This window comes from Rhinoderma darwinii, chromosome 3 (genome assembly GCF_050947455.1).
Source record: "Rhinoderma darwinii isolate aRhiDar2 chromosome 3, aRhiDar2.hap1, whole genome shotgun sequence".
Classification (NCBI taxonomy): Eukaryota; Metazoa; Chordata; class Amphibia; order Anura; family Rhinodermatidae; genus Rhinoderma; species Rhinoderma darwinii.
In genome coordinates this window covers 419,048,639-419,120,727 of record NC_134689.1, presented here as the reverse complement: position 1 = coordinate 419,120,727, position 72,089 = coordinate 419,048,639, and the positions used below count along the sequence as shown (strand labels likewise).

At 45.7% G+C, this 72,089-nt stretch overlaps 1 protein-coding gene across 2 annotated transcripts; it reads left to right on the top strand.

The window, feature by feature from the left end:
- The first annotated feature begins 20,367 nt into the window (after window positions 1-20,367).
- On the top strand, window positions 20,368-67,968 carry LOC142750287 (very-long-chain 3-oxoacyl-CoA reductase-like). 2 transcript variants are annotated; one of them, XM_075859267.1, is made up of 11 exons: window positions 20,368-20,582; window positions 33,614-33,660; window positions 33,736-33,811; window positions 33,925-34,035; window positions 36,534-36,601; window positions 37,615-37,659; window positions 59,915-59,949; window positions 63,925-64,006; window positions 66,307-66,372; window positions 67,520-67,669; window positions 67,757-67,968. In XM_075859267.1, exons 1-11 carry the CDS (start codon window positions 20,423-20,425, stop codon window positions 67,865-67,867), a joined length of 951 nt encoding a protein of 316 aa, XP_075715382.1. In that variant the 5' UTR covers window positions 20,368-20,422; the 3' UTR covers window positions 67,868-67,968. The 2 variants fall into 2 exon arrangements, with proteins under 2 accessions (XP_075715382.1, XP_075715383.1); XM_075859268.1 differs by lacking the exon at window positions 20,368-20,582 and adding an exon at window positions 29,568-29,719.
- Window positions 67,969-72,089: the final 4,121 nt, after the last annotated feature.

The window sequence follows — 72,089 nt, the reverse complement described above, 5'->3', positions numbered from 1 at the left end:
AGCTATAGCGCCTTAAATCAGCAGAAAATTACTCAGGAGAGAACCTCTATTTAAGGTTTCATTCACATCTGTTCATGGGTTCCGTCGGGGGAACCCATGAACGGAATCCAAACTGAAACCATAAGTTTCCTTTTGCATCACCATTCATTTCAATGGTGACTGATCCGGTGCAAATGGATTCCCTTTGTTCCCGTTATGTAAGCGGTCCGTCGTTTTGACAGGATGAATAGCGCAGTCGACTACGCTATTGATTCAGTCAAACACGACAAAACCCTTGCACAGCGGTGACCAACGGAAACAATTTGCACCGATGCAATCAATGGTGATGCAAAAGGAAACCTATGGATTCCGTTAATGGGTTCCCCTGACGGAAAGCTCAGCCGGAACCCATTAACGGAGTCTCAACGCAGATGCGAACGAAGCCTAAATGGAATAAGTCCTCAGAAACTGACCTATTATTTAAATCAGGATTTATGTCATAGAGGACCTGTCCCATCCTCTGACATCTAAAACCAGCTGGACAGCTTACCATCTAGTTTCCGAGTAGAGTGTTAGGCTGGGTTCACACGACCACATTAACGTCCGTATTGGACGGACGTATTTCGGCCGGAAGTCCCGGACCGAACTCAGTGCAGGGAGCCGGGCTCCTAGCATCATAGTTATGTACGACGCTAGGAGTCCCTGCCTCTCTGCAGGACAGCTGTCCCGTACTGTAATCATGTTTTCAGTACGGGACAGTAGTTCCACGGAGAGGCAGGGACTCCTAGCGTCGTACATAACTATGATGCTAGGAGCCCGGCTCCCTGCACTGAGTGACAGCCCTGAGTGACAGCCCGCGATTTGCAGTCGGCTCGCGGCTGTCACTCCGTGGCCGGCCTACCCGCAAATCACGGCCGTGCACATGGCTACGGTCGTGTGCATGAGGCCTAACACAGAATACCCCACAGATTCCCAACCCACCTCACCCACCCTCCAGTTCCAAAGAGAGAAAAATATCCACATCAATTCCAGGCGCCCCAAAGCTCCCCCAATATACATAGTTGGTTTTGCTTTTTAGCTCTTATCTTCTCATACGCTTTGATTTTAAGAACAATGTTTCTCCATTCCTGAAAAGAAGGGGGAGACTCTGCCATCCATTCATTGCAAGCCGTAAAACTCTCAAAATTAGACGTATTTGCAGTTGCGAAAACTTCGCCATTGCCAGATCTTCAGTTCAATTCAAAAGTGCCAGCTGGGCATATTTCGAGATCTTCTGATCTAGCTTGGGCGCCACTTCTTTAACCCCTTCCCCCTGCATGTATTCTGGGCCCTAATGACCAAGCAATTTTTTTTGTTTTTCCATCGTCACATTCAAAGGGCTATAACTTTTTTATTTTCACGTGGACATGGCTGTATGAGTACTTGTTTTTTGCGGGATGAGTTGTATTTTTCAATGGCACCGTTTTGGGGTATATAGAAATTTTTTTCTTAACTTATTTTTTTTGGGGGGTATAAAAAAAAAACAGCAATTTAGCCATTGTTCTATGCATTTTACATTAATGCCGTTTACCGTGCAGCATAAATAACATGCTACCTTTATTCTATGGGTCGGTACAATTACGGCGATACCACATATGTAGAGGTTTTTTATGTTTTCCTACTTTTGCAGAATAAAAACGTTTGAACTAAAATTATTTTACTTTGCATCACTGCTTTCCAAGAGCCATAACTTTTTTATTTTTCCGTCAATGTCGCCATATGAGAGCTCCCTCCCCCTGTAAACAACTCAAATGCAGCGGTTGCTAATGATCACGGCATTTGAGGGGTTAAATGGCCGTGATCTAAGTAAACTTCGATCGCTACCATTGGAGCAGAAGCCCGGCTGACATCAGACAGCCGAGCCTCGGCTCCAGCCTGCACAAGAGACCCATGCAGGACGTTGCTTAGGCCACCGCCAAAAAGCGGCGGCCTAGAATAAAGCTCATTAATGACCGCCGTGAAAAGGCGTATCGGCGGTCATTAAGGGGTTAAATATCAAAGACTATGAAATTACTTCCAATCCCAAATTTTGACGTAACTCTCCATAGAAAAGCCCACTCCACTCTGTCAAACGCTTTAGTAGCTTCTAAAGACCGGATTGAGTGGGTTCCACCCTGGCCCAACTGTATATTAGCAAACAATCTACGAATATTTTTACCCCCATTCCTACCAGGGATGAAGCCATTTTGGTCCTTATGGATTATAGAATTTATGACTTTGTTTTCCAGTATTTTCGCATATAGCTTGACATCTGTGTTGAGGAGAGATATAGGTCTATAAGCCTCCCTGTCGCTGGGGTCTTTCCCTTTTTTGGGGGGTAAGTGCTTTAATGGCTTCTGACATTGATTTTGAGAGGTTCCCTCATTTTTGGCACATTTTAATACTTCCCACAACAGAGCTAAAATGACATCCCCAAACTTTCTGTAGATTTCAGAAGGCAATTCATCCGCTCCAGGGAAGGAATTTCCCGAGAAGGAAAGCAATGCTTCTTTCAGTTCCTCAATAGATATAGGGGAATCAAACACCTCTCTTCCCTCCTTACAGAGGGCAGGGAATGGAATCTGGGCACGATACCTATCGAGAGCAGAGAGTATGGATCTGCCATACCAGTGGCAGATCCATACAGACTTGAGAAATATTCCTGAAACTACCCCTAAAAAGTTGAGATCATGTCTTAGCAGTCATTATCATCACAGGCAGGATTACACTGACCGGCAACACCTGAATATAGATAACACAGGATCCACCATTAATAATAGACTGACCCTTCCTGTTCTGTAGAGATCACTTCTCAGCAGTCATTGTCATCTCAGGCAGGTTTACACTGACAGGTAACACCTATATATAGATAACACAGGGTCCACCATTCATAATAGACAGACGATTTCTGTTCTGTAGAGATCACTTCTCAGCAGTCATCTCATTGTCATTGGAGGCAGGATTACACTGACAGGTAACATCTATAAATAGAGAGAACACAGGATCCACCATTCAGAATAGACTGACTATCACAATCCAGGGGTATGTGGACCCACTAGGCCGCTCTGCCGTTGCGGAGAGGCAGCTGGCCAACTCACAGTCTAAGGAAGAGGTTTGTAGAACCAGGGTACCTGAGATAGTACAGACTGCGGCAGAGGCTCTGGCACAGATGGGGCTAGATATGGCAGGTTGCGCCAGACGCTGTGGATGGCACCAGAGGTGGTGTATTCCAGCAGGCGTGGCAGGCTGCGCCAGGCGTGGTGGAAGGTACCAGGGATGGCAAATGACACCAGATGTGGTGTATACCCGCAGGCGGCACAACACGACTCCAACACTAAACAGGCTCAGTAACGAAACACAGCACGGGATACAGGAGACAGGTAGCAGGGCACTGGAACACTGGGAGCAGGAAAACACTAAGGGACCATTTGCAATACAAACATGGGAAAACTACAACAACACTCAGGCAAGGAGTGGAAGGGCGGAGCCCTTTTTATAGTCCAGGGTGCTCTGGGGGTAGGTTAGGGAACTTTTAGCGCACTCTCTAAAAGTTCCCTAACCTACCACCAGAGCAACCTATCGCACAGTCCAGGATGGGAAGGCCGCGCCACCTGGCGTCTCTGGGGAGGGAGATGCTGGCAGATGGCCAGGAAGTTGCGGCCGTTCGCTGAAGGACAACCGCAGTCATAACAGTACCCCAATGAGCCTGCAATTCAGTGCCTTGTAATGATGCAAGCGGGGGCAATGACATCATCGTGCCACTTGCGTCGTTCAGCCCCAGCAGACCTGCTCAGAAGAGAGGAGGGGCACTATCTACAGGGGGGGCTAAATGTGGGGCACTATCTACAGGGGGGCTATATGTCGGGCACTCTCCACAGGGGGCTATAAGTCGGGCTCTATATACAGAGGGATCTATGGGGCCACAAACTTCCAGGTGGTTTATGTATGGAACTTTCTATAGGGGGCACTATCTACAGGGGCTCTATGGGGAAGTATCTACAGGAGGCTCTATAGGGGGCTCTATGTATGTGGGGCACTGTCTACAGGGGGCTTTATGTGGGGCACTGTCTACAGGGTGCTCTATGGGAGCACTGTCTACAGTGGGCACTGTGTGTCTGTGGGGGCAAACACACACCAGGTACCCAGTATATGGTGCTATTCTAATCTGGGTCACAGTGTATGGTTCTATTAGAATTAGAGGTGCAGTGTATCATGCTATTATATTTAGAGGCGCAGTGTATGGCGCTATTATAATTAGGAGTAAAGTGTGTGGCACCATGAGAATTTTACCTTCATTTATAGGTGTGAAAATGCTTGAAAAGTGGGAAGCTGAAGACATCTCAGCGGCAAACTGCAGAAATAGGCTGTGGCCGGGAGAAGTCATCATAGAGGTCTGGACCGGATGGAGAAGAAAAGAGAAAAAGAACAACTAGAATCTGAGAAGACGTCCCATGTGAGTCACATAACACAAATGTTTATTCTGCCTCTAATCAGTACTGTAGTCACTGTATGATCTGCAGCAAGATTATGGGTGGTATGATTTTTTTTGTGAAATTTTCAACTCCCATCATATCCTTACCATTGTTCGGGCCATGCTGGGAGCTGTAGTTTTACACCATACAAACTTATACGGCATGGGTGGAACTAAATTGAGCTAGCTGTATTTGAGCTTCGTTCTGGTGTTGTATTTATGTACTGAGCTTTTTCTGGTGCTGTATATATGTACTGAGCTTTGTTCTGGTGTTGCATTTATGTACTGACCTTGGTTTTGGTGCTGTATTTATGTACTGAGCTTGGTTCTAGTACTGTATTTATATACTGAATTTGGTTCTGGTGCGAAGTGTATTTATGTACTGAGCTTGGTTCTACTACTGTATATATGTACTGAGCTTTGTTCTAGTGCTGTATATATGTACTGAGCTTGGTTCTGGTGCACAATATATGTACTGAGCTTTGTTCTGGTGCTGTATTTATGTACTGAGCTTGGTTCTACTACTGTATATATGTACTAAGCTTGGTTCTTGTGATGTATTTATGTACTGAGTTTGGTTCTGGTGCTGTGTATATGTATGAGCTTGGTTCTGTAACTATAATTATATAGGATATATTTATAATAACAGCAACTTCCAGCATAACTGTAAAGGATCTGCCAGGCACTGCGGGGTTAACTCCCAGAACTAATCAGTCAGCACCTGAGAATACATCCCTGAGACTGACTCCTGCTTCCACCATTCAGGCTGGCAGGCTTAGGAGTGGGAGAGCCTATCGTAACCTGGCCAGACTCAGCTAGCTCCCGCCCTCGGTCTATTTAAGCCTGCAAGTCCTGTCCCTCTGTGCTTGTTATTGCTTTTGTTTCCTTCCTTGTGGTTCCTGGCCCAGCTACAGCTCCTGCTATTTTTGATCCTGCTCCATACCGACCCTGGCTTACCGACTACTCTTCTGCTTTTCGTTTTGTACCTCGCACACTCCTGGCTTGACTCGGCTCGTTCACCACTCTGGTTGCTCACGGTGTTGCCGTGGGCAACGGCCCCTTTTCCTTGCTTGTGTTCCTTGTATGTTTGTCGTGCACTTACTGAGCGCAGGGACCGCCGCCCAGTTGTACCCCGTCGCCTAGGGCGGGTCGTTGCAAGTAGGCCGGGACAGAGTGGCGGGTAGATTAGGGCTCACTTGTCCGTCTCCCTACCCCCTGCCGTTACATAATAACAAGCCCATACCTAGTCTACCCCTGGTCCCTGACACCACTATGGATCCCCGTGAGACCCTGGCTCAGCAAATGCAGGGTCTCTCCCTACAGGTCCAGGCCCTGGCTCAGAGGGTCAACCAGCCTGATGCTACCCTGGTAGTTCCCCGCACCGCACCTCTTGAACCCCACCTCAAGTTGCCCGACCGGTTCTCAGGGGACCGGAGGACTTTTCTCTCCTTTCGGGAGAGTTGTAGGCTTTACTTTCGTTTAAAGCCTCATTCCTCAGGTTCTGAGAGCCAGCGGGTGGGTATAATTATGTCCCGGCTCCAGGAAGGGCCCCAAGAGTGGGCCTTCTCCTTGGCTCCTGACGCCCCTGAACTTTCCTCCGTTGATTGTTTCTTTTCTGCTCTCGGACTTATTTATGACGAGACTGACAGGACTGCCTTTGCCGAGAGTCAGCTGGTGACCTTAAGTCAGGGTAAGAGACCTGTTGAGGAGTATTGCTCTGACTTTCGGAAGTGGTGCGTAGCTTCTCGGTGGAATGACCCTGCCTTAAGGTGCCAGTTTAGGTTGGGTCTGTCGAATGCCCTGAAAGACCTGCTAGTTAGCTATCCCTCTTCTGACTCCCTAGACCAGGTTATGGCTTTAGCGATACGACTTGACCGACGTCTCAGGGAACGACAACGTGAACGTTTATGTGTTTTCTCCTCCGACTCCCCCATGATGCCTCCCGAAGCTCCGTTGCTTCGTTCCTCCCCGAAAGATTCAGAGATACCTATGCAACTCGGGGCCTCCGTGTCCCCCCAACAACGTAGAGAATTCCGCAGGAAGAATGGTCTCTGCTTCTACTGTGGGGACGACAAGCATCAAGTGAACAACTGTCCTAAGCGTAAGGTTGCAGCCAGAGAACTTCCGCGTCTAAGTGATCATCGGGGAGGTCCCTTGGGCGCACAGGTATTTCCCGTAAATATAAAACGTACTAAGATCTTGCTTCCCTTTCAGGTCTCTTTTGGTGGTAGGTCTGCTACCGGCAGTGCTTTCGTGGATTCAGGGTCCTCTACTAATATCATGTCTGTGGAATTTGCTATGTCCCTTGCTATGCCTCTTATTGATTTGCCTAAACCTGTCCCGGTAGTGGGTATCGACGCCACTCCTCTTGCTAATGGTTATTTTACACAGCATACCCCTGTTTTTGAACTCCTTGTTGGCTCCATGCATTTGGAGCAATGCTCTGTACTGTTGATGCAGGGATTATCGTACGATTTGGTGCTAGGTCTTCCCTGGTTGCAGTTGCATAATCCTACGTTTGACTGGAATACTGGGGAGCTAACCAAATGGGGTAATGAATGTTGTACGTCATGTTTTTCTGTTAATTCTATTTCTCCCCCTAAGGAGGCGAATACGCTACCCGAGTTTGTTCAGGACTTCGCTGATGTTTTCTCTAGGGAGGCCTCCGAAGTGTTACCTCCTCATAGAGAATACGATTGCGCTATCGAATTGGTACCAGGAGCTAAGCTTCCTAAGGGTAGGATATTTAATCTTTCTTGTCCCGAACGTGAAGCTATGAGAGTGTATATCCAGGAATCCCTGGCCAAGGGTTACATTCGTCCCTCTTCTTCTCCGGTAGGTGCTGGCTTCTTCTTCGTGGGGAAGAAGGATGGTGGTCTTAGGCCATGCATTGACTACCGTAGCCTGAATAAGGTCACGGTAAGGAACCAGTATCCCCTTCCTTTGATTCCTGATCTCTTTAATCAGGTTCTGGGGGCCCAATGGTTTTCTAAATTGGATCTACGGGGGGCGTATAACCTTATTCGCATCAAAGAGGGGGATGAGTGGAAGACTGCGTTTAACACGCCCGAAGGCCATTTCGAATACCTCGTCATGCCCTTTGGGTTGTGTAATGCCCCTGCGGTCTTCCAGAATTTCATAAATGAGATTTTGAGAAATTACCTGGGGATTTTTCTGGTAGTGTACCTTGATGACATACTGGTGTTTTCCAAGGACTGGTCCTCCCACGTGGAGCATGTCAGGAAGGTGCTCCAGGTCCTTCGGGAAAATAAACTGTTTGCCAAAACCGAAAAATGTGTGTTTGGGGTACAGGAGATTCCATTTTTGGGTCAAATCCTCACTCCTCATGAATTCCGCATGGACCCCGCCAAGGTTCAGGCTGTGGCGGAATGGGTCCAACCTGCCTCCCTGAAGGCGTTACAGTGTTTTTTGGGGTTTGCTAATTATTACAGGAGATTTATTGCTAACTTCTCGGTCATCGCTAAGCCCCTTACGGACCTCACTCGCAAAGGTGCTGATCTCCTCCACTGGCCTCCTGAGGCTGTCCAGGCTTTTGAGGTCCTTAAGAAGTGCTTTGTCTCGGCCCCGGTGCTGGTTCAGCCCAACCAAATGGAGCCATTTATCGTGGAAGTTGACGCATCTGAGGTGGGAGTGGGGGCTGTCTTGTCCCAGGGTACCAGGTCCCTCACCCATCTCCGCCCCTGTGCCTACTTCTCCAGGAAGTTTTCGCCAACTGAAAGTAACTATGATATTGGCAACCGCGAACTCTTAGCCATTAAATGGGCATTTGAAGAGTGGCGCCACTTCCTGGAGGGGGCTAGGCACCAGGTAACGGTCCTTACCGACCACAAGAATCTGGTGTTCCTAGAATCTGCCCGGAGGCTAAACCCGAGACAAGCTCGATGGGCGTTATTTTTTACCAGATTCAATTTTTTGGTTACCTATAGGGCTGGGTCTAAAAATATTAAGGCTGATGCACTGTCGCGTAGCTTCATGGCCAGCCCTCCTTCGGAGGAAGATCCTGCTTGTATTTTGCCTCCAGGTATAATCATTTCCTCGATCGATTCTGATTTAGTCTCTGAAATTGCTGCTGATCAAGGTGCAGCTCCCGGGAACCTTCCTGAGAACAAGCTGTTTGTTCCCCTGCAATTCCGGCTAAGGGTACTTAGGGAAAATCATGACTCCGCACTATCTGGCCATCCAGGCATCCTGGGTACCAAACACCTCATTACCAGAAATTATTGGTGGCCTGGGTTGCCTAAAGACGTTAAGGCCTACGTCGCCGCTTGTGAGGTTTGTGCTAGGTCCAAGACTCCCAGGTCCCGACCAGCGGGCTTACTGCGTTCGTTGCCCATTCCCCAGAGACCTTGGACACATATCTCCATGGATTTTATCACCGATTTGCCTCCATCCCAAGGCAAGTCGGTGGTGTGGGTGGTGGTGGACCGCTTCAGTAAGATGTGCCACTTTGTGCCCCTCAAGAAACTACCCAACGCCAAAACGTTGGCTACCTTGTTTGTCAAACACATCCTGCGTCTCCATGGGGTCCCTGTCAATATTGTTTCGGACAGAGGGGTACAATTTGTTTCATTGTTTTGGAGAGCCTTCTGTATGAAGTTGGGGATTGATCTGTCCTTCTCCTCTGCCTTCCATCCTGAAACCAATGGCCAAACGGAGAGGACTAATCAGTCTCTAGAACAATACTTAAGGTGTTTTGTCTCTGACTGTCAATTTGATTGGGTCTCTTTCATTCCCCTCGCCGAATTTTCCCTTAATAACCGGGTCAGTAACTCGTCTGGGGTCTCTCCTTTTTTTTGTAATTTTGGGTTTAATCCACGGTTCTCCTCCGTTTCACCTGGTAGTTCCAACAATCCTGAGGTAGAGGTCGTTCATCGGGAACTGTGCACAGTCTGGGCCCAGGTTCAGAAAAACCTAGAGGTGTCCCAGAGCGTACAAAAAACTCAGGCTGATAAAAAACGTTCTGCTAACCCCCTGTTTATGGTCGGGGATCTGGTGTGGTTGTCGTCTAGGAACTTGCGTCTCAAGGTTCCGTCCAAGAAGTTTGCTCCCCGGTTTATTGGGCCGTATAAGGTCATTGAGGTCCTCAATCCTGTCTCCTTCCGGCTGGAGTTACCCCCGTCTTTTCGGATACACGACGTGTTTCATGCCTCCCTCCTCAAACGCTGCTCCCCGTCCTTGGCTCCCTCGAGGAGACCTCCTGTTCCCATCCTCACCCCGGAGGGGGTGGAATTCGAGGTGGCCAGGATTGTGGACAGCAAGATGGTCCAAGGCTCCCTCCAGTACCTGGTCCATTGGAGAGGATACGGGCCCGAGGAGAGGACTTGGGTACCCGCCCGGGATGTTCACGCTGGGGTATTGGTCAGGAGGTTCCACCTGCGTTTCCCCAGTAAGCCAGGTCCACTTAGAAAGGGTCCGGTGGCCCCTCATAAAAGGGGGGGTACTGTAAAGGATCTGCCAGGCACTGCGGGGTTAACTCCCAGAACTAATCAGTCAGCACCTGAGAATACATCCCTGAGACTGACTCCTGCTTCCACCATTCAGGCTGGCAGGCTTAGGAGTGGGAGAGCCTATCGTAACCTGGCCAGACTCAGCTAGCTCCCGCCCTCGGTCTATTTAAGCCTGCACTTCCTGTCCCTCGGTGCTTGTTATTGCTTTTGTTTCCTTCCTTGTGGTTCCTGGCCCAGCTACAGCTCCTGCTATTTTTGATCCTGCTCCATACCGACCCTGGCTTACCGACTACTCTTCTGCTTTTCGTTTTGTACCTCGCACACTCCTGGCTTGACTCGGCTCGTTCACCACTCTGGTTGCTCACGGTGTTGCCGTGTGCAACGGCCCCTTTTCCTTGCTTGTGTTCCTTGTATGTTTGTCGTGTTTGTCGTGCACTTACTGAGCGCAGGGACCGCCGCCCAGTTGTGCCCCGTCGCCTAGGGCGGGTCGTTGCAAGTAGGCAGGGACAGAGTGGCGGGTAGATTAGGGCTCACTTGTCCGTCTCCCTACCCCCTGCCGTTACAATATCCTTACCATTGTTCAGGCCATGCTGGGAGCTGTAGTTTTACATCGTACAAACCTATACAGCAGGGGTAGAGCTAAATTGAGCTGTATTTGAACTTGGTTCTGGTGTTGTATATATGTACTAAGCTTTGTTCTGGTGCTGTATATTTGTGCTGAGCTTTGTTCTGGTGGTGTATTTATGGACTGAGCTTGGTTCTGGTGCTGTATTTATGTACTGAACTTTGTTCTGCTGGTGTATATATGCACTGAGCTTGGTTCTTGTGCTGTATATATGTATTTAGCTTGGTTCTGGTGTTGTATACAGTATATGTTCTGAGCTTGGTTCTGGAGCTCTCTATATGTACTGAGCTTTGTTTTGGTGCAGTACATATGTACTGAGCTTGGTTCTGGTGCTGTATTTATGTACTGAGCTTAGTTCTGGCGCAGTACATATGTACTGAGCTTGGTTCTGGTGCAGTACATATGTACTGAGCTTGGTTCCGGTGCTGTATTTATGTACTGAGCTTGGTTCTGGATCTGTAATTATATAGGTTATATTTATAATAACAAAATTGAAGGGCAGATGGAATTGTTTTCAATTCATTGTATATTTAATGGGAACCGGTCAGGTAGTTTTAACCCCTTGAACCACCACCATGCAGTAATATATGACCTAACCATATTTCCAAACATTCCCTTGTATGTTTTTTTTTCAGATGAAGCAAAATCTATAAAATCAGCTTTTAAAACGGTGCACACTATAGGCTAATTACTCATTAAAGGGTCATGGGGCGGTGCCGCTATCCTGAAGAGTGACATAGTCCTGCCTCCAAACCCACTTTTCCATGCTTGATTTAACATCCCCTGGCTGTTCTACAGCACTGCCAGTCTCCTCCAACTTTCTCGGATGTGCCATTGCCTTATAATACTTGGCCACACACCATGCAGCGAAGTATACTCTGCCCGGCTTCATCGCTGCACCGCGCATGCCATGGGAGTACAAGGCAATGGCCCATCTGCAAGAGTTGGAGGAGGCTGCAAGTGATGTAGAACAGCCTGGGGATGTCAATCAAGATCTGGTGGGCACTATTTAAGTTTTTGCCTCTGGCAGCAGAAAAGATAGAATCAGCCCCGGTCACAGGCAGGATGAGGGTATGTGCACACGATGAGAGGCTTTTACGGCTGAAATGACAGACTGTTTTCAGGAGAAAACAGCTGCCTCGTTTCAGCCGTAATTCCTCCTGCTCGCATTTTGCGAGGCTTCTCTGACAGCCGTAAATTTTGAGCTGTGCTTCATTGAGTTCAATGAAGTACGGCTCAAATTACGTCTGAAAGAAGTGTCCTGCATATAATGTATATAAGTGTCCTGCATATAGTGTCCTGCACTTCTTTTGACGAGGCTGTATTTTTACGCGTCGTCGTTTGACAGCTGTCAAACGACGACGCGTAAATGACTGGTCGTCTGCACAGTACGTCGGCAAACCCATTCAAATGAATGGGCAGATGTTTGCCGACGTATTGTAGCCCTATTTTCAGACATAAAACGAGGCATAATACGCCTCGTTAACGCCTGAAAATAGGTCGTGTGAACCCAGCCTTACACTGACTGATAACATCTATATAAAGATAACAGAGGATCCACCATTCAAAATAGCCTTCCTGTTCTGTAGAGATCACGTCTCAGCATACATCTCATTATCATCGCAGGCAAGATTACACTGACGGGTAACAACTATATATACGGATGTAGCCATCTTTATCTGGACTTTTAACGCATTAAATGCACATTGGCAAGAAAATTTAACTTGACTTTTTCAATGGTTTTCAATGGCATTTGTTGCATTCATGCAGCAAGTTAGTCAAGTTAAACTTGGCTACATCCGTACATAACACAAGATCCCCCATTCATACTAGACTAATCCTTCCTGTTCTGTAGGGATCGTTTTTCAGCAGCCATCTCATTATTATCACAAACAGGATTACACGGACAGGTAACACCTTTATATAGATAATGCAGGATCCACCATTCATAATAGACTGACCCTTCCTGGTCTGTAGAGAGGACTTCTCAGCTGTCATCTCATTGTCATTAGAGGCAGGATTACACTGACTGGTAATATCTATATATTGATAAAGAAAAATAATCATTATAGCTTGGCTAATAATTGACAATATTATTTGCTTATGCCATATATATGTATACATCTTAAATGTTTATCCTGTTTCTCATGAGGTCTATGTAAGATAGAGTCGGAATCTTTGCCAATTATGTCTGCTGGTTATCCCTCCTTAGGGGGGATAGCGATGGAGGTCATGATGAGATAATATTTTCAAATTTGCTGCAGGTTGACTTCATGTTCTGACAACATTAACTTGTAAATAAGAATGATGTGTTATTAATACGTATTTCTTGTGTGGCCAATAACTTGTAAGGCAATTCCTTGATGGCAGTTCAATAGAAAAGACTTTTAAAATGTTAATCTAAAAGTAAATTTTTAGGTCTTTTGTCCAACTCTTGAGAGGACCTCCATGGCCACATCTTTCTTCCTTCTCTCTCTCTTAACTTACGATTGTAACTTATTTTTAGCGTGAGACAAGAGTTTAAGATTTCCTTATCAGCTGGTGGAGAATGCGGGCATGTCCAGCAGCCTTAAGGGGGATTTACACTGGGCAATTATCGAGCAGACACGCTTTCATAGAACGCTTGTTGTCGATAATTGACCAGTGTAAACAGGGGAACGATCAGCAGTTGAACGAGCAAATGACCGATCATCTGCTGGTCGTATCGTTTTAAAAAAGTAAAATATTATCGTTGTCGGCAGCGCATCTCCCTGTATAAACAGGGAGACCCGCTGCTGACATGATGATAATGTATGGGGACGATCGATCGGAGTAACGACCGCTCGTCCCCATCCATAGCTCCGTGTGACAGGAGCAAACGATCGCCGATCAACGATGTCTCGTTGATCGGTGCTCGCTGCACCAGCCACTTCAGCCTTCCTTGCAAGTGACCCAGACAGAAGAATATTCAGGACAGATTAAGCGGCTGCAGCTGAGATTTCTTACCGGTCTCTCCTCCTCCTTTGTGGGTTTGGCTTCGGGGACTGGCTACAAGCGATAATGCCTATCACCCTTTCACAGGTGATCTTTTAAACTTTACCTTCTAAATTGAAGTTGGCATAGATCTCTGGGAGATCATTACTCCACAAGCAGGTGGAGTTCCCTGCCTAAATTAGGTGACAGGTTCAGTGACAGCAGGTTCCCTCTATAATCGATCACATCTAATTTCTGAACTTAGATGCGATCGATAGCAGCTCGATCCTGCGTGTCAGAGACTCGAAGGACCCGCTGTCACTGAACCCGTCAGTGCCTCTGACCTGACAGATAGTTTTCAGCACTAGATACAGCTGCTCTTTATACAGCAAACAAAGCAGCTGTATCTCAAAAAGTTTAAATAATTTTTAATAAAAAGTATTTTGATATTGCACCAATCACACTGTTACACATTTTTATAAAAAAAAAAAAAAAATTCAAAAGGTGTTCATAGCCTCTAATGATTAAATCAAAGTTACCCGATTTCTTTCAATTGAACTACCTGATAAAGATCAATTAATAATTATGCCACAAAAAGATTGTTCATTTTTGTAAGTTTTCTTTCTATTAAAGCTTTCATTTAATTTCACCATGAGGGTATGTTCACACGGCAGCGTCCGTAACGGCTGAAATTACGGGGATGTTTTCAGGAGCAAACATCCCCGTAATTTCAGCCGTAACGGCATGTGCAGGCGCTTGAACGCCGCGTCCATTACGGACGTAATTGGCGCTGCTTTTCATTGGAGTCAATGAATAACGGCTCCAATTACGCCCCAAGAAGTGGCAGGTCACTTCTTTGACGCAGGCGTCTATTTACGCGCCGTCATTTGACAGCGGCGCGTAAATATACGCCTCGTGTGAACAGACATGCTTTCAATGGGCAGATGTTTGTCAACACTATCGAGGCGCATTTTTCGGACGTAATTCGGGGCAAAAACGCTCGAATTACGTCCGTAATTAGTGCGTGTGAACATACCCTGAGACGAGAGTTTGTTTAAGATTTCCTTCCTCACGTGATCTACCATTCATAATAGACTGACCCTTCCTGTTCCTATTTTCAGACCCCAGATCAGACCCCAGGTTTCGGATATATGCTTTCAGACTCCAGACCCCTAATTTCAGATTTCAAACCAAACTCATTTACTTACCCTCCTCTTCAGGTCCAGGCGCCTCCACACTAGGTCCGAACACTGTTCAGCGTCGCCTGGACCTGAAGAAGGGTAAGTATTATCGACTATTCTCTATTAGATTTTTTCCAATAGATAACGACCAATTTAAACAAGTCAGGCAGGTTAAATGATGGGCCCATATTATAATCCGCCACTGGTTAAAAGTTTGCTTTTGGGACAGCACTTACTATTTATGCTTCTGCTTTCATCTGTATCTGTGTCTTCGGGCACTTTTATATTGGCAGAACAGTATTTGGGGGCATTGGGCAGTACTATAGGTACAGTAAGGGAAAAACATTGGGCTGCAGCAGTAACAATATTGGTGGTAGCAGCAGAATAGCAGTTTTTAATGAGGTCAGCAGTATCGGGGGGTTTGCGTTGTTATAGTGGATAGGCTGTGGAAGTTATGAGTCAAAGTCAGAGGTGTAAGTTGAAGCTCCTGCGACCAATGCACAACTTGTAACATAGCCCCCACATACCATGTGCCTTTTAAAATATGGGTGTCTTCTTATGGGGCAGAGGGGTCTTTAGTCCCATCAGGCACCAGGGCACAGGTGCCACTGCTACCACCACCTATAGCTACGTCCTTGGTCTATGATATCTGGGCAAGTAAACTCTGAAGTCTTCGGAAGTAGTTGTCATGACTGTCTGGGCCATATGGAGAAGAAAAAAGAAGAACCATTCCAATCAGAAGAGACGTTACCTGTAAGTCACTGGAGGTAATTATTTTGTATTCTGTCTGTGACTAAGGGCCCTTTTACACGGGTCTATAATCGGCCAATGAGCGTTCGTATGAACGCTCGTTCCCGATTATTGCCCTGTGTGAACAGAGCAATGATTAGACGAGGAACGAGAAAAAGCTTGTTCATCGGCTGATTGTATCCTTTTTGCAGCAAGAAATATTATCGTTGTCGGCATTACATCTCCTTGTGTAAACAAAAATGTGCTGCCGACATGATTGTATCGGGATGATCGCTCGTCCCCATACGTTACTATTCATTTCTTCCTTTCGAAAGTAGCAAATGAGTGCTAATTAATGCACTGCCTCATTGATCGGCACTCGTTTTCACGACCCATATCAGGCCATGTAAGAGGACCTTAAGGGTCAGTTCACACGGCACATTTTGCGTGGCGGCTCCCACCACAAAATTCGCAGAGGTATTATATTATTATTATAGACCGGTGAAGCTTCAGGGATGTACTGTGCATGCGCCGATTCGGAAGCAGACGTGGGCGCGCTCAGGAGAATATGGGGCCAGGCGTAATCATGGCTTTTACACTACTTGACTATGTCAATCAAGCAAGGGAGGTAGGGTGTCGTACTGGGCATAGAAGGTAGCCCTCGTTGCACCAAAAAGCTAATTTGCATATAAGGATTAAAGTGATTGTCGCTGCAACTGGGCTACTGAAATATGAAAACAGCGTTCGATTCACTGTGCTGCTGCTTTGTTCGGCAAATTTTTGGTGAAAAACTCTTTTCAATTACCTTGGTCGTCCTTCTTTGCACCCGTTCTAGTTCAGCTATGTCCTTCTTATACACAGGTGCCCAAAATTTTACAAAATATTCCATGTGTGGTTTGTCTAGTGATTTGTATGGAGGTGAAACCATGTTCTTGTCAATAGACTTGGGAATATTGGCGAACAGTAAATTTACCTTTAGCAAACAGTCCCAGGCAGCTGCTGCCAAGCCAAATAAAATCATGGGATGCAAGAACATAGGCCTAGATCCTCATGACAGGAACATAGTTTTTCCTGTATACAAATCACTGGTCACACCACACATAGAATATTGTGGACAATTCTGTGTATAAGAAGGACATGGCTGAACTAGTACGGGTGCAAAAAAGGACGACTAAGGGAAAACCTGCTGCTGTCCTCAGGAGGACTGCGAACTCCGAATTGCCAAAAGTCACATGAGAAGACCCATGTTGAACCTGTTACAGGTTATGAGTAATAGATTCTGGATATGGGACGTTGATTCAGGGATTTCTTCTGATGCCATATTTGTACTCATGGAGGATTTTTTTCCCCCAATAAGGCATCCGCTTTATGTTTTTTGTTTTTTTTTCGCCTGCCTCTGGAACTCCACGGTAGGATAATAGGTTGGACTTGAGGACCTTTGTCTTTTTTCAACCCTATCAACTATGTAACTATGTAACTTTATTTGCCTTGGCAGCAGCTGCTTGACACTGGTTGCTAAAGTTAAAAGGGTTGTACTATTTAAAGTTATCACCTATCTACAGTGTTCAGGTTTTCTTCGTCAGCCCCATAAAGAATGAATGGAGCGGTAATGTGCACGCATGCACACTGCTCCATTCTGAGGACACGGGACCCTCGTTCACAAGATCACAGGGGTTCCAGCCATCGGACCTAGAGCGATCACTCATTTATCACCTTTCCTATAAATAGGTGATAAAAGGGTTGTCCAGCAAAAATAATTAAAGTTCACGGTCAATAAAAGTAATATTTAATATCACCAATTCTTTATAAGTGGCAGTTTTACCCATGGCACAATTTTTTGGCCAAAAAATCACTTCACATGCCATCATATTGAGGTACAGTATTAGAGGCAGATTACTACTCCTGATCCTCCAGTCACAAAGATCTCAATAATTTGGGCAACGTTTCTACGCAAAGTAGGCTTGACTAAGGATCTTCTTCTAAAGAAGATGAAAAGACTCCATCAGTAATAGAGATGAGCGAATCTATTCTACACTAATCAAATTCATTACGGATTTCTCAAAAGCTTCAGTTTTTCTCAAATCCAAAACTTTTAGGATTCGTCCCGCAAGAATCGCTTAAGTTGGCGGCTGCCATTTTACAGATCAAAAGAAGACCATAAGACAGAGAAGAAGGGTCACATGAACACGGCCGGCAGACTTTCCCATAATGTCTTGCAGGCAGCCCCCCCTCCAGCACAGCCAGTCATGAGGGGTATAGGGTGTGAGTCAATGATGACAGTCATATGTGTCATAGTCACTATAAACAGCCAAACCATGAAATGCTGCTGCTTTGTGGGGATACAGATAGGAGAGAGAGGACGTCAGACAGAGAGTGAGAGATGATAAAACACAGATAGATAGTGAATTGGTGTGATTAAGTGTGTTTCATAGTGAGAAGAGAATAGATTAAAAAAAAAAAAACGGCAAATTTGCTCATCTCTACTCAGTAACTTTAAATGTGTCCTCTGGTAAACAATGAAAAAAAATGGGATTACCCCAAACTAAGGGCCATGATTGGCCCAGCTAAAATGTTGAATTGGACTGAGCGATGGACTTATGTATTCCAATGCATTATTACCTGTAAGTATAAAATGGACAGCCACCTTTGAGGTGCAAAGGGTCTTTACCACTTGCCGACATAGGATGAGAATACGCGTCCTGAGCGGCGGGTACCTCACGCATTAGGACGAGCATTCTCGTCCTGTGTGACAGCCTTGTCCGCGCGCGATCAGGAGCGGGACGATGGCTGTAAAACACAGCCGCAGCCCCGCTTTAACGACGGAGAGAAGAGAAACCTTTTCTCTCCACTGTTAACCCATTGAATGCTGCGATCAAAACTGATTGCGGCATTCAAAGTAAATAAGAGGAGGGGGGGACTGCCCTTTGATCGCGTTACAGGAAATGCCTGTGACGCGATCAAAGCCCATAACTTAAAATGCCAGCCAGCCCAGGGTCCATTGAAGGACCCCGGGGCTGTCTGACCATATTTATTGTTGTTAGGGCATACTGAGCTATGTCTGTACAACTGCCTGTGTACAATCAGTATATAGATATATGACAGTATATTACAGTTAAAAAAAGTTTCATTGATTTAAAAAAAAACATGTGTGAACTTACCCTAAAGGTTGGCAGTTATCTGCTGGAAAATTCTTCTCAGAAGTTACAGTTCTCCTGTGGACAGCTGCAGGTTTTCTCAGGGGTTTCATTGTAGTATACTACACACCACAAAAAAAAAGACGTCATCCACATGGAAAATCGTGGTTAAATACAGCAAAATAATGGAACATAAGCAATAAGCTCAATGTTGGCATAATCAGAACCTTTTCCTAGAGTCTTCTCATGTCTTTTGGCAATTCACAGTTCTCCTGAGGACAGCAGCAGGTTTTCCTCCTACATTTTTAGGGCTGTCATTGAGTATACTGCACACCACAAAAAAAAAACCTCATGCACACTGAAAATCATGGTTAAATACAACAAAAATACTAGAAATAAGCAAAAGCTCAATTTTGGCATAATCAGGATATTTGGTTTGGGTTTTCTACATGTCTGTTGGAAATTTGCAGTTCTCTTGCGGACAGCAGCAGGTTTTCCTCCAATATTACTCAGGGGTTTCATTATACAGGGTGGGCCATTTATATGGATACACCTAAATAAAATGGGAATGGCTGGTGATATTAACTTCCTGTTTGTGGCACATTAGTATATGGGAGGGGGGAGACTTTTCAAGCTGGGTGTTGACCATGGCGGCCATTTTGAAGTTGGCTATTTTGTATCCAACTTTAGTTTTTTCAATGGGAAGAGGGTCATGTGACACATCAAACTTATCGAGAATTTCACAAGAAAAACAATGGTGTGCTTGGTTTTAACGTTACTTTATTCTTTCATGAGTTATTTACAAGTTTCTGACCACTTATAAAATGTGTTCAAAGTGCTGCCCATTGTGTTGGATTGTCAATGCAACCCTCTTCTCCCACTCTTCACACACCGATAGCAACACCGCAGAAGAAATGCTAGCACCGGCTTCCAGTATCCGTAGTTTCAGTTGCTGCATATCTCATATCTTCACAGCATAGACAATTGCCTTCAGATGACCCCAAAGATAAAAGTCTAAGGGGGTCAGATCGGGAGGCATTTCTTCTGCGGTGTTGCTATCAGTGTGTGAAGAGTAGGAGAAGAGGGTTACATTGACAATCCAACACAATGGGCAGCACTTTGAACACATTTTATAAGTGGTCAGAAACTTGTAGGCCATGAGAAGTTTTGGGGGGGGGGGGGCCCAAGAAGAAAATTAGCATCGGGGCCCATGAGCCTTTAGCTACGCCCCTGCCACCACAGCTGCACAAACTTTACCCGTCATACATTTCTTGGTGCCCCCCCCCCCACCCTGTACTCTGGGTGCGCGGGTCACTTAGTGATCCCATATTCTGTCCATTCATTTAATCATTGACTTAAATGTTCTCCCAAAAAAATTCAGCGACTTGGACATTTCCTTCTATCCGTCTCCTGTGGTACTTTTTTTTTTATAATCTCACCAGTCATTTGGTTGGAGACTTGTTTGTGGTGTGTAAATAGTTCTGCATCCAGTATTTTGCATAACTTCGGTGCGTAATTATTAAGGGTCGCCAAGACCAGAAACCTAAGGAGAGGAAGAACTGCAGAGACCTTCACCTGTCCTATACCAGGAAGAAGGACAGGAAAAAACAAGGAAGGTGAGGACCAGAAATCAGGTGAGATTGATAATTATATATATACACGTACTCCGCCCGTTCTCATTCTCCAGGTGTCACACACCCACTACATGGGCGTACGTCAAATATGAGGCTACAAGTAATGAATCATGATGAAGAAGATAGGGTTAAATAAAGGAGGAGTAGTCTAGTCACTTATTACCAGGAGCCAGGCATGGGACGGGTAGAACTGTAGGATCAGCAGAGGTGACAACACGTAGGAACCGTCAGATGGAGGAATCTCAATCCCACCAGTGGCTCAACCAGTTGGGGCTCCTGGCGCTGTCCTATCTGGTCCTCAAGCACTTATGGAAGCTGCTGGTCGGGCTCAAAAATCATGTTCTGTCCCGGTGGTGGAGGACGAACCTCAAGAAGTATGGAGGCTGGGCAGGTAAGAGGAGACCATGACTAATGGGTGCGCACGTACTGCTCCAAATAATGCTCACTCTACACCGAAATCATCTCCGAGGGGCGAAACGCTCCTCAGATCCAGTACAGATGCAATAAAGAAAAGCACTAAAGAGTTAATTAAAAGGGACATTGTATTTGTATCAAGATAAAGAATGTAAAATCTGTAGACAGAAAAAATATCAGATACTAATCCAGGATAACACAAATCACATACGGCCAAAGCCCCGACAATGCGGGAGCAGGGAGGTGAAAAGCCGAAAATGCAAAAAAGAAATGATGAAAAACAATATGACCCCAAAATATCAACAAATGTGTCATACAAGCGATAAACAAGACGTGGGAACACAACAGTACAGCCAAGGAGGGGTATATACGACCCCACCCCATGTGTGTCAAGGGGGAACATCGCTTCTTCAAGGGTCTCATTAGAAAAACACAACACACGCACACGCACACACACACGCACACACACAGTCATGTATATACACACAGCCCAGATCTACACACACACACTACACCATGTCATGTATATACACACAGCCGAGATCTATATATCCATTACTACACCATGTCATGTATATACACAGCCAACATCTATATATACACTACTACACCATCATGTATACACACAGCCCAGATCTATATACACTACTACACCATGTCATGTATACACACAGCCCAGATCTATATACACTACTACACCATGTCATGTATATACACAGTCCAGATCTATATATACACTACTACACCATGTAATGTATATACACAGCCCAGATCTATATATCCATTACTACACCATGTCATGTATATACACAGCCCAGATCTATATATACACTACTACACCATGTCATGTATACACACAGTCCAGAACTATATATACACTACTACACCATGTCATGTATATACACAGCCCAGATCTATATATACACTACTACACCATGTCATATATACACACAGCCCAGATCTATATACACTACTACACCATGTAATGTATATACACAGCCCAGATCTATATATCCATTACTACACCATGTCATGTATACACACAGTCCAGAACTATATATACACTACTACACCATGTCATGTATAAACACTCAGCCCAGATCTATATATACACTACTACACCATGTCATGTATATACGCACAGCCCAGATCTATATATACACTGACCAATGTACGGGTTACCTTGTTCAATACATGACACTTAACAACAACATTTTACAATAATACACAGACACCTGATTGTGGTATAAATTAACTTGTAAACAAATTGTACCTGCGTACAAAAAACGTTAGCCAGCCATATCAATCATATAAAATTTGTTAACATAAATAACATGTACAATTAAACAACATACCGGAAGGGGTTCGTCATCATGCCCCACCCAGTTTTACCAACTGCGTGAGCATGCGCTCAGACTCCCCCCATTTACAGACTAAAAGCACCCCCCAGGCTGACTACCCCCGCCAAGAGCCAGACGTCTGACACCTCATGCCATCTGCGCTCCCCCACCAATAGCCAAGGTCTCTTCCAGGCCGTCCTGCAGCCCCACATTAAAGATATCCAAACCAATTTCCGTCAGATGAATCCCATCTAGACGGAACAGACCTGTTGCCACCCCTTCCAACAGGCGGTGAGGCACCACCACGCCCCCGAGGAGCCGGATAAAGGCTGCCACATCCTTATTGACGTTGCCACGGGACCTAGCAAATGCTAACGGGTTCCTGGTGTGACGCCACACCAACCTCGGCACCATCTCCGACCAGACCAACCGAACTCCTGGCAAAAGACCCAGTAGCCGAACGACATCCCTCTTCATCGACTTCAATAAGTCTCGCTGAGACATTTTTCCCAAGTCATTGCCTCCCACGTGCAGCACCAAGATCATCGGAACTCCAACCATCCGGGACAGGCGGACCACCTCAGACACCAGAGTGTCCCACCGAAGACCTCTGAAACCAAACCACCGTAACTCCAATTGTTCCATCGAAAAACCGAGCTGTTCACCATTCCTCCTCACTCCAGCTCTCCGATGTGCCCAGTAAATGTACGAGTGTCCCACGATCCGTGCCCCTAAAGGACAAGCAGCTGTGGAGAAAAGTACCACCAATAACATCAGCCCGATGTCATACTCCCCCCCCCCCACATAGCACCCCTTTCCATCACATTCCAGGCACCCACACCCACCCCGGGCATACATACCTCATATGCCCCGGACTTCCAGCGACCAATACCTTTTACTCTGTCCGTTCCTAAACCCAAACGAGAAGCTTCGGTAGCGGCACCCACTCTGAATGAATGGGTGCCGAACTCCTTCGTCTCCCCTCCAAACAGCTCAATGGCCTTCCTGAGAACCGCTAAAAACTGAAAACGAGATATATAGGACCCATCAGAATGAACAAAAACAGGGCCCAAACTGACAGGAATCCTCATGGAACAGAATTTTTTAAACAGATAAACCGGACAGATCCGTTTATCCTCAATGGTGGACAACGAAACCTCCACCACTTTCCCCTCTTGATCCGTCTTGGAAAACCTGAGCCAAATGCGCACCAACTCGGACTGACACTTCACATCCTCAAACAGCACCTCCCCCTGGCCGAATCTTACTCGCACACACCAATTCCCCCACCCGAAATGCTCCAAAGAATGCCCAAGAAAAAAACAACGAAAACATCCATGATTCATACCTGGTCGAACAGACTTCGCCCACCACTCCCACCAACTTCCTAAGCAGTGCCACTGTAATTGGCAGTCTGAAATCCACTGCCTTCTTCTGACGGCCTCCCTGAGAGCTTAAAAAAAAAAGCCAAAGCAGCCAGCCTCTTTCCCACGCCTCATGCCAACACCCTCATGTCCACCAAACGAACCTCATAGGCCTCCAGCAGGCTGACCAAAGACTCCGGCCGAAATGAAACCAGCCCCATTCCAGGCGACATAGCTTCGAACTCCCGCCACGTCTTCTCATAGCACCTCAAAGTAGACTGCGCCAGGGACCTCTGGACCAATTCACCCATCACGGCTTGACAATGGTCCACAGATGAGTTGGGCAGGCATCCCCCGTCTCCAAAGCTTCCGGAGCCTCCATCCGAAACTGTGACCACTGAAAACGGTAGAGAGCGTCAGCTGCAACATTCGATACCCCGGGCACATGTGCCGCCCGGAACAACAAATTCAAGTGAAGACATTGCAACACCAACACCCTCAAAAGCCGAACCACCAGATCCGATCCCGCCGATAAATTATTCACTGCATGAACCACTCCCATATTATCCGACAGAAAAACCACCCTCCGATTCCGGAACTCATCTGTGAACTGCCACCAATATGGGGAACTACTTCAAAAATGTCAAATTCCTCAATAACTGAGATCCTTCCCATTCCGCCGGCCACCTGGCTGCACACCATCTCCTGCCAAGTAACGTTCCAAATCCAACACTAGTTGCTGAATCCATCTGTAGCCCCAACTTCACCTTATCCACCAGGCCCGACTGAAAAACCGAAACCCCATTAAACGACGCTAGGGACGATCGCCATACCTCCAGGTCCTCCTTATGTTCCCTCGTCACTCTGATGCGGTTCGGAAACACCTGCCGTTACACTGCACAAGTGCCTGCTAAAGATCCTACCCATTGGGATAACTCTGCATGCAAAATTTAACTTTCCTAACACTGATTGTAAGTCCCGAAGTCTGACCTTTTTCAAACTCCCGAGACCCACGATCGCCGCCCTCAGGTCTACCAGCTTGTCCGCCGGAAGGCGACAGATCCCCTTACCCGAATCAATCTCCAATCCCAGGAATGTCAGGCAGAATATGGGGCCCACCCCATTGTCCTTCGCCAACGGGATTCCAAACTCCTGTGCCACTTTCAACAATGTATCCAGTATGTGCCGGCAAATCTGAGACTCCGCTGGGCCCACACACAAGAAGTCATCTAGGTAATGTATGACGCTACAAAAACCAGCCGACTCCCTCACCACCCATTCCAGAAAACCACTAAAGGCCTCAAAATAAGAGCATGACAACGACCAACCCATGGGCAAACAGAGGGCCACAAAGTAACCACCGTCAAAACAACAGCCGAGGAGATGATGTCTATCCGGGTGAATCGGAAGCAGCTGGAAAGCCGCCTCCACATCCGCTTTCGCCAATAGGGCCCCTGGACCCGCCTCTCTCACTAGATCCACTGCCCTATCAAACGAAGCATACGACACAGAACAAAGTTCCTTGTCTATGCTGTCATTCACCGAGCTTTCCTTCGGGAAAGACAGATGATGTATCATCCATATTTCCCCGGCTCTTTCTTCGGGACCACCCCCAATGGAGACACATGAAAATCCAAAAGGGGTGGGAAGGAAAAGGGGCCCGCCATTCGGCCCTTTTCAACTTCCCCTCTAAGTTTAACCCGAACCACCTCCGGAAACTGTATTGCAGATTTGAAATTTGCCGGGACCCCCGAACCACCCCCTATTAAAGAAACCGGAATGGGAAAACCGCTCCTAAAACCGTCCCTCAATAACACTGCAAGCACCCTATTGCCGTAACGCTCGAGCCACGGCAGCATCTCGCCTAACCTCAATGGGGTCCTCCCCTTTTCCAGCCGCATTCCCCGGGTGCTTACCAGTGCGTTTGAAGCAGCGGGAGTAGGGATGGGTACCCCCACAACCAGAGCATTCGTTCCGGAACTTACACGACAGACCCGCTTTGCATTGTCCCTCATTGAAGGGCCAACACACACCTTTTTTGTTAAGGGCCGGTTGGGCAGACCCTTGCCCCCCGGCCCCTCCGTGAAAGGGGGCAGGTCGCTGTGACATCATCAGCCTCATCCACAACGGCAGATCTAATTGATCCCACCGCATGGCAGGGCACACCGCCAAGCCCTGACGAAACTGCTCGTCATACCGCCACCACGCGAGACCCCCATAGGTCTTACACGCATCCCAAATCCCCTCAATATAACAGAACAAAGACGCATACCGTTCCGGGAATTTTGCTCCTCGAACGCTCGCATAAATACAAAATGCTCTCAATCAGTTCCCAAACGTCTTCGGAATCTTCCTATAGCTATGTTTGCGTTCTTCCTCTTCCCTTTTATTCAACATCTCGCCCGTATCCGTTTCTTTCGTCTCGGGAAAGTCTTCCAGCGGTAGCAGTGAGAACAGTTCCACATACTCCCCCTTTTCTATCTTCTACCGGGCCTCCTCATTCAAAAGCGCTCCCTGCTTCTGCCAAACCCCGCCTCCTGACGTTAGACACTACGTCTCCCAACATGGTCAATCCGCTCCTCCTCTGACGTGCCGAAGATCCGGAGCCCTCCTACTACACCATGTCATGTATATACACACAGCCCAGATATATATATATATATATACATATATACACACACACTACACCATGTCATGTATATACAAAGCCCAGATCTATATACACACTACTACACCATGTCATGTATATACACACAGCCCAGATATATATATATATATATATTGGAGAACACACTCAAAACGTTGGTGCAAACTGATGATTTTAATGTACACATGGAGAAATTACGTATGACGCTCAATAAAGTGAGGATGGATATAGAAGAAACCAGAAAGAAGAAATGGTTCCGTGATCAAACAGATTATTCTATGGGACGTGTTTACACTTGGGACAATTCTCTCAATTATGCTGATGGAGCCTTTAGACGTGACAACAAAAGAAGCAATGAACCGGCTTTCAATAAAAGCGATTCCCGTAATCAATTCCATACTAAGAAATATCCTCCAAGTAATAATGAAGATTTTTTAGATTCCAGCCCACTGGACAAATCAAAAAGAAGAAAACCAGACGAGCAGGTCGTAGGAGAAGCAGAGGAAGGAAGAACCCGTTTTCAAAAATCTACTCATCAGAAAGGGCAGAAACCGGTGCAGGACAGCACCAAGAGGACTCTGCCCAAACCACAGTGGTAAATATCTCTCAACATCAATTGTCTCATACACAATTACAATTATTATCAAAAGGGTTGTCATTTTGCCCTAATCAGCATATTGATTGGTTTCAATTAGAGTTGGATATTTACAGTTTTGTCAGATCTATTAAATTGAAGGTCTGGTTTGAAACACAACCGGTTAATACAGTAATACAGGATACCCTTCCGATACTATCACTTAAAAAACTGGGGTTATTTAATAAGAGTGTGTTCCAACCTCCTATAGCATCACATGCGATAGAAACCTTTAGAGAACTAGTACAGAAAGATATTGCTTTACTTAGGTCTCAAACGTGTGAATTGAGCTTTAAACAGCCTAATATGACTACTCTTGATATGGTGGCATTAGATGAGTTGATCCGTAACCATGATCTCACTATAAAACCTGCTGATAAGGGTGGAGCAATCGTGGTTATGGATTCAGATATGTACTTGAGAGAATGTTACAGACAACTAGCAGATACCAATGTATATAGAGTACTAAAAAATGATCCTAGACAGGATATTTCAAAAAGAATTACTTCACTTATTAAAACAGCTCTAGATGAAGATATAATTGATCAAATGCTACATAAATTTCTCACTGTTGAATTTCCTGTTACTCCTTGCTTATATATATTACCAAAAATCCACAAAGATTTAATGAACCCACCAGGTCGCCCTATTGTATCTGGCCGGGGCTCATTAATAAGTAACATCTCTATCTTTGTGGACAAAGTGCTGAGAAATTTTGCTATTAACTCCAAATCTTATATTAGAGACACCACTGATTTTCTACAGAAATTAAAATCTATAAAACTACCAGAGGGGTCCATTTTGGTCTCCTTTGATGTTACATCTCTTTATACCTCGATTGATCACAACAAGGGTCTTGATGCTGTACGACGTAAATTATTGACTTCTGACTATGACAATGCTACTTGTGAGTTTATTATTTCATTAGTGGAACTTATTTTGACATCTAACTATTTCATATTCAAAGAGAGTTATTATATTCAGTTGAAAGGAACGGCCATGGGGTCTAACATGGCTCCCACGTACGCCAACATTTTCATGGACAACATTGAGGAGGGGTCGGTCTATGTATCCCACCACTTCTCACATGTTTTGAAGTGGTGGCGATACATAGATGACATCTTCCTCATTTGGACTGACACTGTCACTACATTAATTGATTTTCATAGGTTTCTTAATTCAATAGATGATGATATTCAATTTACGATGATACATTCTATGGATAATATCCAATTCTTGGATGTTACTGTATCTATTGTGAATAATATAATTAGAACTAAAATGTACACGAAAGAGACCGATAGGAACACTCTGTTACGATTTGATAGTTGCCATCCGAGAAGTATGGTAAGGTCCTTGCCGTACAGCCAAATGATTAGGGCCAAACGCAATACCGACAGACAGGAGGATCTTGATATATCTTTAGACACTATGGTTAGTAACTTTTTACAAAGAGGTTACCCCAAAACATTACTGTGGACACATAGAAAGAAGATTGATAATGTAGCGAGGGACAGTTTATTGCAGTCTAAAAAACCGTCAGCGCATGGAAAACGGAAACGTATTCCATTTATCTCTACTTATAATGATAGAAGTGGAGACATTTCCAAAATTATGAATAGACATTGGCCAATTATTAGCAATAGTTTTGGACACATTGATGTATTGAATAATGATCCACTTATGTCCTATAGACGCCCACAAAATCTTCGAGATAGACTGGTGAAAACCAGAATGCCAGATCATAAGAAAACGACACAACCTATTTTTAAACCACTAAAACCTGGCAATATTCCATGTTACAGATGTGTTAATTGTGCTTTGATGTGCAAAGGGGAATTTTTTAGACATCCGTTGACTGGACAACAGTTTAAAATTAAACACAATTTCACCTGTGACTCAGAGTGGGTCATATATGTGCTATGGTGTCCCTGTGGCCTCCTTTATGTGGGTGAAACCACCTGTTCCTTTAAAACTCGTCTAAACAATCACCGTTTTTCTATACGTAAAAAGAAACTTGATTTACCTGTAGCTAAACATTTTTCGGAACATGGTCACAATGAAAGGGATCTAACATTTATGATTCTGGACCATGTTCCTCCATTACAATTTGGTGGTGATCGCCATCTGGTTTTACACAAAAAAGAATTAAGATGGATATTTTTACTGAACTCCTTAAAACCTTGTGGACTTAATGTAGAATTTGTTGTAGATAGAATAGCCTTATGAGCTCCGTTCCCTCGTGTTCTCTTGATGTTCTCTTCAGTATGATGATTGTTGACACATTAATATCAATATCTATATCTCATATTTACTGTCAATGTCTTATAAATACTAAAAACAATTATGTTTTGTATTTTTTTAGATTGGAATACCACTCCCAACAGAACTTCGGAACTTCTTTAATTATTTTTCAATGTTATTGTACTATGATATTTGACGGGGCTATGTTCAATGCATCAAGTCTTATTGCATCAATAAAATATGTTTATTATTTGTTGAATTGTTTCTAGTCTCCTATTAGGTTTCTAAGTGATAGAGAGATATTAAAAGCGAGAGGGATTCTCATGCATTCTTTTGTCTTATGATATATCATATCACTAGTGTGATAATATGGGTCCGTTACACGTATGAGGATAATGTGACATCCTGGACACGTGAAGACGTGACTATGTGGTCCCATAACTCTGGGAACAAGATCGTTCTGAGTACTTGGTTGTATACAGAGGTCTTTGAACCCACGTGTGGATCATCTTTAAAAGCCGATATAAAGCTACTTTTAGATATTCCTAATATCTCCATCACTTACTATAGGGAGCATTTACTAATATATCTGTATTTTTTACATTCATGACTTTTTGACTGACATAGCCGTGTCAATGGATGTTTATAGTAATGTTACAGCAGTTGCTTAGCAACTTACGATGCCATGATACATGGGGCGACTCAGTGGAACGCATTGACACCCATTACATCATATGGATGCGATCTATGCTCTCTGCTGCGGAGTGATGATTTACTTCCGCCTCGGGGGATTACACTGATGTGTCGAATTTCAATTACCACGAGGGATGCAGCAGAGTGCTGCAACACACTTGAATGGAGTAGTTGAGTCTGAAGTTCTGATTGGTGAGTGAGGATATGCCAATGGATTTTACACCACTGCTGCATAAATGATTATAATGTAATCAGTTGTTTTTAATGTTTTTGTTATTATGTATTGTTATTCACGATGTCACATACACACTTCTGTATTTTCTGTATCATGTCTATGTTTATGATGATACCGTACACTATATATGATGTTTGTTTTCATACACTTTGTATTTGATTGTTTTATAATGAGACTAATTATGTAAAAGAGTCTCAAACATATATAAACTTGCTGAGTAGATGTGTCACTAGGCTTGATAAAGATCCTATTGTAGGATTGAAACGTTGCTGTTAGTTTGGATTGAATAAACCACCATTTTTTTCATGTTGGAGTGCTGCAAATTTTCTTCTGCTATATATCATTATACGTCCTAGGATCGGGACGTTTTGCTGGGCACCTGGTCGATTATTCATTAGTGAGTGCTGCTGTCTTCTTGTGTGCTATATATATATATATATATATATATATACACACACACACTACACCATGTCATGTATATACAAAGCCCAGATCTATATACACACTACTACACCATGTCATGTATATACACACAGCCCAGATCTATATATACACTACTACACCATGTCATGTATACACACAGCCCAGACCTATATATACACACTACTACACCATGTCATGTATATATACACAGCCTAGATCTATATACACTACTACACCATGTCATGTATACACACAGCCCAGATCTATATATACACTACTACACCATGTCATGTATACACTGAATACTGGTTTATACTGTACACATAAATAATACCGCCACATAGTGTAGAAAGAATACAGGTATATATTCAACACAAATAATGCCGCCACATACTGTAGAATGAATACTGGTATATACTGTACACATAAATAATGCTGCCACATAGTGTAGAAAGATTACTGGTATGTTCTGTATACACAAATAATACCATATACGGTACACACAATATCACTAAAAAAGCACAATGTGCACTGCAGCAAATTTTGCTTTACTTGATTACACCTCTCATCTTAAAATTGTAAACCACACCATCAAGGCAAAAAAGGTAGAGACGTACACTTGCATTTTCAGCTAGGGACAACAACATGCTACCACTATACCCGCACCAATATAACAAAAAACACCGCTATACTGTGACCAAAAATTCCAGCATACACTCTAGGATCCAAGTTGCTATCACTATTATAGAACTATAATAGTAGTTGTTACTGTATGGGACCTCACGGCTGTCACTGTTATGTGGGGCTCTGTGGTAATGTTATGAGAAGGCTTTGTGAATACTCTGGAGGGTACAATACATACAGTACCTCAAAGTGAAGGACACACAATGACACATAATGAGTAGTGGGTGGCCTTGGTACTAATTCTGCACTGTGGCCCAGGACCTGCAACCTACATAGGCTGTTCTTGGCCCAACTTTTAGTGACCGTTTTGTCCATGAATGCTTTCCATGTCCCCCATAATGAGAGCCAGGACAACCATATTGTGTCAGAGAGCCCATAAAAACAGTGCCAGCCCAAGTGCCTCCATTAATAGTGCCAGAGAGCCCCTGTTAATAGTGCCAGATATCTCCAATAAACAGTGCAAGCCTGAGCACCTTATTAATAGTGCCAGAGAGACCCTGGTTATTACTGCCGGAGATCCCCTGTAAACAGTGCCAGCCTGAGCGCCCAATTAATAGTGCCAGAGAGACCCATAAACAGTATCAGTCAGTGCGTGCCCCATTTTGTCCCAATTCCCAATGATAGTCAGCGTGCGAGTCAGAGAGTGCCCCCATTATGTCCTTAATAACCGTGTCAGTCAGAAAGTGCCACCACTATGTCCCCAACAACATTATCCCCATTGGCAGTTTTAGCCAGGATGCCCCATTAACAGAGCCAGAGCGACCCATTATTTCCACATTAACAATACCAGCCAAATAGTTTCCTCATAATGTCCCTGTTAATCATTCCAGTGTCAGAGTATCCCCATTATGTCCACATTGATAGTCGTCAGTGTCCCCAGCGCCAAATAGAGATTGTCCATATTATCTCCCCAGTAACAGTGCCAGTCAGAGTACCCCCATTATGTCCCTAGTAACAGTACTAGTCAGAGCGTGCACCCATTATGCCCCCAGTAACAATTAACAACCTAAAAAGCACAAAAACACAGGGAACATAGCACTCCGATGGAATGTACAAATATATAACTACCACGTATCCTAAAAAATATAAATCTTTATTAATGAACAACAATACATGGTATCACAGAAATATGAATAAATATATTAAATAAAGTAGGTCATACACGGAGAGCAGCACCAGTGAGGTATAGATGTCACCATACCATGAGGTAAACAGAGACAACCCATCTCAAAGCAAACGTCCCATTACTTATCACACCATCTATACAAAAAATATATAACAATATGGCAGTAGCCAAAAGACAAGCGAGTGCAGGACTACTAGGTACGTCTAGTGAATTCTAACTGGTGAGAAATCCGTATGGCAGGAGGAAGCTACACACTGCCAATAAAAATTGAAGTAGCAAAAATACAAAAAATCACCAGGGATATAGATACAAAAATATACCTAGAGACATGGTGGAGGAAGGGGACGTAGAGAGATGTGGCACAGAACAACGCCTCGACGCGCGTTTCGCCTGAAACCGGCTTCATTAGGAGGCTGACTTGATTAAAAATGACGGGGGTTTAAATAGAAATGTTGGACACGCCACTTGTTTTCACCTGTGTATTTTTTTAATTTATTTTTTACCGAGGGTATACCCAGTAACAATTAGTGAGTGTCCCCATTATGTCCTCAGTATCAGCGCCAAATAGAGATTATCCATATTATGTCCCCAGTAATGGTGCCAGTCAGAGAGTACCCCCATTATGTCCCTAGTAACAGTACTAGTCAGAGCGTGCACCCATTATGTCCCCAGTAACAATTAGTCAGTGTCCCCATTATGTCCTCAGTATCAGTGCCAGAATGAGTGCCCCCATTATGTCCCCAGTAACAGTGCCAGTCAGAGTGCCCCCATTATGTCTTCAGTATGAGTGCCAATCAGACCCTGCCCCTATTATGTCCTCAGTAATATTGCCAGTCAGAATATGGATCCATTATGTCCCCAGTGACAGTCAGAATATGGACCCATTATGTCCCCAGTAACAGTGCCAGTCAGAATATGGACCCATTATGTCCCCAGTAACAGTGCCAGTCAGACCCTTCCCCTATTGTGTCCTCAGTTATAGTGCCAGTCAGACTATGGACCCATTATGTCCCTCGTAACAGTGCCAGTCAGAGAGTGCCTCAATTATGTCCTCAGTAATAGTGCCAGTCAGAGAGTGCCCTCGTTAACTGTGTTGGCAAATAGGACTGAAGAGACGTCCCACATTGTGATAGGGGAAAGTTCACATAGTTCTGTCATTATTAATCAATAATTAATCAGATTTTGCCCGGGTGACCCTGCAGTATCTGCTGGAGTAACGCGTGCCTCGTCTAGTATCTTTTGCCTAGAAACTATTGTTTACAGATATGCAGCTTCCCAACTAATTTCCTCAGTAGTATAAGAGGCAGGTAACATAATAAGATTCAGAACGGAGGTCAACTGAGGGCAAGTGAGGCCTTGTAAACCCATAAACCCATGAGGTGATAAGAAACCCACAATCAGAGTAAGAAGGACTGCCAATTATGATGTCCATCAAAAATATCACCTTGAATAGGTCCTGGTAGTCTAAAGAGTCCATGTTCATGTGTGTGAGAATGACAGATAAGAATTTTTCCATTCACTGAACGGAAGCAGAGATCTTAACATTACATATATTGAAACCTAAAGTATATAAAAAGGGTGCCTCCATATAACAATGGTCTATCCACTTTCCCCACAGTGGTAACTGGAGCAACAGATGGAATTGGGAGGGCCTATGCGTTGGAGGTCAGTAGACAGTGGTCTATTGAACTATTTATCTATCACCTATATCTCTCTCATACTTGTATGTCCTCTCCATAGTTGGCCAGGAGGGGCTTCGATGTCGTCCTCATCAGTCGGACTCTGGAGAAGCTACAAAAAGTAGCAGAGGAGATAGGTAAGAGACGGCGAACATCCCACCGATGATACAATATGGAGCTTTTCCCAATTTAAGAGAAATCTACTATTGAAAGTGAAAACCTAATTCTCAGATACATCTTAAATCCACAGAAAAACAGAGCAGACGTAAAACCAAGATCATCCAGATGGACTTTACGGGGGGATCGGAAATTTATCCAAAGGTCGAGAAGGCTCTGAAGGACCTGGACATCGGAATTCTAGGTAGGCTAGACAACCTTACAAATCAACTGGGGTCAAGAGTCCAGACCAATGGATAATATAGTTCATAATATACAAGGTACAGTGATATGAAAATGTATTTGTCTACTGTATATTTTTATCAAGGAATAGTGATGTTCGAAAGTTACGTTTCTGTCGTAGAAAGCTTCATGCCAGACCTAATGAAACCATCGTTGTCCAAAGAGCTCCACTTGTAGCTCATTGGCCAAAAAAAATATTATCCCGCACCACTCAGGGGTTATCTAGATGTTCCTAAAAATATTGAGTCATAAATTTTCATCTTGGCTGAGATTGGAGAGGTCACGTCTCTGGATGTTTTTCTGAGTTTTAATACCGCTGAGCCCTTGAAGTAAAGGGGGTTTTACACACGATGATTATCGGGCAGACGAGCGTTAATATAACGCTCGTTGCCGATAAATGCCCTGTGTAAACAGGGGAACGATCAGCAGATAACCGAGCAAACACTCGATCATCTGCTGGTCGTATTGTTTTAAAAAAGTTAAATATTATCGTTGTCGGCAGCGCGTCTCCCCAGTCATAGCTCCGTTTCACAGGAGCAAGCCAGCGCCGATCAATGATGTCTCGTTGATCAGCGCTCACCGCAGCGGGCGCTTATCGGCTGGTGTAAAAGGGCCTTGACAGGAGCAAGCGAGCGCCAATCATCGATGTTTCGTTGATCGGCGCTCGCTGTAAAAGGGCCTTAATTTTTAGATAGTTTACCTTGTTTAAGGTGGCCATACACCTTCAATAGTTGTTCCTCTTAACCGCACATACACATGAACGCCTGGTTCAGCCGAGCATGCATGTGTTCTCAATTGAGAGAGGTGAATAAGCCACCGCCAGACACCTCTAGTGGCAACTTATCTCCTTTTGAGAACAAAGGATCCAGCAATTCGGCATGCCCAAGCTTTTTATACTTACACAGTACACATTAGATTGTCGGCCAGCCCTGCCAAAATCGGCCAGTTCAGCAGATGTTAGTCTAATGTGTATGGCCACCTTTAGAGGCTTAGTGTAACGACTTTGTAACCAAGGTCAGACGTAATGCAGGGTTCGGTACACAAGTAGACGGATCAGCCGTAGTCAGATGTAATGCAGGGTTCGGTACACAAGCAGAGAGAACAGCCATCGTCAGACGTAATGCAGGGTTCGGTATACAAGTAGAGAGATCAGCCGTAGTCAGATGTAATGCAGGGTTCGGTACACAAGTAGAGAGATCAGCCGTAGTCAGACGTAATGCAGGGTTCGGTGCACAAGTAGAGAGATCAGCCGTAGTCAGATGTAATGCAGGGTTCGGTACACAAGCAGAGAGAACAGCCATCGTCAGACGTAATGCAGGGTTCGGTATACAAGTAGAGAGATCAGCCGTAGTCAGATGTAATGCAGGGTTCGGTACACAAGTAGAGAGATCAGCCGTAGTCAGACGTAATGCAGGGATCGGTATACAAGTAGAGAGATCAGCCGTAGTCAGATGTAATGCAGGGTTCGGTACACAAGTAGAGAGATCAGCCGTAGTCAGACGTAATGCAGGGATCGGTACACAAGTAGAGAGAGCAGTCGTAGTCAGATGTAATGCAGGGTTCGGTACACAAGTAGACGGATCAGCCGTAGTCAGATGTAATGCAGGGTTCGGTACACAAGTAGAGAGATCAGTCGTAGTCAGATGTAATGCAGGGTTCGGTACACAGGTAAACGGATCAGCCGTAGTCAGATGTAATGCAGGGTGCGGTACAAAAGTAGAGAGATCAGCCGTAGTCAGATGTAATGCAGGTTTCGGTACACAAGTAGAGAGATCAGCCATAGTCCGATGTAATGCAGGGTTCGGTACACAAGTAGAGAGATCAGCCATAGTCAGATGTAATGCAGGGTTCGGTACACAAGTAGAGAGATCAGTTGTAGTCAGATGTAATGCAGCGTTCGGTACACAAGTAGAGAGATCAGCCATGGTCAGATGGAATAACAAATCTATCTATATCATATCTATCTCTATCTCATATCTATGTCTGTCTGTCTATCTAGTTATTACATATCTAGCAAACTGTATATATAATATGTATAAGGCTCCATTTAAACTACTTTTGAGTCTTCCGTCAGGGGTATACATCGGGAATATTAACATACCCCCAACAGAAGTCTCTGATATATACTGAACGGTATATGCGTTTTACTGGATGCCTCTGTATTGAATAACGAAGTTCATCCCATGCAGTATAAAAATAAATGTTATGCTGACATATATTAGACTCTCTTTCGGCATCCGTCAGTCAATGGCGGCCCTATGGTTACATTTGTTAAATTCTAAGACTGGCATTATGGCTTCAGTTTATAACACAAGCTAAAAACTTTAATAAGATCCTTCAGGATACTAGTATTTTTACAGAAAAAATATTGCAGATTGTGCTATTCTTCCGTCACATATTCGAGAATGTCCGACGGAACCCATGACAGAGGCTCTGAATGCAAATTTTCTCTTGTTGTAGTGAATAATGTTGGCATGAATTACTATTCTGGAGTAACACGATTTCTTGACGTCCCTGATATCAACAAGGTGAGCTCTGCATGTGTAACATAAGTGCCCTATATAATGTATGTACACAGTGACTCCACCAGCGGAATAGTGAGTGCAGCTCTGGAGTATAATACAGGATGTAACTCAGGATCAGTTCAAGATAAGTAGTGTAATGTATTTACACAGTGACTCCACCAGCAGAATAGTGAGTGCAGCTCTGGAGTGTAATATAGGATGTAACTCAGGATCAGTACAGGATAAGTAATGTAATGTATGTACACCGGTACTCCACAAGCAGAATAGTGAGTACAGCTCTGGAGTATAATACAGGATGTAACTCAGGATCAGTACAAGATAAGTAATGTATGTACACAGTGACTCCACCAGCAGAATAGTGAGTGCAGCTCTGGAGTATAATACAGGATATAACTCAGGAATCAGTACAGGATAAGTAATGTAATGTGTGCACACAGTGACTCTACCAGCAGAATAGTGAGTACAGCTCTGGAGTAGAATACAGGATGTAACTCAGGATCAGTACAGGATAAATAATGTAATGTATGTAGATAGTGATTTCACCAGCATATGGGTGAGTGCAGCTCTGGAGTATAATACAGGATGTAAATCAGGATCAGTACAGGATAAGTAATGTAATGTACGTACACAGTGACTCCACCAGCAGAATAGTGAGTACAGCTCTGGAGTATAATACAGGATGTAACTCAGGATCAGTACAGGATAAGTAATGTAATGTATGTACACAGTGACTCCACCAGCAGAATAGTGAGTGCAGCTCTGGAGTATAATACAGGATGTAACTCAGGATCAGTACAGGATAAGTAATGTAATGTATGTACACAGTGACTCTACCAGCAGAATAGTGAGTACAGCTCTGGAGTAGAATACAGGATGTAACTCAGGATCAGTACAGGATAAATAATGTAATGTATGTAGATAGTGATTTCACCAGCATATGGGTGAGTGCATTCTTATCATACCGTTAATGAAATATTAATATTGAGAAATAATTGTATTTCCCGATTTATTTTCAGCGAATAGACGACATCGTGAACTGCAATGTACTATCCATGGTGCAAGTAGGTAACCATGCCTTACCATAAATAGTGGCAGTAAAGATTCTGCTGATCTAAATTATAAAAATATGTGGCAGCATCCACGTGGTAAAAAAATAATACATGTAGGTTATGCAATGTTTCGACCCCCGCAGGGGCCAGGCGTACAAATGGCAAAAAGAGCTAATATTTTTAAAAAATCTAAGTGGACCAATCGTAGTGTGAATATACAGAACCCCCTTCCACTGCATTGATATCATAGATAATCTGTGATAATACATCTCCATTAGCTCCTCTTCACAGTTTTTTGGCGCTTATTTTTACATGGAAACCGCATCTAAATCAGCGCCAAAAAAACGCCCGAAACCGCCTCCCATTGACTTCATGTGCTTTCTTCCCACGGTTCCATCTCTGGCCTCCCACTGAAATCAATGGGAGGTAGAGAAAGCGTTATACGCAGCGTTTTTTCCCCACTGCACTCATTGGCTATGGGCGAAAAATTTGGCAAAAAAGTTCACGCAGGTCAAAATCTGCCTCCAATATTCCAATATTTTCTCTGCCTGCAAAATACTCTGTGTGAACAGGGCCTTAAAATCCAATATTATGTAAATATTTAAGTAGATACACAGTAAACATCCCATGCTACAAAACTGTTACATATATCATAAACCAAACTTTATTAGGATGTCCCTTAATGTCGGCAGGACGAAAGCTTGCACTTTAAACTTCAATACGCATGCACCACCCCGAGAAGCGGAGAATGCGCATCCCTGATGGGAAGGTGCGCACACAGGAAGATACTATGTTTGATAAATCTGGCAAGCAGAGTGATCTGCGCGTGCTCTCTTGGGAGGATGTTTGCATCCATGCACAGTGGCAACATGAGAAATTCAGCGTATATTAAAGTTAATGGTCAGAGGTTTCATCCTGCCCCTCCTCCTGCAGGGTGATATATATAGAAGAGAGCTATGAGTCTACTCCTCCTCCTGCAGGGTGATACATATAGAAGAGAGCTATGAGACTACTCCTCCTCCTGCAGGGTGATATATATAGAAGAGAGCTATGAGACTACTCCTCCTCCTGCAGGGTGATACATATAGAAGAGAGCTATGAGTCTACTCCTCCTCCTGCAGGGTGATACATATAGAAGAGAGCAATGAGTCTACCCCTCCTCCTGCAGGGTGATATATATAGAAGAGAGCTATGAGTCTACTCCTCCTCCTGCAGGGTGATACATATAGAAGAGAGCTATGAGTCTACTCCTCCTCCTGCAGGGTGATATATATAGAAGAGAGCTATGAGTCTACTCCTCCTCCTGCAGGGTGATACATATAGAAGAGAGCTATGAGACTACTCCTCCTCCTGCAGGGTGATATATATAGAAGAGCGCTATGAGTCTACTCCTCCTCCTGCAGGGTGATATATATAGAAGAGAGCTATGAGTCTACTCCTCCTCCTGCAGGGTGATACATATAGAAGAGAGCTATGAGTCTACTCCTCCTCCTGCAGGGTGATATATATAGAAGAGAGCTATGAGTCTACTCCTCCTCCTGCAGGGTGATATATATAGAAGAGAGCTATGAGTCTACTCCTCCTCCTGCAGGGTGATACATATAGAAGAGAGCTATGAGTCTACTCCTCCTCCTGCAGGGTGATATATATAGAAGAGAGCTATGAGTCTACTCCTCCTCCTGCAGGGTGATACATATAGAAGAGAGCTATGAATCTACTCCTCCTCCTGCAGGGTGATATATATATAGAAGAGAGCTATGAGTCTACTCCTCCTCCTGCAGGGTGATACATATAGAAGAGCTATGAATCTACTCCTCCTCCTGCAGGGTGATATATATAGAAGAGAGCTATGAGTCTACTCCTCCTCCTGCAGGGTGATACATATAGAAGAGAGCTGAGTCTACTCCTCCTCCTGCAGGGTGATACATATAGAAGAGAGCTATGAGACTACTCCTCCTCCTGCAGGGTGATACATATAGAAGAGAGCTATGAGTCTACTCCTCTTGCAGGGTGATATATATAGAAGAGAGCTATGAGTCTACTCCTCCTCCTGCAGGGTGATACATATAGAAGAGAGCTGAGTCTACTCCTCCTCCTGCAGGGTGATACATATAGAAGAGAGCTATGAGACTACTCCTCCTCCTGCAGGGTGATACATATAGAAGAGAGCTATGAGTCTACTCCTCTTGCAGGGTGATATATATAGAAGAGAGCTATGAGTCTACTCCTCCTCCTGCAGGGTGATATATATAGAAGAGAGCTATGAGTCTACTCCTCCTCCTGCAGGGTGATCTATATAGAAGAGAGCTATGAGTCTACGCCTCCTCCTGCAGGATGATACATATAGAAGAGAACTATGAATCTACTCCTCCTCCTGCAGGGTGATATATATAGAAGAGAGCTATGAGTCTACTCCTCCTCCTGCAGGGTGATATATATAGAAGAGAGCTATGAGTCTACTCCTCCTCCTGCAGGGTGATACATATAGAAGAGAGCTATGAGACTACTCCTCCTCCTGCAGGGTGATATATATAGAAGAGAGCTATGAGTCTACTCCTCCTCCTGCAGGGTGATACATATAGAAGAGCTATGAATCTACTCCTCCTCCTGCAGGGTGATATATATAGAAGAGAGCTATGAGTCTACTCCTCCTCCTGCAGGGTGATATATATAGAAGAGAGCTATGAGACTACTCCTCCTCCTGCAGGATGATACATATAGAAGAGAGCTATGAATCTACTCCTCCTCCTGCAAGGTGATATATATAGAAGAGAGCTATGAGTCTACTCCTCCTCCTGCAGGGTGATATATATAGAAGAGAGCTATGAGACTACTCCTCCTCCTGCAGGGTGATACATATAGAAGAGAGCTATGAGTCTACTCCTCCTCCTGCAGAGTGATATATATAGAAGAGAGCTATGAGTCTACTCCTCCTCCTGCAGGGTGATATATATAGAAGAGAGCTATGAGACTACTCCTCCTCCTGCAGGGTGATACATACAGAAGAGAGCTATGAGTCTACTCCTCCTCCTGCAGGGTGATACATATAGAAGAGAGCTATGAGACTACTCCTCCTCCTGCAGGGTGATACATATAGAAGAGAGCTATGAGTCTACTCCTCTTGCAGGGTGATATATATAGAAGAGAGCTATGAGTCTACTCCTCCTCCTGCAGGGTGATACATATAGAAGAGAGCTGAGTCTACTCCTCCTCCTGCAGGGTGATACATATAGAAGAGAGCTATGAGACTACTCCTCCTCCTGCAGGGTGATACATATAGAAGAGAGCTATGAGTCTACTCCTCTTGCAGGGTGATATATATAGAAGAGAGCTATGAGTCTACTCCTCCTCCTGCAGGGTGATATATATAGAAGAGAGCTATGAGTCTACTCCTCCTCCTGCAGGGTGATCTATATAGAAGAGAGCTATGAGTCTACTCCTCCTCCTGCAGGATGATACATATAGAAGAGAACTATGAATCTACTCCTCCTCCTGCAGGGTGATATATATAGAAGAGAGCTATGAGTCTACTCCTCCTCCTGCAGGGTGATATATATAGAAGAGAGCTATGAGTCTACTCCTCCTCCTGCAGGGTGATACATATAGAAGAGAGCTATGAGACTACTCCTCCTCCTGCAGGGTGATATATATAGAAGAGAGCTATGAGTCTACTCCTCCTCCTGCAGGGTGATACATATAGAAGAGCTATGAATCTACTCCTCCTCCTGCAGGGTGATATATATAGAAGAGAGCTATGAGTCTACTCCTCCTCCTGCAGGGTGATATATATATAGAAGAGAGCTATGAGACTACTCCTCCTCCTGCAGGATGATACATATAGAAGAGAGCTATGAATCTACTCCTCCTCCTGCAAGGTGATATATATAGAAGAGAGCTATGAGTCTACTCCTCCTCCTGCAGGGTGATATATATAGAAGAGAGCTATGAGACTACTCCTCCTCCTGCAGGGTGATACATATAGAAGAGAGCTATGAGTCTACTCCTCCTCCTGCAGAGTGATATATATAGAAGAGAGCTATGAGTCTACTCCTCCTCCTGCAGGGTGATATATATAGAAGAGAGCTATGAGACTACTCCTCCTCCTGCAGGGTGATACATACAGAAGAGAGCTATGAGTCTACTCCTCCTCCTGCAGGGTGATATATATAGAAGAGAGCTATGAGACTACTCTTCCTCCTGCAGGGTGATACATATAGAAAAGAGCTATGAGTCTACTCCTCCTCCTGCAGGGTGATACATATAGAAGAGAACTATGAGTCTACTCCTCCTCCTGGAGGGTGATATATATAGAAGAGAGCTCTGAGACTTCTCCTCCTCATGCAGGGTGATATAGATAGAAGAAAGCTATGAGTCTACTCCTCCTACTGCAGGGTGATAAATATAGAAGAGAGCTATGAGTCTACTCGTCCTCCTGCAGGGTGATATATATAGAAGTGATCTATAAGTCTACGCCTCCTGCAGGGTGATACATATAGAAGAGAGCTATGAGCCTACTCCTCCTCCTGCAGGGTGATATATACAGAAGTGATCTATAAGTCTACTCCTCCTGCAGGGTGATACATATAGAAGAGAGCTATGAGTCTACTCCTACTTCTGCACGGTGATATATACAGAAGAGAGCTATGAGTCTACTCCTCCTCCTGCAGGGTGATATATATAGAAGAGAACTATGAGTCTACTCCTCCTCCTGCAGGGTGATATATATAGAAGAGAGCTATGAGTCTACTCCTCCTCCTGCAGGGTGATACATATAGAAGAGAGCTATGAGACTACTCCTCCTCCTGAGGGTGATACATATAGAAGAGCTATGAATTTACTCCTCCTCCTGCAGGGTGATATATATAGAAGAGAGCTATGAGTCTACTCCTCCTCCTGCAGGGTGATATATATATATAGAAGAGAGCTATGAGACTACTCCTCCTCCTGCAGGGTGATATATATAGAAGAGAGCTATGAGTCTACTCCTCCTCCTGCAGGGTGATACATATAGAAGAGAGCTATGAGTCTACTCCTACTTCTGCACGGTGATATATACAGAAGAGAGCTAGGAGTCCCCTCCTACTGCAGGGTGTTATATATAGAAGAGAGCTATGAGACTACTCCTCCTCCTGCAGGGTGATGCATACAGAAGAGAGCTATGAGTCTACTACTCCTCCTCCTGCAGGGTGATATATATATATAGAAGAGACCCAGTGGCGGATTAAGTAGACCATGGGCCCTGGGCTGTTACCCAAACTTGGGCCCCCCTTCCTCACCGCCGCCCTGCCGTAACTATTTTTAACACTACCTTTTTGGGCAAGCATTAACAGTGTTACGATTTCCCTTGTCACAGCGCGGTGTCCCTACATACTGACAGTATCACACTGTGCAGGGACACAACCTCCTGACAAGGGGAATTGTCTATCAGTCCTGGACTGCAGACTTTTTGTGAAATACAAGGATTCCTATAATAAACATGTCAGGAGAGGTGACAGATTCTCTATAAATCTAGTGACTCACAGGTGACGACGTCTCAGATTCTAGTAGTTTTTTCCTCTTTTCTTCTCCATCCGGTCCAGCACTCATGACGACTTCTCCCGGCCATGACTCATTTCTGCAGAATTTGCCACTCAGACGTCTCCTCACTTTTCCAACATTTCCACACCTATAAACGAAAATAAAGTTATCATGGTGCCACATACTGTGCCCCTAAATATAATAGCACCAAACACTGCGCGCCTGAATATAATAATACCACACACTGTAAAACACCACCTACACACAGCCCCCTGTACATAGTGCCACACACAGCCCCTGTAGATATTACACACCCCCATAGATATCGCCATACACAGCCCCCACTATATATCACACATCCCCCCGTAGAGAGTGTTACACACAGCCCCATATAGTTAGTGCCATACAGCCCCCTGTAGAGAGCGCCACACAGCCCTCCCCCTCTTGTAAATAGCACCAAAAAGCCCCCCTATAAAGAGCGCCACACACATACCACTGTGGATAGCACTACACAGCCCCCCCTTGTATATAGTGCCACACAGCGCTCCCCCTTGTATATAGTGCCACACAGCGCTCCCCCTTGTATATAGTGCCACACAGCGCTCCCCCTTGTATATAGTGCCACACAGCGCTCCCCCTTGTATATAGTGCCACACAGCGCTCCCCCTTGTATATAGTGCCACACAGCACTCCCCTTGTATATATCCCCCTTGTATATAGTGCCACACAGCACTCCCCTTGTATATATCCCCCTTGTATATAGTGGCACACAGCGCTCCCCCTTGTATATAGTGCCACAAGGTTATGTACACATTTAAAAACATTATCATAATTTTATATATATATATTAGTATGTGTGTGATTGATTTTATTAAAAAATATTTTCACTTTTTGAGATACAGCTGCTTTGTATCCTGTATCCGTCAGGTCAGCAGGACTGACAGGATCAGTGACACGCAGGATCCACCTCAAATCTATCACATCTAAGATTATAATTTAGCGCAAGGCCCGTTTCACTGATCCCGTCAGTCCTGCTGACCTGACGGATACAGGATACAAAGCAGCTGTATCTCAAAAAGTGAAAATATTTTTTAATAAAACGGAATTACAAAGTTGCACCAAACACACATTTTTATAAAAAGAAAAAAAAAAAGACGTGATTTTTGCAACGTTTTTTTCCGTAGACAATGCAGGTTTCCTTTTTTATCGTTTTTATGCACACTTTTTTGCTATTTTAGAATTTTTATTCATAAAGTTTGAAAATAATAGTAAAAAAAATAAGCTTTTTTACGTTTCAGCTATTTTTTTTGGTAATAACATAGTTTTACCCTAAAATAGACCTTTTATTTGTAATCGTCATTGTTTACCGTAAATTTTAATATATTACATGTCTATATTAGGGTAATTGGGTCAGCGCTAGCGTTACAACAATGTTTGGCGGGAGGGGGAACGTTTTTTTTGGGGTGGGTATTTTATGTGTATTTATTATTTAATTTTTTTTTGCACTTTACTTTATTATTTTTTATTACTATGGTCTGTTCCTCAAAGGTCAAAAAAGACCTTTGGGGAACTTTATATATTTTTTTTCTTTCTTTTACACCATCTTTTCCCCTGTAACTGGAGCTGCACAGCAGCCCCAGTTACAGGGGAAATCAGCCCTCTCATAGTGACGATTGTCACTAATAGGGCTGTGCTGGGTCTAGTAAGACCCAGCAACAGTCTGTCAGTAACGGCACCCGGCGATCATGTGACCAGTCACATGATCACCGGGAGGAATAGAGACAGCGCCGCTGCTGCTGTCTCTATTCCTATAAACAGCGTTCATTGAACGCTGTGTAAGAAGACATCGGAGAAGACAGAAGCAGCGAAAGCTGCTTCTGTCTTCTCCTCAGGGTCCCCGGCAGTCACTGACAGCCGGAGACCCGACATTCAGCTGCCGAATCGCGCGGGCAGCAAGTTAAAACCCGAGCCGTAGAAAGTCTATGGCTCGGGTTTTAAGGACCCGTCCCTGACCGCTGGCCGTAAAAATACAGCCAGCGGTCGGGAACCAGTTGGGCAGGAGCATAAGCCGACTAACCTCAGCGCCGGTGAACGCCCGCCCGGGTCTTCTCTTGCAGCTTTAGAGCAACAGAACAGCCGTCCGTCGCTGTTCTGTTACTCATGGCGGCGCCCGCACTTGTCAGGGAGGCGTGTCCTACCCCTTTCCCGGCCAATTCCCTGCTCCTCCCCTCCTCATCTTCGGAAATTAGCAGCGCTAGCGCGCTGAATAGTTTTGTACGATAATGTGCGGTTCGGGCTGCCATGGGCCCCCTGGGAGCCTCGGGCCCCGGGCGGCCGCCCGAATCGCCCATATGATAATCCGCCACTGAAGAGACCTATGAGTCTACTCATCCACCTGCAGGGTGATGCATACAGAAGAGAGCTATGAGTCTACTCCTCCTCCTGCAGGGTGATATATATATATAGAAGAGAGCTATGAGTCTACACCTCCTCCTGCAGGGTGATATAGAAGAGAGCTATGAGTCTACTCCTCCTCCTGCAGAGTGATATATATATATATATATATATATAGAAGAAAGCTATGAGACTACTCCTCCTCCTGCAGGGTGATGCATACAGAAGAGAGCTATGAGTCTACTCCTCCTCCTGCAGGGTGATATAGAAGAGAGCTATGAGTCTACTCCTCCTCCTGCAGAGTGATATATATATATATATAGAAGAGAGCTATGAGACTACTCCTCCTCCTGCAGGGTGATGCATACAGAAGAGAGCTATGAGTCTACTCCTCCTCCTGCAGGGTGATATATATATATATATAGAAGAGAGCTATGAGACTACTCCTCCTCCTGCAGGGTGATATATATATAGAAGAGAGCTATGAGTCTACTCCTCCTCCTGCAGGGTGATATATATATAGAAGAGAGCTATGAGTCTACTCCTCCTCCTGCAGGGTGATACATATAGAAGAGAGCTATGAGTCTACTCCTCCTCCTGCAGGGTGATATATATAGAAGAGAGCTATGAGTCTACTCCTCCTCCTGCAGGGTGATATATATAGAAGAGAGCTATGAGTCTACTCCTCCTCCTGCAGAGTGATATATATAGAAGAGAGCTAGGAGTCTACTCCTCCTCCTGCAGGGTGATATATATAGAAGAGAGCTATGAGACTACTCCTCCTCCTGCAGGGTGATACATACAGAAGAGAGCTATGAGTCTACTCCTCCTCCTGCAGGGTGATATATATAGAAGAGAGCTATGAGACTACTCCTCCTCCTGCAGGGTGATACATATAGAAAAGAGCTATGAGTCTACTCCTCCTCCTGCAGGGTGATACATATAGAAGAGAACTATGAGTCTACTCCTCCTCCTGGAGGGTGATATATATAGAAGAGAGCTCTGAGACTTCTCCTCCTCCTGCAGGGTGATATAGATAGAAGAGAGCTATGAGTCTACTCCTCCTACTGCAGGGTGATAAATATAGAAGAGAGCTATGAGTCTACTCCTCCTCCTGCAGGGTGATATATATAGAAGTGATCTATAAGTCTACGCCTCCTGCAGGGTGATACATATAGAAGAGAGCTATGAGCCTACTCCTCCTCCTGCAGGGTGATATATACAGAAGTGATCTATAAGTCTACTCCTCCTGCAGGGTGATACATATAGAAGAGAGCTATGAGTCTACTCCTACTTCTGCACGGTGATATATACAGAAGAGAGCTAGGAGTCCCCTCCTACTGCAGGGTGTTATATATAGAAGAGAGCTATGAGACTACTCCTCCTCCTGCAGGGTGATGCATACAGAAGAGAGCTATGAGTCTACTACTCCTCCTCCTGCAGGGTGATATATATATATATAGAAGAGACCTATGAGTCTACTCCTCCTCCTGCAGGGTGATGCATACAGAAGAGAGCTATGAGTCTACTCCTCCTCCTGCAGGGTGATATATATATATATATAGAAGAGAGCTATGAGTCTACTCCTCCTCCTGCAGGGTGATACATATATAGAAGAGAGCTATGAGTCTACTCCTCCTCCTGCAGAGTGATATATATATATATAGAAGAGAGCTATGAGACTACTCCTCCTCCTGCAGGGTGATATATATATAGAAGAGAGCTATGAGTCTACTCCTCCTCCTGCAGGGTGATATATATATAGAAGAGAGCTATGAGTCTACTCCTCCTCCTGCAGGGTGATACAGATAGAAGAGAGCTATGAGTCTACTCCTCCTCCTGCAGGGTGATATAGAAGAAAGCTATGAGTCTACTCCTCCTCCTGCAGAGTGATATATATATATATAGAAGAGAGCTATGAGACTACTCCTCCTCCTGCAGGGTGATATATATATAGAAGAGAGCTATGAGTCTACTCCTCCTCCTGCAGGGTGATATATATAGAAGAGAGCTATAAGTCTACTCCTCCTCCTGCAGGGTGATATATATATAGAAGAGAGCTATGAGTCTACTCCTCCTCCTGCAGGGTGATACAGATAGAAGAGAGCTATGAGTCTACTCCTCCTCCTGCAGGGTGATATAGAAGAAAGCTATGAGTCTACTCCTCCTCCTGCAGAGTGATATATATATATATAGAAGAGAGCTATGAGACTACTCCTCCTCCTGCAGGGTGATATATATATAGAAGAGAGCTATGAGTCTACTCCTCCTCCTGCAGGGTGATATATATATAGAAGAGAGCTATGAGACTACTCCTCCTCCTGCAGGGTGATACAGATAGAAGAGAGCTATGAGTCTACTCCTCCTCCTACAGGGTGATATATATAGAAGAGAGCTATAAGTCTACCCCTCCTCCTGCAGGGTGATACATATAGAAGAGAGCTATGAGACTACTCCTCCTCCTGCAGGGTGATACATATAGAAGAGAGCTATGAGACTACTCCTCCTCCTGCAGGGTGACACATATAGAAGAGAACTATGAGTCTACTCCTCCTCCTGCAGGGTGATACATATAGAAGAGAGCTATGAGACTACTCCTCCTCCTACAGGGTGATACATATAGAAGAGAGCTATGAGTCTACTCCTCCTCCTGCAGAGTGATATATATAGAAGAGAGCTATGAGACTACTCCTCCTCCTGCAGGGTGATACATACAGAAGATAGCTATGAGTCTACTCCTCCTCATGCAGGGTGATATATATAGAAGAGAGCTATGAGACTACTCCTCCTCCTGCAGGGTGATACATATAGAAAAGAGCTATGAGTCTACTCCTCCTCCTGCAGGGTGATACATATAGAAGAGAACTATGAGTCTACTCCTCCTCCTGGAGGGTGATATATATAGAAGAGAGCTCTGAGACTTCTCCTCCTCCTGCAGGGTGATATAGATAGAAGAGATCTATGAGTCTACTCCTCCTACTGCAGGGTGATAAATATAGAAGAGAGCTATGAGTCTACTCCTCCTCCTGCAGGGTGATATATATAGAAGTGATCTATAAGTCTACGCCTCCTGCAGGGTGATACATATAGAAGAGAGCTATGAGCCTACTCCTCCTCCTGCAGGGTGATATATACAGAAGTGATCTATAAGTCTACTCCTCCTGCAGGGTGAAACATATAGAAGAGAGCTATGAGTCTACTCCTACTTCTGCACGGTGATATATACAGAAGAGAGCTAGGAGTCCCCTCCTACTGCAGGGTGTTATATATAGAAGAGAGCTATGTGACTACTCCTCCTCCTGCAGGGTGATGCATACAGAAGAGAGCTATGAGTCTACTACTCCTCCTCCTGCAGGGTGATATATATATATAGAAGAGAGCTATGAGTCTACTCCTCCTCCTGCAGGGTGATGCATACAGAAGAGAGCTATGAGTCTACTCCTCCTCCTGCAGGGTGATATATATAGAAGAGAACTATGAGACTACTCCTACTCCTGCAGGGTGATACATATAGAAGAGAGCTATGAGACTACTCCTCCTCCTGCAGTGTGATATATATAGAAGAGAGCTATGAGTCTACTCCTCCTCCTGCAGGGTGATACATACAGAAGAGAGCTATGAGACTACTCCTCCTCCTGCAGGGTGATATATATATAGAAGAGAGCTATGAGACTACTCCTCCTCCTGCAGGGTGATTCATATAGAAGAGAGCTATGAGACTACTCCTCCTCCTGCAGGGTGATACATATAGAAGAGAGCTATGAGACTACTCCTCCTCCTGCAGGGTGATACATATAGAAGAGAGCTATGAGTCTACTCCTCCTCCTGCAGGGTGATATATATATAGAAGAGAGCTATGAGTCTACTCCTCCTCCTGCAGGGTGATACATATAGAAGAGAGCTATGAGTCTACTCCTCCTCCTGCAGGGTGATACATACAGAAGAGAGCTATTAGTCTACTTCTCCTCCTGAAGGGTGATACATATAGTAGATGTCACGGACACTGGGTTTGTGGACCCACTAGGCCGCTCCGCCGTAGCGGGGAGGCAGCTGACCAGGTCACAGTCTATGCGAAAGTAAAATGGCAGACAGTAATGTTTAGGTACCTGAAATAGTCCGGACGGTGGCTGTGGCCTCAGCACGGATGGAGGCAGGTGCGGCAAGTGGCGCCAGATGTGGCGGGCAGTATCCGATGAGCGGTAGACACTTGACGTGGCAGATGGCACTTGACGTGGCAGATGGCGCTTGACGTGGAAGATGGTACTTGACGTGGCAGATGGCACTTGACGTGGCAGATGGCACTTGGCGTGGCAGAAGACACTTGACGTGGCAGATGGCACTTGACGTGACAGATGGCACTTGACGTGGCAGAAGACACTTGAACGCGGGTAGGCACAGGAACAATACGGAATACAGGAACGGTAACAGGGCACGGGTAACAGCTGGAACGGGAGACACTAAGGGACCATTTGCGAGACAGACTGGGAAAGACTAACAACGCTCATGCAAGGATTAGAAGGCCAGGGGCCTTCTTATAGACCAGGAAATCGTGGCAGTTGATGATGATGATTTCCTAATTGCGCGCGCTGGCCCTTTAAGGCCGGGCGTGAGCGCGCGTGCGCACCCTACGGGACCCAGCCGGACGGAGCTGAAGTGAGCGCTGGCATCTCCTAGGAGGGAGACGGAGGCCAGCGCTCACAGATCCATGGCTGCGGGCGTCGGGAGGTGAGTAAACCCGACGGCCCGCGGCCATGGGCGCTACAGTATCCCCCCTCTTACGCCCCCTCTTCTTGGGGCCAGAGTGAGAGAGGAACTTTTTAATAAGAGTAGGGGCGCTGAGGTTCTCTTCTGGCTCCCAGGACCTCTCCTCAGGACCAAACCCTCTCCAGTCCACCAAATAGAAAGTCCTTCCTCCTACCCTCTTGCGGTCCAGGATCTTCTTTACCTCGAATACATCAGAAGGGCCGCTGGGAGCAACTGTGGAACTAGAGGTCTTGCTGTAGCGGTTCAGGACCACTGGTTTCAGGAGGGACACATGGAAGGAGTTAGGGATTCTGAGGGTAGGAGGCAGCCGCAGCTTATAGGAAACAGGGTTAATTTGTTGCAGGATCTCGAAAGGACCAAGGAACCTGGGAGCAAACTTGTATGAAGGCACCCTCAAGCGAATGTTCCGAGAGGACAGCCAGACTTTAGTCCCAGGAAGCTACTGAGGCGGCTCTCTTCTCTTGGTATCTGCCTTACGCTTCATGCGATCTACCGGCAGCAAAATAGAGGACCGGGTCTGTTGCCAGATTTGCAGGAAGTCCCCATATGCAGAGTCAGCAGCGGGTACCTGACATGAAGTCGACACTGGAAGAGGAACTCTGGGATGTTGACTGTACACGATGTGAAACGGAGTGGAAGTGGTGGACTCACTTGTGTGGTTATTATATGAAAACTCGGCCCATGGAAGAAGCTGTACCCAGTTATCGTGCTGTGAAGAGATGAAGTGGCGGAGATAATTTTCCATGATCTGGTTGATCCTCTCAACTTGCCCATTGGACTGGGGGTGATAGGCAGAGGAGAAGTACAAACTCACATCCAGGAGTTTACAGAGGGCTTTCCAGAACTTGGAGGTAAACTGAACCCCCCGGTCGGACACAATGTGAAGAGGCAAGCCATGCAAGCGGAAGATGTGCTGAATGAAGAAACTTGCCAGTCGAGGAGCAGAGGGTAGGCCGGTCAGCGGGATAAAATGTGCCATCTTAGAGAACCGGTCCACCACCACCCAGATGGTGTTGCATCCTGCTGAGAGAGGAAGGTCCGTGACGAAGTCCATAGCGATGTGCTGCCAGGGGGCACTGGGTACAGGCAGAGGTTGAAGCAGGCCGGCAGGCTTGCTGTGAGTTACTTTGTTAGAGGCACACACCGTGCAAGCAGAGACAAAGTCCAGAACATCCTTAGGTAGCGTGGGCCACAAGAAGTGACGAGCGATCAGGTCTTGGGTTTTACGGACACCGGCGTGCCCAGCCAGTTTAGAACTGTGTCCCCAGCGGAGAATTATTTTTTTGTCTGCCAAGCGAACAAAAGTTCTCCCCGGAGGGATATTTCTAAGCTGCAGAGGATTGGCGGTGACAACGCAGGATGGGTCTATGATCGTCTGAAGGGACTGCACCGTGTCTTCCGTTTCAAATGATCTGGACAGGGCATCGGCCCTCACGTTCTTGTCAGCGGGACGGTAGTGGAGCAGAAATTGGAAAAGGGTGAAGAACAGTGACCACCTGGCTTGACGAGGATTCAGTCTTTGAGCGGACTGAAGGTAAGTGAGATTCTTGTGGTCGGTGAAGATCAGGATGGGGTGAGCAGCACCCTCCAGAAGATGTCTCCACTCCTCCAGAGCCAATTTGATAGCCAGTAGCTCCCGATCTCCAATGGAATAATTGCGCTCAGCAGAGGAAAACAGTCTTGAGTAGTAGCCACATACTACTGCCTTTCCTTTGGAGCTCCTCTGGAACAGAAGTGCGCCAGTACCAACAGAGGAAGCGTCCACTTCCAGTGAGAACTGCCGAGATACGTCAGGGTGATGGAGGATCGAAGCTGAAATGAAGGCTTTCTTGAGGCTAATGAATGTGGACTCTGCCTCTGGAGTCCATACCTTGGCGTTCGCACCCTTCTTGGTAAGGGTAGAGATGGGGGCCGTCAGAGAAGAAAAGTTCGGAATAAACTGGCGGTAGAAATTGGCGAAACCCAGGAACCGCTGTATGGCCCTTAGGCCTTGAGGATGTGGCCATTCCAGGACAGACTTTAAGAAGAGCTATGAGTCTGCTCCTCCTCCTGCAAGGTGATACATATGGAAGAGAGCTATGAGTCTACTCCTCCTCCTGCAGGGTGATAAATATAGAAGAGATGTAAAGGATCTGCCAGGCACAACTTCTGTGTATACGCCCATAGGTAATCAGTCTGCTCCTGAGTCTATGTCTCTGAGACTGACTCCATCTTCCACCACTCAGGATGGCAGGCTTAGGAGCGGGAGAGCCTATCGCAGCCTGGCCAGACGGAGCTAGCTCCCGCCCTCTGTCTATTTATACCTGCCTTTCCTGTTCCTCCTTTGCCTGTGATTCTTCTCGTGTGGTTTCCTGGCCCACCTACAGCTTCTGACTATTTGATCCTGCTCCATACTGACCCTGGCTTACTGACTACTCTCCTGCTCTGCGTTTGTTACCTCGTTCACTCCTGGTTTGACTCGGCTCGTTCACCACTCTTGTTGCTCATGGTGTTGCCGTGGGCAACTGCCCCATTTCCCTTAGCTTTGTGTACCCTTGTCTGTTTGTCTCGTGCACTTACTGAGCGTAGGCACCGCCGCCCAGTTGTACCCCGTCGCCTAGGGCGGGTCGTTGCAAGTAGGCAGGGACAGAGTGGCGGGTAGATTAGGGCTCACTTGTCCGTTTCCCTACCCCCATCATTACAAGAGAGCTATGAGTCTACTCCTCCTCCTGCAAGGTGATACATATAGAAGAGAGCTATGAGTCTACTCCTCCTCCTGCAGGGTGATATATATAGAAGAAAGCTATGAGTCTACACCTCCTCCTGCAGGGTGATACATATAGAAGAGAGCTATGAGTCTACTCCTCCTCCTGCAGGGTTATACATATAAAAGAGAGCTATGAGTCTACTCCTCTTCCTCCTGCAGGGTGATACAGAGAGAAGAGAGCTATGAGTCTACTTGTTATGAAGGGTCTGTGGACCCATTGGGCCGTACAGCCTTGGCGGTAAGGCAGCTGGCCAACAGGGCACAGGTGAATGTCTATAGTTTGTATAGGTACCTGTGGCAGCTCAGACAGCAGCAAGGCCGGCTCGGCTAGGACTAGGCAGCAGGTAGACGTCAGGCGAAGCAGGCCAGACGTGGATGCAGCACGACACGACTTTGGCACAGCACAGTGCTCGACCAGGGGGTATGGAATGCTAGGGACAGGAACAGGAACTGGAACAGGTACATGTAACACACTAGGAGGCCATCACTTAGACAAACGAGGGAACAACAACAATGCTCAGGCATTAAAGCAGGGACCCCTCTTATAGTCCAGGGTACTCACGGGTCAAAGTTTGTAAAAAGGTCCAGTGTGCGCGCTGCCACTTTCTGAGCGGGCACGAGCATGCGCGCGCACAACCTATGGGATCTGGCTGAGGTGAGTGGAGTGGACGCGAGCGCTGGCGTCTCCTGAGGAGGAGGCTGGGGCCAGCGCTTGCCGACTCATGGCTGCGGCTGTCGGGAGTGGACCGGAGCTGACATCCCGCAGCCACAGACATTGCAGTATCCCTCCTCTTGGGACCAGAGCGAGAGAGAAACTTCTTCAGAAAAGCAGGAGCATTGAGGTTCTCCTCTGGCTCCCAGGAACTCTCTTCAGGACCAAACCCTCTCCAATCCATCAAATAAAAGGTCTTTCCTCACACTTTTTTGGTGTCCAGGATCTCTTGAACCTCAAATGTCAAATGTGTCTGAAGGCCCGCTGGAGGCAACCACAAGGCTAGGAGTCTTAGTCTAGCGGTTCAGGACCACCAGCCTCATGAGGGACACATGGAAGGAGTTGGGGATCTTGAGGGTAGAAGGCAGCCGAAGCTTATAGGCGACAGGGTTGATCTACTGCAGGATCTCGAAGGGTCCGAGGAACCTGGGAGCAAATTTGCATGATGGCACCCTTAGCTGGATATTCCTGGAAGACAGCCAGACCCTCGTGCCAGGAAGAAACTGAGGAGGTTCTCTTCTCCTTGTGTCAGACTTCCGTTTCATGCGGTCGACTGCCATCAGGATGGAGTTTAATGCCAGATCTGTAGGAAGTCTCTAAAGGTGGAGTAAGCCGCTGGAACCTTGGAAGAATCGGGCACCGGGAGAGGAATTTGTGGGTGCTGGCCGTAGACAATGAAGGACCGTGTATTCCTTGTAGACTCGCTGGTGTGATTATTGCAGGGGAATTCTGCCCATGGGAGCAACTGCACCCAGTCATCATGCTGCTTTGAAATGAAGTGGCGTAGGTAGTTCTCCAAGATCTGATTGATCCTTTCGACCTGATCATTGGACTGAGGATGGTAGGCTCATGAAAAGTCCAATTTCACTCTGAGGAGTCTGCAGAGGGCTCTCCAGAACTTCAAGGTAAACTGAACCCCCCGATCAGACACAATATGCTGCGGCAAGCCGTGCAGGCGGAAGATGTGGTGGATGAACAGCTTGGCCAGCTGAGGAGCAGAAGGAAGACCGGTCAGAGGAACGAAGTGGGCCATCTTTGAAAATCGGTCCACCACCACCCAGACAGCACTGCATCCAGCAGAGCGAGGCAGATCCGTAATAAAGTCCATGGCTTTATGCTGCCAGGGAGCATTGGGCACAAGCAATGGCTCGAGCAGACCAGCAGGTCTGGAGTGAGCGGCCTTGTTGGCTGCACATACAGAACAGGAAGAAACTAAGTCCATATTATCCTTGGGCAGCGTGGGCCACCAGAAATGACGAGCAATCAGATCCCGGGTCTTACGGACCCCCGCGTGACCTGCCAGTCTAGAGGAGTGTCCCCAGCGGAGGATTCTTCCACGATCAGCCAGGCGCACAAAAGTCCTCCCTGGAGGAATGTCCCCAACTTGCAGGGGATTGACAGAGACAATGCAAGATCAATCAATAATGTTCTGTGGACTCTCTATGGTGTCTTCCGTCTCGAAAGACCTGGACAAGGCATCGGCCCTCACATTCTTGTCGACCGGGCGATAATGGAGCTCAAACTGGAACCTTGTAAAGAACAGTGACCACCTGGCCTGACAAGGGTTCAGTCATTGGCCCGTCTGGAGGTAGGTCAGATTCTTGTGGTCTGGAAAAATCAGGATCGGATGAGCTGCGCCCTCTAGTAGATGTCTCCATTCATCCAGGGCCAATTTGATGGCCAGTAACTCCCCCCCGATCGAGTAGTTGCGTTCTGCAGAAGAGAAGAGCTTAGAAAAATATCCACATACCCTTGACTTGCCCTTGGGACCTCTCTGGAACAGGAGTGCACCAGCACCGACAGAGGATGCGTCCACCTCCAACGAGAACTGCAGGGAGACATCCGGATGATGGAGGATAGAGGCTGACGTGAAGGCACTCTTCAGGCTATTAAATGCGGACTCTGCCTCGGCAGTCCACACCTTGGCGTTCATACCCTTCTTAGTAAGGTTAGAGATGGGAGCAGTCAGTGAGGAGAATTTTGGAATAAACTGCCTGTAAAAATTAGCGAATCCCAGAAAGCGCTGTATGGCCCTCAAGCCTTGAGGACGTGGCCATTCCAGAACAGACTTTACCTCCTCAGGATCCATCTGGAGACCTCGATTCGAGACGATGTAGCCCAGGAAGGGTAGAGAATCTTTTATCAAACATGCACTTCTCCAGCTTGGCATACAGACGATTCTCCATTAACCATAGCAGAACTTGACGGACATGTCTCTGGTGCGTTATAGGATCTGGAGAAAAAAATCAAGATGTCATCAAGGTAGACTACTACACAAACATAGAGGTCACGGAAAATGTAATTCACAAACTCCTGGAAGACCTCGGGAGCATTACACAGGCCGAAGGGCATTACTAGATGCTCATAGTGTCCATCACGGGTGTTAAATGCAGTCTTCCATTCATCACCCTGGCGAATCCGGACTAGGCAGGTCTAGTTTAGAAAAAAATCCTGCCACCACCTATACGATCAAACAGTTCAAAGATCAGTGGCAACGGATATTTATTCTTCACCGTGATCTGGTTGAGACCTCTGTAGTCGATACCAGGACGAAGAGAGCCATCTTTCTTTTTGACAAAGAAGTACCCAGCTCCTGCCGGGGAGCAAGACTTCTGTATGAAGCCCCTCTCCAAGTTCTCTTTCACATAGGCAGACATGGACGTAGTCTCTGGCAAGGAGAGAGGATATACCCTACTACGGGGAAGGGATGCACCAGGAATCCGCTCGATAGGACAGTCATATGCCCGATGTGGAGGCAATGTCTCCGCCTCCCTCTTGCTGAAGACGTCCGAAAATGCAGCATAATGACTCGGCAATCCTGCCAATGACCGAGGTAGCGAAGGCTGAGCCGACCAAATCTGAACTGGTCAACATCCTTGATACTCAGAACCCCACTGGAGAACCTCTCCAGAATTCCAGTCCAGGACTGGGGCATGCAGTCGGAGCCAAGGCAGATCCAGCAACACAGGGTTAACAGCTTTGGGTAGCACATAGAAAGGCAGAAATTCGGAGTGAAGGGCTTCCACTTGGAGCCTCAGCGGCTTGGTCACAGCTATAACTGGGTCTGGCAGATGTAGCCCATTCACCGAAGCAACTGTCAATGGGTTCTCCAGAGGGGTGGTGGGTAATTGCAGAAGATCCACTAGGTCTCTACGAATGAAATTAGCAGCGGATCCAGAGTCTAGATACGCAGAAACCTGATGCGTCTTCTTGCCAGACACTATGGTCACAGGTGTGGACAAACTAGATGGAAGTCCATTCTTACCCAAGGTTGTCACTCCTAGCAACCCTAGGTTTTGGGATCTTTGGGGACACATGCACACAAGATGGCCACCGAGGCCGCAATAAAGACAGAGTCCAGATGTGCGTCTGTGTTGCCTCTCCTAGGTGGATAACTTACACTGGTCCATTATCACAGACTCTTTAGGAGGATCGACATTTGAGGACAGCAGGGGTTGCTGCAAAGTAGGAGCCAAACTGGGAAGGGCTCCCTCCCGTCGAACCTCTTGGAGGCGTTCTCGGATCCGTATATTAATCCGGGCAGACAGAAGGATGAGGTCGTCCAGGGTAGATGGCAAATCTTGGGCGGCAAATTCGTCCTTAATTCTAGAAGCCAGTCCATGCCAGAATACAGCCACCAGGGCCTCATTGTTCCATAACAGTGTTCCCGCCACGGTGCGGAAGTGGATGGCGTACTCACTCACGGAGGTGTCTCCTTGGCATAGGTTAATCAAAGATGCCGCTGCAGATGAGACTCGTCCAGGCTCCTTAAACACCATGCGAAAAGTATGGAGAAAGGCTTGGAAGTTACGGGTCTCTCCCAGCTAGGGTTCGCCCATGCAAGAGCCTTGCCGGTGAGGAGAGAAATGATGAAAGCGACCCTTGCGCCATCAGACGACAATGTCTACTATACAGGCTGAAGTGAATCTGGCATTGATTAAGAAATCCACGGCAGGTACTTGCTTCTCCATCATAGCAGTCAGGAAGTGGCAAAGAAACACGCGGGTCAACACTGCCAAGAGGTGTAGTAGGAGGAACAGCAGTTTGTGCCTCCTGCCAACGTGCAAGAATGTTCAACGCCTGGAGGAGTTGGTCCTGTTGAGACCGGAGGTCTAGCATATCTGCTCGCATCTCCTGTGACGTCGTCATGGTCTTGAATCGGCCAGCGGGGTCCATGGCCTGTGCGTACTGTCACGAAGGGTCTGTGGACCCACTGGGCCGTACCGCCTTGGCGGTAAGGCAGCTGGCCAACTGGGCGCAGGTGAAGGTCTATAGTTCGTATAGGTACCTGTGGCCGCTCAGACAGCAGCAAGGCCGGCTCGGCTAGGACTAGGCAGCAGGTAGACGTCAGGCGAAGTGAAGAAGGTCAGACGTGGATACTGCATGACACGACTTTGGCACAGCCCAGTGCTCGACCAGGGTGATATGGAAAGCTAGGGACAGGAATAGGAACTGGAACAGGTACAGGAACAGGTAACACACTAGGAGGCCATCACATAGACAAACTAGGGAACAACAACAACGCTCAGGCATTGAAGCAGGGTGCTGGACCACTCTTATAGTCCAGGGTACTCACGGGTCAAAGTTCGTCAAAAGGTCTGGTGCGCGCACTGCCCCTTTAAGAGCGGGCACGAGCATGCGCGCGCTAACGATCCGGCTGCGGTGACTGGACACGAGCGCTGGCGTCTTCTGAGGAGAAGGCTGTGGCCAGCGCTTGCCGACTTCTTTCTGCGGATGTCAGGTGGGGACTGGAGCTGACAGCCCGCAGCCACGGACATTACACTACTCCTCCTCCTGCAGGGTGGTTAGATATAGAAGAGAGCTATGAGTCTACTCCTCCTCGTGCAGGGTGATACATATAGAAGAGAGCTAAGACTCTACTCCTCCTCCTGCAGGGTGATATATATAGAAGAGAGCTATGAGTCTACTCCTCCTCCTGCAGGGTGATACAAATAGAAGAGAGCTATGAATCTACTCCTCCTCCTGCAGGGTGATATAGACAAAAGAGAGCTATGAGTCTACTCCTCCTCCTGCAGGGTGATACATATAGAAGAGAGCTATGAGTCTACTCCTCCTCCTGCAGGGTGATACATAAATATATATAGAAGAGAGCTATGAGTCTACTCCTCCTCCTGCAGGGTGATACATATAGAAGAGAGCTATGAGTCTACTCCTCCTCCTGCAGGGAGATATATATAGAAGAGAGCTATGAGTCTACTCCTCCTCCTGCAGGGTGATATATATATATATATAGAAGAGATCTATGAGACTACTCCTCCTCCTGCAGGGTGATACATATAGAAGAGAGCTATGAGACTACTCCTCCTCCTGCAGGGTGATATATATAGAAGAGAGCTATGAGTCTACTCCTCCTCCTGCAGGGTGATACATATAGTAGAGAGCTATGAGACTCCTCCTCCTCCTGCTGGGTGATATATGTAGAAGAGAGCTATGAGTCTACTCCTCCTCCTGCAGGGTGATATATATAGAAGAGAGCTATGAGTCTACTCCTCCTCCTGCAGGGTGATATATATAGAAGAGAGCTATGAGTCTACTCCTCCTCCTGCAGGGTGATACATATAGAAGAGAGCTATGAGTCTACTCCTCCTCCTGCAGGGTGATATATATAGAAGAGAGCTATGAGTCTACTCCTCCTCCTGCTGGGTGATATATGTAGAAGAGAGCTATGAGTCTACTCCTCCTCCTGCAGGGTGATACATATAGAAGAGAGCTATGAGTCTACTCCTCCTCCTGCAGGGTGATACATATAGAAGAGAGCTATGAGTCTACTCCTTCTCCTGCAGGGTGATATATATAGAAGAGAGCTATGAGATTACTCCTCCTCCTGCAGGGTGATACATATAGAAGAGAGCTATGAGACTACTCCTCCTCCTGCAGGGTGATACATACAGAAGAGAGCTATGAGACTACTCCTCCTCCTGCAGGGTGATACATATAGAAGAGAGCTATGAGTCTACTCCTCCTCCTGCAGGGTGATATATATAGAAGAGAGCTATGAGTCTACTCCTCCTCCTGCAGGGTGATACAGATAGAAGAGAGATATGTGTCTAGTCATCCTTCTGCTAAGTCACAAAGAAACTTTAGTTATGATCTTACATGCTTGTGTTTTTCAGATGACCAAGATTGTGCTCCCTAAAATGGTTCAGAGGTACAAAGAGCAGGGGGGCGGGTACATAAAAACTGTGAAACCAAAGCGAAGTATTTTACCTGTAGATTGAGATATGGTCACTTGAAGTTACAGGCTCAAAGTCTGAGTCTGCCCTACTGAGAGATTCAGATGATGTGTCATTAAAGGGAAGGTGTCATGATTATTATTATTATTATTATTATTATATTGCTTTTTATATAATGTAAACAAAAATTGTATTTCTTAGTGTTGTGACTTTCTACTTTTTAATGTATTCATACTTTTACTTCTCTATGGGGGCTGCCACTTTTTTTTTTTTCATTTCTGTATGTGGCGATTAACAACATTTACAGAGATGCTATACGGCACATACAACCCCATAGAGAATGCGAACGGGAGCCGTTCCATTCTTAGAAGCATGCGCCGTCTGTGTGTGAACTGCGCATGTGCAGTTCCCACACAGACCAGAACGAAGCTCGTTCGTAGAGCGAAATACGGAGCCATTTTCATGTGGAACAGAAGCCGCTGCCGGACAGTAAGATTACAACTTCCGGCCCCGGCTTCCGTCCATATGTTCTCACTGTAGAACCGCTGCTCGCTGTAGAACCTCCTACCACTTTGCAGTCGCTCAGAAAATGGCACAGTGTAGGAGGTTTGAAGACATTCAAACCCCTCCCTCACCTGGCACTAGCCAGAAGAAGGGAGGGGGGATTGTGTGAGGACACTAGAGGAGAGTGTGTCCACCCCAAATTTGCAGCATAAATCAATGAGGTTGCTTTACCACAGTGACTATGCTGCAATTTTGGGAACTGCTCCCTCTAGTGGCCAGCACATGGAAATGTTATAAATTAGAATCTAATTTATAATATTTCCTGACTTGTGAAAAAATCTAAATAACGTGTAATCACTTATATACTAATTGTTTAACTGAAAAAAATAAATTTTTAGCGACACATTCCCTTTAATGTGAATAACCACTGTGTAATGCTTAACTTCCCCTATGGGGGCACTACAGGGAAATTGTACACTTACTTCCAAGTTTCCCTACAGATAACAGCTGATCTCTGGAGACCCCAGGAGGGGGACATTTTGTGATCTGCTTATTGTCAGGGGATCCTTGTAACAAGTAGAAACTGTCCAAAGTGGAGAACCCCTTTAAGGTTATGGCAGTAAGTGTCCAATTCACCTGCTGCGAAAGTGATAAGAAACGTGGGTAAGGAGATGTAAATTAGGCCACATTGATGAAGTAGAATAGGTAGAGATGGTGCAAATTTTGGCGCAAATCTACAAAAATGTAGTCTCCATTTTGTTGGCTTGCACCGTTTGAGATGGACCAGTAGTCCGCCGCTACTGCCTGTTGAAGACCACACCCACTTTTCTCATCTCTTTCCAAATTTGTTGACAAAAAACTTGGAAACTGTTACCACAAATTTTAGGTGGGGATGTGTCTTGCGGTTTGTGTATAGACGAAGATGTGTGTTTAGAGGTGTAATGAGGCATATATGTGTGTTGAGATCTGTGTAGAGGTTTGTGTAAAGGGGTGTTGAAGTGCAAATGTTTTTCAAGGTGTATGTGTGTGTGTGTGTGTGTGTGTGTGTGTGTGTGTGTGTGTGTGTGTGTGTATAGGTGTAACCAGGTGTATATCTGTGTGTTGAAGTGTATAGAGGTGTGATGAGTTGCCAATGTGTTTTGACGTGTGTGTAGAGGTGTAATGAGGTGTAGGTGTACATGTGTGTGGGTAGAGATGTAGATGTGTGTTGAGGTGTGTATATTGGTGTGTTGATGTTTAGCTATGTGTTGAGGTGTAGACTTGGTGTTTTGGGCTTCAGTTGATGACGTAGATGTGGAGATTTTGGCTGGAGGAGGGGAAGTGTAGACAGTTGTGTGACTAACAGAAGGTGAGGCCTTGTACATGTAATGTTTCTGGCTTAAGTTGAGGATGTGTAGAAAATACCGGTTTTAGCTTGAGTTGTGGATTTGTAGACAATGATGTTATTAGCTTGAGAGGGGAACATTTAGACAGTGTTTACTGCTTAAATGTAGGACGTATACATGATGCTGTTTATAGCTTGAGGTGTGGACATGTAGATGATGATATTATTGGCTTGAGTTGGGGACATGTAGATGACAATATTATTGGCTTGAGGTGGGGACATGTAGATGACGATATTATTGGCTTGAGGTGGGGACATGTAGATGATGATATTATTGGCTTGTGGTCTTGGACATGTAGATGACAATATTATTGGCTTGAGGTGGGGACATGTAGATGACCATATTATTGGCTTGAGGTGGGGACATGTAGATGACCATATTATTGGCTTGAGGTGGGGACATGTAGATGATGATATTATTGGCTTGAAGTGGGGACATGTAGATGATGATATTATTGGCTTGAGGTGGGGACATGTAGATGATGATATTATTGGCTTGTGGTCTTGGAAATGTAGATGACGATATTATTGGCTTGAGGTGGGGACATGTAGATGACCATATTATTGGCTTGAGGTGGGGACATGTAGATGATGATATTATTGGTTTGAGGTGGGGACATGTAGATGATGATATTATTCGCTTGAAGTGGGGACATGTAGATGATGATATTATTGTCTTGAGGTGGGGACATGTAGATGACGATATTATTGGCTTGAGGTAGAGACATGTAGATGATGATATTATTGTCTTGAGGTGGGGACATGTAGATGACGATATTATTGGCTTGAGGTGGGGACATGTAGATGATTATATTATTGGCTTCAGGTGGGGACATGTAGATGACGATATTATTGACTTGAGGTGGGGACATGTAGAGGACGATATTATGGTTTCAGGTGGGGACATGTAGATGATGATATTATTGGCTTGTGGTCTTGGACATGTAGATGACAATATTATTGGCTTGAGGTGGGGACATGTAGATGACCATATTATTGGCTTGAGGTGGGGACATGTAGATGATGATATTATTGGCTTGAGGTGGGGACATGTAGATGATGATATTATTGGCTTGAAGTGGGGATATATAGATGATGATATTATTGGCTTGAGGTGGGGACATGTAGATGATGATATTATTGGCCTTAGTTATAGACATGTAGATGATGATATTATTGGTTTCAGGTGGGGACATGTAGATGACAATATTATTGGCTTGAGGTGGGGGACATGTAAATGATGATATTATTGGCTTGAGGTGGAGACATGTAGATGATGATATTATTGGCTTGAGGTAGAGACATGTAGATGATATTATTGTCTTGAGGTGGGGACATGTAGATGATTATATTATTGGCTTCAGGTGGGGACATGTAGATGATATTATTGGCTTGAGTTGGGGACATGTAGATGACGATATTATTGACTTGAGGTGGGGACATGTAGATGACGATATTATGGTTTTAGGTGGGGACATGTAGATGATGATATTATTGGCTTGTGGTCTTGGACATGTAGATGACAATATTATTGGCTTGAGGTGGGGACATGTAGATGACCATATTATTGGCTTGAGGTGGGGACATGTAGATGACCATATTATTGGCTTGAGGTGGGGACATGTAGATGATGATATTATTGGCTTGAGGTGGGGACATGTAGATTATGATATTATTGGCTTGAAGTGGGGACATGTAGATGATGATATTATTGGCTTGAGGTGGGGACATGTAGCTGATGATATTATTGGCTTGTGGTCTTGGACATGTAGATGATGATATTATTGGCTTGAGGTGGGGACATGTAGATGATGATATTATTGGCTTGAGGTGGGGACATTTAGATGATGATATTATTGGCTTGAAGTGGGGACATGTAGATGATGATATTATTGGCTTGAGGTGGGGACATGTAGATGATTATATTATTGGCTAGTGGTCTTGGACATGTAGACAGTAGAGTTTTGGGTTGATGCTCATGTCATGTAGAAGAATATGGATTACACCTGTAGTTGTGAAGCTGATTGGATACTGACTGGCATTGTGCTCTCTTTCTTCATAGGAAAAAAGGTGTGATCATAAACCTCTCTTCTGCTGCTGGAGCCCGTCCTTATCCAAAGGTGACAATGTATGGAGCTACTAAGGTACATATAGAATTTCATATAAAACATATTCACAAATAGCTACACAAGTCTTGTTGACCAGTAATGATACCAACATACTGTGGTGCTTGACCCATAGCAAAAATAAACATGGGCCCATCTTCCTGGAGCACTCCTGCATCACCAACAATTCCCTTCACCCATAGTGAAGAACAGAACAATAAAAATGACCAAAGCCCCAACCCCTAACCATAATACCTGTAGGCCAAGGTCAGTTACTGGATCTGTAGGTATCGAGGCTTTCGGAGGTAGCCCCCATAGGAGTGGCATGCCCTGTCTTTTATGGCAGGCATGTTCACCAGTCCAGATCTTTAAAGAGGCTCTGTCACCAGATTTTGCAGCCCCTATCTGCTAATGCAGCAGATAGGCGCTGCAATGTAGATTACAGTAACGTTTTTATTTTTAAAAAACGAGCATTTTTGGCCAAGTTATGACCATTTTCGTATTTATGCAAATGAGGCTTGCAAAAGTACAACTGGGCGTGTAGAAAAGTAAAAGTACAACTGGGCGTGTATTATGTGCGTACATCGGGGTGTGTTTACTACTTTTACTAGCTGGGCGTTGTGTATAGAAGTGTCATCCACTTCTCTTCACAACGCCCAGCTTCTGGCAGTGCAGGACTGTGACATCACTCACAGGTCCTGCATCGTGTCGGCACCAGAGGCTACACTTGATTCTGCAGCAGCATCAGCATTTGCAGGTAAGTAGCTACATCGACTTACCTGCAAACGCCGATGCTGCTGCAGAATCATCTGTAGCCTCTGGTGCCGACACGATGCAGGACCTGTGAGTGACGTCACAGTGCTGCACTGCCAGAAGCTGGGCGTTGTGAAGAGAAGTGGATGACACTTCTATACACAACGCCCAGCTAGTAAAAGTAGTAAACACACCCCGATGTACGCACATAATACACGCCCAGTTGTACTTTTACTTTTCAACACGCCCAGTTGTACTTTTGCAAGCCTCATTTGCATAAATACGAAAATGGTCATAACTTGGCCAAAAATGCTCGTTTTAAAAAAATAAAAACGTTACTGTAATCTACATTGCAGCGCCGATCTGCTGCAATAGCAGATAGGGGCTGCAAAATCTGGTGACAGAGCCTCTTTAACCTTAATAAGCCCCCTGGTAACCCTGTTCTACAGAAGGTGGCCCAATTGTGGAGACGGCTTTCATATGTTCATTGCTTTGTGTCCATATAAAGTTCTCTGGCCACAGACACATGTACGGTGGCACTTGGAGTCCCTACAGTTCGATATTACGGAGCTATAGGCACTGAATGTGCCGCTGTTTGGTGGCTCCATGAAAATGCCTCCGTTATATGGCATCTGATGGAACATGCCACCATGTTTTTCCATGTCTCTTTTTTTAAATCAGGGTCATACGGAAGCACAATATGGGCCCTTAGAATTTTATGGGTGCTATATTATGGGTTTCTACAACATGGCCCTGTAGTACAGCCGTATGTATAAGGCGATAGTGATGATCACAATTATTATTATCACTATCATTACCATCATAATTATTACTCTAATTACCGAAGTCACCAGCATGATCATTATCACCAAAAATCACTATTATCATCATCATTACAATCACCCCTGAGTCACTATCATCATCATCATCATCACTATCATCACCTACATAATCATCATTATCACTATCATCATCACCATTATTACTATCCTCACCGACATCATCATCATTATCACTATCCTCACCAACATCATCATCATCATTATTACTACCCTCACCAACATTATCATCATCATCACTATCATCATCATCATCATCACTATCTTCACCAACATCATCATCATTATCACTATCATCATCACCATTATCACTATCCTCACCAACATCATCATCATCATTATTACTACCCTCACCAACATTATCATCATCATCATTATCCTCATCATTATCACTATCCTCACCAACATCATCATTATCACTATCATCATCACCATTATCCTCACCAACATCATCATCATTATCACTATCATCATCACCATTATCCTCACCAACATCATCATCATTATCCTCATCATTATCACTATCCTCACCAACATCATCATCATTATCACTATCCTCACCAACATCATCACCATTATCACTATCCTCACCAACATCATCATCATTATCACTATCATCACCATCATCACCATCATTATCACTATTATCACCATTATTATTATCATCATCACCACCACTATTATCATCATCACTGCTATTGTCACTATAACTCTAATGATCTCTCCATGACATTGTCTCCTTGTTAGGTCTTCATGGACTTCTTCTCGCGCTCCCTCTACAGTGAATACAAAGCTGATGGGATTATAGTACAGGTAACACACACAATATGGTGAACATCCGGGAGGTAGGAGAACCTTGGTCCCGGCTTTGACATGTTATCTGAGGTTCCCCGATGGCCTTCAGGGCAATTGAGGCGCCAAAATGTGACAAGTTGAGCCCCTCCGTCCTATAATCTATAGCGCGGTCTTATAATGTAAGGATTTCGCGGTCGCTACTGCTCCTTGTGCCGAACACGGTGCCTCGTGCATGTCATCATGCTTGTATGCTCCAGTCACACCCAAAGCTGCAGTCACAATTCTACTGGAAGTTTTCTTTGCTTCAAAAGGCAAGATTTGTCTTAAATCTCCCTGCTACACCCTGACACCAGGACAATAAAAAAACACGCCCTGCCTTTATCCACCACCCTGCTTTAGGAGGTGTTTGAGGAGGGTCTGTAAACACATTGCTGAGAGAAACCAAGTCACAGGCAACTGAAAAGTAAATGCAGCTCTGGAAGTGACTGGATAATAAGACATGATATAACAGCAGAATTGTGAATGCTGCTCTGGATTTGACTAGAGTATGACTTAATGTATCAGCAGAATTGTGCGTGCAGCTCTGGAAGTAAATGGATTACAAGATATGATATAAAGCAGAATTGTAAATGCAGCTCTAGATGTGACTGGATAATAAGACATGATATAACAGCAGAATTGTGAATACAGCCCTGGATGTGACTGGAGTATGATTAATGTATCAACAGCAATGTGCGTGGAGCTCTGGAAGTAAATAGAGTACAAGACATGATGTAACAGCAGAATTGTAAATGCAGCTCTGGATGCGACTGGATAATAGAACATGATATAACGGCAGAATTGTGAATGCAGCTCTGGATGTGAACAGATGATGTAACAGCAGAATTATGAGTGCAGCTTTAGATGCGACTTAAGTAGTAAGAAATGCTCTAATGAACATAAATTAAAAGTCAAACTATTATCTATGCTGTATGTAAATAAGAGATCCTGAGATCTATTAGCCAATCAGAACATAGCTTTATTTCCCTCATTTACATACAGCATTGGTGGGTCGGACATCTGTAGGGTGCAGATGGGCTCGTACAGTAACAGTCATCACAGCGCCCCCTGCAGAATAATACTGAGAGCAGTTTCTTAAAGTGACGGCTACCGTGTATCTCCTCAGTCTGTTCTGCCGCACCTGGTGTCCACCAACATGACCAGCAATGCACGCACAAACCTTCTGGTGAAGACCAGCGAAGACTATGTCCGGGAAGCTCTGAACACGGTGGGGTACACTCATCGTACCAACGGCTGCATCTCCCACAGCGTCCAGGTACAGAGCCCACCCTGAACTCACCTCATATTAACCATTCACATGCCATCCGGGAGTCGCATACTTACAGTGGTTCTTTCTTTTCAGAGTTACATCTTAGATCAGCTGATAACCGAAACCTTCATGAATTCCGACAGCTGTCTCTTCATTGCCGGCTGCGTCATGAGCCTGCTGGTCAAAATGTCAAAAAGCAACTAGAGCTATCAATAAATGACAAGCAGAGAAGATGTACTGTGCACTGCATGTATATAGAGAATAAAATATACTGGGAATTACACCCAGCATACAGGACAGGAGAAGTGGTACTGTGCGGTGTTCATATATACAGAATAATACAGATACTGAGAATTACACCCAGTATACAGGAAAAGAGAAGTGGTACTGTGCAGTGTCCATATATAACGAATAATACAGATACTGAGAATTACACCCAGTATACAGGACAGGAGATCTGGTACTGTGCAGTGTCCATATATACAGAATAATACAGATACTGAGAATTACACCCAGTATACAGGACAGGAGATCTGGTACTGTGCAGTGTCCATATATACAGAATAATACAGATACTGAGAATTACACCCAGTATACAGGACAGGAGATCTGGTACTGTGCAGTGTTCATATATACAGAATAATACAGATACTAAGAATTACACCCAGTATACAGGACAGGAGAAGTGGTACTGTGCAGTGTCCATATATACAGAATAATACAGATACTGAGAATTACACCCAGCATACAGGACAGGAGAAGTGGTACTGTGCGGTGTTCATATATACAGAATAATACAGATACTGAGAATTACACCCAGTATACAGGAAAAGAGAAGTGGTACTGTGCAGTGTCCATATATAACGAATAATACAGATACTGAGAATTACACCCAGTATACAGGACAGGAGATCTGGTACTGTGCAGTGTTCATATATACAGAATAATACAGATACTGAGAATCACACCCAGTATACAGGACAGGAGAAGTGGTACTGTGCAGTGTCCATATATACAGAATAATACAGATACTAAGAATTACACCCAGTATACAGGACAGGAGAAGTGGTACTGTGCAGTGTATATATATACACAGAATAATACAGATACTGAGAATTACACCCAGTATACAGGACAGGAGAAGTGGTACTGTGCAGTGTATATACAGAATAATACAGATACTGAGAATTACACCCAGTATACAGGACAGGAGAAGTGGTACTGTGCAGTGTCCATATATACAGAATAATACAGATACTAAGAATTACACCCAGTGTACAAGACAGGAGATCTGGTACTGTGCAGTGTTCATATATACAGAATAATACAGATACTGAGAATTACACCCAGTATACAGGACAGGAGAAGTGGTACTGTGCAGTGTCCATATATACAGAATAATACAGATACTGAGAATTACACCCAGTATACAGGACAGGAGAAGTGGTACTGTGCAGTGTCCATATATACAGAATAATACAGATACTGATAATTACACCCAGTATACAGGACAGGAGGAGCGGGTGTGTGCTGTCTGTGTGTTGGAGGAAGCTCTTTCCGGGTGTCGGCTCTTTCCTCTCCAGGGAGAGAGTTTGCTGCTTGGGATGAGAGGAAGTTCTTCCCAGCCAAGTGCTTCTCAGCCTCCTGTTACCCAGTCTAGGCCGGCGGGTAGCGGGAGCGTTCAGCAACCGGCCGAAGTTGTGGGGGTGAGAAGATCTAGTCGGGGTCACAGCGATGTGGCCCCGATCCTGCCCCCGCCTGAAACCAGGACAGAAAGCCAGGAAAGCCGCAAGGTTCCTGGTGTTGCAGCCAGCAGGATTGCTCCTGGAGATGTGCAGCAGAGCATGCATGATGGTGTGGAGGCAGATTGGGGTGAACTACGTGCCACGGAGTCAACAACCACCTTTAGCTCCCGTGTTGCGGAGTGCCTCCGTGGGTATGAGGACGCCGGGAAGGCCATTCGGAAGCTCCAGGAGGAGCTGAAAGCAGCCTGGGTTCGGTCGCACGTCACTTCTGGAGCAAAGAGGTTGGTAGTAATGGCGACTATCAGGGATCTCAAATCTGAGGTGGGTGCCCTGAAAGAAAAACGCAAGTTTATTTTGGAGAATAGTGGACCTTTCAAGGAGAAACTCCTTAATGATGATCGGTTCCGGGCAATGAAGGGTGTCTGTGACCCTGGAAAGCAGACAGATGATGAGGGTGAGGAGGAGGAAATGTGTCCGGGTGCGTCTGGTCAGCGGAGTACGTGCAGCGAGCTGCCTGCAGAGCAAGTGGCTTTACCCATGGACTCCAGCTCAGCTGGTGAGGGGGACACCTGTGACCAGGACATCAGCAGCAGCAATTCAGGTGGGAGGCTGATGGCGGAAATACGGCAGCTCCAATCTCCGGTGAGCCTGCAGCATTTTTCTTTTGGCGCGGACTTGGGTCCAGAGGAGAATGTTAATGCCAAGCGCGCAGCAAAGCGCAAAGCCCGGCGGCGACTAAAATCCAGAAAGGCTGGAAAAATTGTGGAGGTCAGTTTTAAGTTTGTTCCCCACCCAGTGCTACCTAAGCTGGCCGCAGGGTCAGCTCGCTGCACAAGCCCCGTGATCCAGCCTAGCCCGGGCCCTGAAGTGGGTCCGGTGCAGGAAAGCGGGGAGATTAATGATGGCGTGATAATGGAGGCTGATGTCCCTGCTTGTCGTAGTAGCGGTGGCGTTTTTGGTGGCGTTTTTAAGGCGTCAATAGCGCCAGATAATGTTGGTGGCCCAGCGTTGGGTGCAGAACAATGCTCTGGTGCTCAGGTTTCCTCCTCAGTAATGGGGGGCGGCTCGACACCAGAGCTGGCAGCGAATATTCCAGTGTCCCTGGAACCCGTTGGTGCTACTGAGCGGCGGCAGCATGAAGGGGCTGCTGGGACTGACGGCACGGTTGAATGTCCCCCCAAGCTTGCGGTCATTGGGTCCGGTGGCGCAGTGACTAGTATTCCTTTGGTGGCTGCGTCACATGAATCCCCAGCCCGGGAGCCAGCTTTGCCAGGGGTGAGGGCGAGTCTGGGCATTGCTGGCTCTAAGAAGGAAGGATTGTCTCAAGTAAATAAATGTCACGCTAATGAGGTGGAGGGGAAACCTGATGACACCGTGGCGATAACATCCGGCCCAGAAACCCTTTTTACTGCTGGTCCAGAGGTTGAGGGTATGAATGGTGCAGGTATGAGTGCTATTAATAATGGTGAGGGTATGAATGGTGCCGGTACGAGTGATATTGATAATGGTCCCTCTCCTGTGTCTGGGGCCGGGGTGAGTGGTGGGAATGTTACTGCCAGGGGTATGAGGTCTAGTGAGGCCGGTCCATCTGCCCCCCCAGGGGTGACTACTCGCAGTTATGCCAGTGTCACTGCTGGGGCCTCCTCCTCATCTTCAGGCTCTGGGGACGGTATTTTACAGCGGCGCCTCCTGGAGGCCCTTAAAAAGGGTGAGAGAACAATAATGGTAGAGGGCCTAGCGGTTGATCTGTCCTTCTGGATAGACAGGCATGGCCTGACTGCTTTCCGAGAAGAAAGGGAAGGGGAAACTGTGTGGACCCTTCCGACAGCCGGGTCTGGGGGGGCTCGTAGGAATGTTGTTCGTCTTCGCTGGAGAGGCAATGATACGTGCCCACCTGGGGCAAAAATAGTTGAGCTTCTCTTGAAGATGAATTTCAGGGCGATCGACATCTTTGCCCTGATACATCCCTATGGCACCCCAGTATTTGACATCAGCTTTGTTCGGCCGGAGGGCCTGGAGCTCTTTTGGTCAAATTATGAGCTGGTGAAGAATGAGCCCGGCTGGCGAAACTTCGCTGTACAAGCGTGGTCTCGTCAGAGCGAAATCAAGAAGGTGACCGTCCTAACTTGCAATGAGTGTCTTTCTTGTATGGACATTATGACCTGGCTCAGCAGGTACGGGGAGGTAACGGAGGTCCCCAAAAAAAAACAGGGATGAATTTGGCATCTGGTCAGGGGCCTGGACCTTTATGGTTAAATTAAAGCGTTCAGGAAGTACTGTCACCCACATCCCTTCCTCAGCCTTTTTAGGAAGGGACCGAATCCTGGCCTTTTACCAGGGGCAGCCGAAGCTCTGCCACAGGTGTGGTGACCCCACGCACTTCAGTGCCCACTGCAGAGTGCAGAAGTGTGCGTTGTGCGGGGGGATAGGTCATCTTGCCGCATCCTGTGGGGATATTCGGTGTCATCTGTGTGGGGATCTAGGTCACCCATTCAGTCGCTGCCCTCGTTCCTTTGCCAACGCCCAGCGGGAGAAAGCCGAGAGGTTGCTCCTGCCGTGCTTGGCACTGGTGGAGGTGAAGGGGCTGAGGGGCCAGGGAAGAAAGGCAAGTCACCCTCCAAGTTAAGGCGATTGGAGAACCGTCGAAGGAGTAGGGAGCTCGGGGAGCCCCAGGCAACTGG

Coding starts and splice junctions, on each gene's coding strand:
- LOC142750287 (XM_075859267.1), top strand. CDS start 20,423: ATGGAGGAATCTCAATCCCACCAGTGGCTCAACCAGTTGGGGCTCCTG. Junction 59,950..63,924: donor CTCCCTAAAATGGTTCAGAG/GTACAAAGAGCA, acceptor CTTTCTTCATAG/GAAAAAAGGTGTGATCATAA. Junction 64,007..66,306: donor CAATGTATGGAGCTACTAAG/GTACATATAGAA, acceptor TCTCCTTGTTAG/GTCTTCATGGACTTCTTCTC.